We start from the raw sequence: 72,089 nt of genomic DNA on the forward strand, positions 1-72,089 counted from the left end.
TAGGTAGTTGGTCATTTTGAGTTTTGCTGCTGACAGGGAAAGTCAAACATTAGTTGTCATAAAGTTACAAAATACCCACCCACCTCCCTTTAATCAACTTCAACTACTCACTGTACATGGGAGCGGTCTCAGCAAACCAGTGGTTTTCTTCAATTTCAATCTCCCTTTCGAAATTGACCACTGGTCTAATTTCTCATTTCCCCCAAGTCATTAAATGTAATACATCTACATTTATTTCTCTCTCCACCGTCAATCTAACCCCCTTTATCGTAGCCACCTGCTATGAGATGGAGCAACGCTTCATACCCTTATAGGAACTCATCTGGTTCCGGTTGGTTGACGGAGTGTCCATGTCCATGGGGCTTGGTCCATCTATACCAAGTGTCGTCGACAGGACCTGGAGCTAAATTTCCCTTTGCTGAGTACTTGACTCCCAAGGGCCAAATTATTTATATGTTTTATTAATAAAAAATAGAAATTAAATAATCTTGTTGTCAGCAGCAAACTCATTGATATAATGTTCGGTTTACTAGATTCTCTGTTTCAATCTTAAAGGGATGTCTATGTCTGAAGGTCATGTTAAATGTCAGTTTGTCAACACTTCAGGAGTATGTTAAGAAATAAGTTACAAATACAGGGTATAAAGAACACCAGAGAACACCTAAACAAGAGAGCTACAAATACAGGGTATAAAAGAATACTAGAGGACACCTAAACAAGAGAGCTACAAATACAGGGTATAAAAGAATCACCAAGAACACCTCTTAAAAAGAGGAGTTCTTAAAAGGTCACAGTTTACTGAATCATGAGAAACACCTAAACAAGAGGCAACTAGCTAAACAAGATACATGAATCATAGCAATAAACCACAGAAATAGATTACAGACTTAACAATGAATAAGTCATCACTTGCTGCATCCGTCGTTGTTGTCAATGTCATGGTTATTTCTGTTTCAATTGGGATTTCAGTCGTTTCTGTTATATCCCTAAGTCCTTGGAGTCATAGAATAAATAGAAGCTTATATTATGTAAATATAAGCGCTGTTTATTTAATGACACATCATAGTCTGCATGGGTGTACAACAGGTGGTACTGATAATCCTCTGACTACATGATCACTCCTTATTTGGTTATGAGGCAAGGAGTGATACATTACATTCTCAAATTTCCCAAGGATGCTAGGTAGTTGGTCATTTTGAGTTTTGCTGCTGACAGGGAAAGTCAAACATTAGTTGTCATAAAGTTACAAAATACCCACCCACCTCCCTTTAATCAACTTCAACTACTCACTGTACATGGGAGCGGTCTCAGCAAACCAGTGGTTTTCTTCAATTTCAATCTCCCTTTCGAAATTGACCACTGGTCTAATTTCTCATTTCCCCCAAGTCATTAAATGTAATACATCTACATTTATTTCTCTCTCCACCGTCAATCTAACCCCCTTTATCGTAGCCACCTGCTATGAGATGGAGCAACGCTTCATACCCTTATAGGAACTCATCTGGTTCCGGTTGGTTGACGGAGTGTCCATGTCCATGGGGCTTGGTCCATCTATACCAAGTGTCGTCGACAGGGCCTGGAGCTAAATTCCCCTTTGCTGAGTACTTGACTCCCAAGGGCCAAATTATTTATATGTTTTATTAATAAAAAATAGAAATTAAATAATCTTGTTGTCAGCAGCAAACTCATTGATATAATGTTCGGTTTACTAGATTCTCTGTTTCAATCTTAAAGGGATGTCTATGTCTGAAGGTCATGTTAAATGTCAGTTTGTCAACACTTCAGGAGTATGTTAAGAAATAAGTTACAAATACAGGGTATAAAGAACACCAGAGAACACCTAAACAAGAGAGCTACAAATACAGGGTATAAAAGAATACTAGAGGACACCTAAACAAGAGAGCTACAAATACAGGGTATAAAAGAATCACCAAGAACACCTCTTAAAAAGAGGAGTTCTTAAAAGGTCACAGTTTACTGAATCATGAGAAACACCTAAACAAGAGGCAACTAGCTAAACAAGATACATGAATCATAGCAATAAACCACAGAAATAGATTACAGACTTAACAATGAATAAGTCATCACTTGCTGCATCCGTCGTTGTTGTCAATGTCATGGTTATTTCTGTTTCAATTGGGATTTCAGTCGTTTCTGTTATATCCCTAAGTCCTTGGAGTCATAGAATAAATCAATTTTTGATGAAATCAAACAAAGTTTAATTTTGGACCCCGATTTGGACCAACTTGAAAACTGGGCCAATAATCAAAAATCTAAGTACATTTTTAGATTCAACATATCAAACAACCCCAAGGATTCAATTTTTATTAAAATCAAACTAAGTTTAATTTTGGAACCTTTGGACGTTAATGTAGACCAATTTGAAAACCGGACCAAAAATTAAGAATCTACATACACAGTTAGATTCGGCATATCAAAGAACCCCAATTATTCAATTTTTGATGAAATCAAACAAAGTTTAATTTTGGACCCTTTGGGCCCCTTATTCATAAACTGTATATAGGGACCAAAACTCCCAAAATCAATCCCAACCTTCCTTTTATGGTCATTAACCTTGTGTTTAAATTTCATAGATTTCTATTTACTTATACTAAAGTTATAGTGCGAAAACCAAGAAAATGCTTATTTGGGCCCTTTTTGGCCCCTAATTCCTAAACTGTTGGGATCAAAACTTCCAAAATCAATCCCAACCTTCCTTTTATGGTCATAAACCTTGTCTTAAAATTTCATAGATTTCTATTTACTTATACTAAAGTTATAGTGCGAAAACCAAATGTCTTCGGACGACGACGACGACGACGACGCAGACGACGACACCAAAGTGATACCAATATACGACCAAAAAATTTTCAATTTTTGCGGTCGTATAAAAACTTAACTATAACCACTGAACCATGAAAATAGGGTCAAGTTCAGATGACACCTGCCAGTTGGACATGTACACCTTAAGATCCTTCCATACACCAAATATACTATTATTGCTTATGGTATCTGAGATACGGACTTGACCACCAAAACTTAACCTTGTTCACTGATCCATGAAATGAGGTCGAGGGCAAGTGAAAACTGTCTGACGGGCAAGAGGACCTTGCAAGGTACGCACATACCAAATATAGTTATTCTATTTCTTATAATAAGAGAGAATTTAACATTACAAAATATCTTCACTTTTTGTCAAGTAGTCACTGAACCATGAAAATGAGGTCAAGTATATTGGACATGGGACCGATGGAAACTTCGTAACATGATGCATCTATACATAAAGTTTAAAGCATTCAGGTCTTTCACCTTCTAAAACATAAAGCTTCCAAGAAGTTAGCTAAATCCGCCACGGGATCACTATTCCTATGTCGAGCTTTCTGAGACTGAAGTCGCAGGCTCGACAAAAACTACCATGACCAAAAACTTTAACCTGAAGCGGGACGAACGAACAAACAGACAAACGACAAACGGACCTACAAACCAGAAAACTTAATGCTCCTCTACTATTGTAGTAACAGTGGTGTTGAATCATCTTTTGGTATTTACAACAAACTTACCAAAGTCTGGAAGTGCTGTTGGAACATCCAAGTACATCAAATTGGTTGTAATTTTGTTGATTTTAGTTTAAATAAGAACAGTCCTGATTTTTTATATTGTTCATACACCTCTGTCTCATGTTAAGGTAGGGTTGAGCACATATTTTATCCAGTCACATTGCGTATGTGCTAGGTATGTTATTCAGTAGGTTTTTTGTTGTTATTGATTTACACATGGATGCCAAAATCTATGTCCTATGTCATTTGGTCTCCTTTTGATATTTTTTTCTTATTGGTAATCATACCACATTGGCATAAAATATAGAAATGCATTCCCCTATATTTGTTTCATTTACAATGTGTTTGCTTTAAGTCTGGTCCAGTGATCAAGAAACTGATAAATTTAATTTTTATTGACAAGTAGCCAAAAAACAATAAAATTAGGGTTAAAAAATGTCTGGTGGCTAGGAAAACTATAAATTTTGTTGAAATAATGATCAGATGCAGGGAAAATGATTGTTGTCATGGCACTTTCAAGCTAAAAAAAAAAGGGGGGGGGGTTTCAAATGGTATTTATATTTAATTACTTTCTTTTACTAACCAACTTAACATCATTCATGACAAATGATATTTAATTTAACCTTATAAATTTTACATAATACCTCAATATATCAAATAGCCAAATCAGGCTGCTTTTGAAATTTTATCTACTTTTAGATGCCTAAATTTTTCCATAAAGCAGGAGGTTTGACATGCCATTAAACCAGAATAACCGACTATCTGTTCTTAAAATGTCCTGTACAAAGTCAGGAATATGGCAATTGTTTCTATGCATGTTGGCATTTGTTTTTGTTGCACTCCAGTGTTCTCATTTCTTTATTTTCCTGTTATAGTTGATGTGTTTTCCTCGGTTTTGGTTTGTTACAAGGATTTGTTTTTCTCTATCGATTTATGACTTTTGAACACTGGTATACTTTTGTTGCCTTTATTTATTATAATGCTTCTTAAACACTATGTTAAATTTCAATAGGTGCTCTCCCCTAAATGTAAAGAAAAAAAATACTAGCAGTTTTATGTTTTTATTTTCCTTTTATTCATATCTCACATAAAAAGAACAATATCACACGACACACAAATAGACTACATCTAGACACATCTGTACACATTCAAGACATTGTAAGTACAAACACATTTGAACAATAATTTAGTCCTTCCATAAATGCAGTTTCAAAGAAACTATCTATCACTTTTATATAAAGTATATTATAACATATATCTCACTTTCATTACAAGGTCATAAAACAGTTTCAACACACATTATGTTACTTTCAATAAAAAAAAATCACCTATACAGAGAAACTACACATCACTTTCATTACAAATCCCCCATGTCTGCAACACTTTCATTACTATGATCACAATACAGATACCAATGTACTGTGTATGTCACTTTCTTACAAGATCACAAAAATAGACTAAAATACACCAATACGTTATAAAGGTTGTGATTTTTTAAATGCATAGTTACTATTGCACCTTCAAAATGTATTATGATTTCTCAAATTAAGGTAGATCAGGAGTCAGAATTAAAATTGATAGAATTTTTTAAATGAATTGCCAAAATGTAGAATGTATCATTTTTTCTCTTAAAAATAAAATATCAAGTAAAAAACTATGAACTTGGTTTTGCAAAATTGCGATTTTCTGTATAAAAATTGAACCTTATTCATATAAAAGTATTTCAAATGAATTAATCTTTCAAAATTTGAAATTTTTAGGAGAAAAAAAAATAATTTAAAAGATCTTGACCTATTATGTTCTGCTAGCTTACAATCCAAGATGGCTGAAGACACCTTATCTTCAAGCAGGAATTTTATTTAATGAAGGAGTCAGTGTTCTCCCTTGGGATTATAAGCATTATGATACAATGATGCTATATTGCATAAATCTGACGTATTTGAAATGATTTTCTGATTGTGTTATGGATGTGACGCTATATTTTCTAGAAAAAAAAATGTTTTTTTGCAAAATTCCTTGTTTAATAATATGTTGTATGATATGGTTGAGTGAACACTGATTAAGTCATGTATATATATAGATATATCTTCATGAAAATAAAATTACAGGGTACAAAATGAACAGCTGCCTTTCTACCTTCACATCAATAAAATGCAAATGATTGCCACCAGTCAAATGTAGAAGAAAATAATAATATTACAACAAGTTTGGTATTGAATTTCATTTCGATTACAGCTAATTTCCCAATGCATGTTGAGCAAGATTTTGGTTAGCTTGCTTGCTTAGTTTGTATATTGAACAATTATATTGGGATAGCGTACAATTAAATTTAAATATAATATATATACAGGTTTAACTATGCATATATACATGTATATTGTTTGAAGATATCAATCTTAATTACAAAGCTTGAATAAACATTTATACAAACAAAGCGAGCAAGCCAACCGAAGTTTTACTCTACAAGCATTAGGAAATTAGCTGTAATGTTGCTATAAAATAAAATCATCTGAAACCCATTAAAAACACAATACACTACAGATGGTATCACACATTCAAACACTTTTAAAATGAAATAAGGTGGGTCTTTGAACAGATAAGTAATGTGTCTGACAAGCTTTGAAAATATATTTAGTCTTCAAAACAGAAAGATGCTTCATTTCTTGAAATATTGACATAATATCTGTAAGAAGATAGTTAAATATATAAAAAAGTTAAAAACCAATTTTGATTATTCTTTCATGTTTTTGCAAATGCACAACTACTCATTTTCTCAGAAGAAATTCACAACATAGGCTGTACAAGGTAAAAATCTCTTTTTCTTATTATCACCAACATAAAAAAAAAACTAAATTAAAACAATATCATAAAATAAATAAATATATAACTAATTACATAAATAATATCTAATAAATTATCTCTTATGAACAGTCAGATATTAACAAAAAACAGTATTAATGTTGATTAAATCAAATACAGCACTTAACGGAGATATTTCAAAAGTTACTAGGGACTAGAATACAATCAAAAACACATAAATATACACAAAATAATCATCTCTATAAGTGTATACACCCCTGGTTTCGTATTAAATTTATCAAATTGTAAGACTTTATGCAAGATTCATCAATTGCAAATTCTAAATTTATATTCATAGATAAAAAATGACAAATTATTTATGATTTTAATAATTTTTTTCTCATTTTCAGACTGCATCTCAGTGCTTGCAAATAAAAACCCATATTATATAATTTCCTTTAACATAAAATCCAACAGACCCCCCTCCATATACATGTTTCTGAACACCCCTTAAAACATAATAAAATACTGTACTAAACTTTAAAAAACAAAACACAAACAAATGAAAAATATTGAGTACCATCCTGAAAGAGCACAAATTAAAAGAGCTAGATTATAAAATTGACCTGGTAACTTTTGTTGTGAAAATGAATACAATGAGATTGTTTGGCACTGCTCAACAATCTTCCAAACCTATATATCATGGCAGTGCTCCCTGGAAGGAGATTCATATACAGATACATATCAGAAGATTGTCTCTATAAGGGACAACATCAAAAGATCAATGTAAGATAAAAAACTTAATTCAAATAGTTTGGGGGTGGGGGTGGTTATCCGACATTGATTTTTACATATATCCATATGGGTCAATCAATTTTTCCCAAATTAAGTTAAGAGGGGGGTGGGGTCAGTGAAAAAACTATGTGAATTAAGTTTTTTATCCTTCATTGAACTTTTCGTCCCTAAATACTTAAAGAAAAAACAAATAAAAAAGAAATTGATTTGATGACCCCATGACCCCTCCCATTGAACACTTTTAGCGGTAAATAACTGTTGCGCTTTCTGCACATCTAATGCAGATAATGCACATCTATCTGTCTATTTGAAAATGGTTTATGTTTACTCTTCTCTTCAACCCACCTATCACTTCTGTCAGAACTGTATGGACGGCAATATCTGACATTTCAGCATTGTCGCAAGTCGAACTAGTAAACGACACTAAATGGCCCCTAGAAGTACAACTCTAGCCTATCTTCAGTCTTATATTGCTTTGCACAATATACATGAAAGTAGCATCAATTTCTTTGGTGAAATCTACTCTCTTTATCTTTCAAGTAACACCAATCCACCCGTTGTCCGTCAGGAAACTGATAATCTGTCTCCGATGTGTCTTGTCCAATCCACTTGGATAGCGGATTTTTATAGGAACTCCTTGCCTTCTCTGTAAATAATCCTGAAAAATAATTTGATTGCAATCCTGACGTTATTTGCATATCAACTTAAATGATGCTGCAGTATTTTACTGCATCAAAATAAAACAGTTTCAATCTACTAAGTACACCAATCAGAACCCTTAAAGTCTAAAACAAGAATGTGTCCCAAGTACATGGAAGCCCTACTCGCACTATCATTTTCTATGTTCAGTGGACCGTGAAATTGGGGTCAAAACTTTAATTTGGAATTAAAATTAGAAAGATCATATCATAGGGAACATATGTACTAAGTTTCAAGTTGATTAGACTTCGACTTCTTCAAAAACTACCTTGACCAAAAACCTGAAGCGAACGGATGCACAGACGGACGGACGAACGGACGCACAGACCAGAAAACATAATGCCCCTCTACTATCGAAGGCGGGGCATAAAAAAGACTAAATCAACCCTGTCCAAAGTCATGACTACGTGGGTTGCTGTCTTTTGTCATAAATTTGAGTTTTTTTTTTAAATGTTTCTTATTGTTCCAGAGTTATTAGTTAATTTTTTTGACTGCCTAGACTTTTGACAGTATATTATCCTTATTATTATCCTTGTTTTTCTTGTAAAATGGGTTGATTTATGAACTATGACAGTTGTTTTGCCTTCGTTGATGAGTTTCAGCTTTTGATTTTGTCGTTTGATAGCGATTTTCACATTTATCATTTTCATTGGTATTTTTGATATTTTATTTCCCCAGTAATTGGTATTATTCATACCAATTTTAACATTTGTATAACAATTTACCTTTATTATGCATGTCTTGATAGTTTGATAGTTGGCATATGTCATTCCAATTGAGCTGCAAAGCTATAAATGAAAAATAAACAAAATTTTTATACTATACTACATTATTGTATGTTTCATAAGAATCCATACTTTTGATTGGCTGACAACAAACATGAAGCATTCCCAATTATATTTTATTCCTCCTTAACCCTTTCGCCAATGTGTCCCGGTTTACCGGGATTCACGCTTCAGTCAGCTGACGATGAGTCCTGTTTTACCGGGATCGGAATACCTCTTTTATATTTCCTGCACAAAACGGTGCAAACATGATTTATCTTTCTTTGTTGAATACCCGGATGAAAGTGTAAACATGGTGCTTTCGGTGAAAGGGTTAAAATGCAACATTCATAAGAGCATTTTCACCCCATGATTATGTTACAACAATGCAGCTGAATAAGAAAATTTGATATAACACGTGAATTTGATGGTGGAATATGTCTCTCTCTCATGATTTTAAGACTATATGCAGACAATCTTTAAATCATTCTTTTCGAACAACCTTCAAAAAAGACGTGTTCTTGATGTGTGACGTCATCTGGCATAGTCGCCTTTTTTCATTACAACACAATAGGAATGTCAGGGGAAAGCAGAAAAATTTAATGTTGTTATCAAATGACTGAGATCAAAGGGACCACAAGTTGTTTAAAAAAAATATTAACAGTTCAGGAAAAAGATAAACTAGAGGCTCTCGAGAGCCTGTGTCGCTCACCTTGGTCTATGTGCATATTAACAATAAACACAGATAAATTCATGACAAAATTGAGTTTTGGTGATGGTGATGTGTTTGTAGATCTTTCTTTACTGAATATTCTTGTTGCTACAATTATCTCTATCTATAATGAACTTGGCCCAGTAATTACAGTGGAAAATATTTCCTAAAAATTTGCAAAAATTAACAAAAATTTATGAAAATTGTTAACAATTGACTATAAAGAATAATAACTCCTTAAGGGGTCAATTGACAATTTTGGTCTTGTTGACTTATTTGTAGATCTTATTTTGCTGAACATTATTGCTGTTTACAGTTTATCTCTATCTATAATAATATTCAAGATAATAACCAAAATCTGCAAAATTTCCTTAAAATTACTAATTCGGGGGCAGCAACCTAACAACAGGTTGTCCAATTTGTCTGAAAATTTCAGGGCAGATAGATCTTAATGTGATAATTAATTTTATCCCATGTCAGATTTGCTCTAAATGCTTTGGTTTTTGAGTTATAAGCCAAAAACTGCATTTTACCACTATGTTCTATTTTTAGCCATGGCAGCCATCTTGGTTGGTTGGCGGGGTCACGCCACACATTTTTTTAACAATATACCCCAATGATGATTGTGGCCAAGTTTGGTTCAATTTGGCCCAGTAGTTTCAGAGAAGATTTTTGTGAAAGATAACAAAAATTTACGAAAAATTGGTCAAAATTGACTATAAAGGGCAATAACTCCTTAAGGGGTCAACTGACCATTTTAGTCATATTAACTTATTTGTAGATCTTACTTTGCTGAACATTATTGCTGATTACATTTTATCTCTTTCTATAATAATATTCAAGATAATAACCAAAATCTGCAAAATTTCCTTCAAATTACTTATTTCAGGGCAGCAACCCTGAAAATTTCAGGGCAGATAGATTTTCACTTGATGAACAATTTTACTCCATGTCAGATTTGCTCTAAATGCTTTGGTTTCAGAGATATAAATCAAAATCTACATTTCACCCCATGTTCTATTTTTAGCCATGGCAGCCATCTTGGTTGGTTGGCCGGGTCACGCCACACATTTTTTAAACTAGATACCCCAAAGATGATTGTGGTCAAGTTTGGATTGATTTGGCCCAGTAGTTTCAGAGTAGAAGATTTTTGTAATAGATAACTTAGATTTACGAAAAATGGTTAAAAATTGACTATAAAGGGCAATAACTCCTAAAGGGGTCAACTGACCATTTCGGTCATGTTGACTTATTTGTAAATCTTACTTTTTTGAACATTATTGCTGTTCAAAGTTAATCTCTATCTGTAATAATATTCAAGATAATAACCAAAAACAGCAAAATTTCTTTAAAATTACCAATTCAGGGGCAGCAACCCAACAACCGGTTGTCCGATTCATCTGAAAATTTCAGGGCAGAGAGATCTTAACCTGATAATCAATTTTACCCCCGTCAGATTTGCTCTAAATGCTTTGGTTTTTGAGTTATAAGCCAAAAACTGCATTTTACCCCTATGTTCTATTTTTAGCCATGGCAGCCATCTTGGTTGGTTGGCGGGGTCAGGCCACACATTTTTTAAACTAGATACCCCAATGATGATTGTGGCCAAGTTTGGTTAAATTTGGCCCAGTAGTTTCAGAGAAGATTTTTGTAAAAGTTAACGACGACGGACGACGACGCTGGATGCCAAGTGATGGGCCAGGTGAGCTAAAAAGTAAGAATTAGAGAAATATAATAATGAGAATTGAATACTTCTCTTTTGTAATTTTATGGGAGTGTACCCATCCACTGATTTTAATGAAATAGTCAATATTACCAATGTTATTTCAACTGATCGGGCAGAGCTTACGTTTTAATTTGCATAAGGACAGTCTATTTGAAGATGTGTGTGATTAGGATGATTACCGTTATAATTATAACTGATTTCTAATCACCTATCAGTGTCTTCACAGGAATTTACAAAAGAATGACTGGACACTTCATTATATGGACTGGTTTATTATGAGCCAACCGATTAAACTCCGCCCAGTCAAGTGAAATAAATTGAATAATACCATATGTTTTGCAACAAGTCTCAATATACTAATTCCATCTCTTATGTTGCATAGATAGTCTATATGCTTACCCTTCTCTCTCGGTCTGACAACATGTCAAAACCGGGCATATTGCATGCCTCCTTAGGAATATTCTCATTATTTTCATCTTTTAATTCGTCTTCGTCTATAAGTATATCTAATTTTTCTCTGAAATGGCAAATTTTGTGTGTGATAAATTTGAATTTTGCTCAATGAAACAAAATTTATATGGAGTCCACATATGGACACAAATTGATAAAAGAACATAATAAAAACATTATCACATCTGTTATTCAAAACTATGATAAGTTTCGAATTTATATTAAAATCTTTAAATTGTAAACTAAAATTTTCTGAAACTCACAGCAACATTTTTTTAGACTTTATCTAGAACCAGTTGACAGGATTTAACTCATTGCCAGATTTTTTTTTGGTCTTTTGTCATTCTGACATCTGTAACCTTGTGAGCTTAAAAGCACAAGTCCGACTTAGCCTGTAGGTCTAGTGATAAGTAGGGTATAGTGATACCTTGTTATCAATTCTAATGTGACATGCTCCTTTCGCTTTGTAAACAATAGTGTGATAAAGTTCTCAATAAAGCTATATTTATCAAGATCCAATTTGTTGCTTTTATATTGCAGGGGGTAAAATAGAAATGCCATACACACTACAATCTTATCTTAGCTTCAGTATTTTAAATCACCTTATTTATTATCTAAATAATTCATAGAAGCCATAGATTTGTTACTAATTTTACATAAAATAAGATATCAAGTAAAACAGGAACTTACTCTGTAGCGACGGCGGCCTTTTTTGAAGCCATTGAACTTCTTTTTGATAAAGGAGTGATATTTCCCTGAAAAATAGATATAAAAGTGCTTTTCTAGATTACATGAATATGAAAATATATGCAAAATACAAATCTTAAATACACTGTACAAAAACTAACTGATATATTTGAATATATTCAATGGAAATTCAAGTATTGACAATGTGATTTTCAGCTGAAAGATCTACAAGGCTAGATCTGTATTGTACTGAAGTAGATTAAAGAAAGATATCAACACAAAACTATTCCCCTTGTCCTCTCATCTTTTCTCTCTATCAAATTATGAGTGCTAGGCATACAGTCATAAAACTTAATTCAGTATCAGATTATAAAATGTTTGCTTGAATCACTAAATCTAGATTTTAATTTGTTGAATACCTAGTTTGAGTACGATAATGATACTGATATTTTTTATGACCCCAAGTCCTATGCCAGTTGAAAATCTTTGACATTTTGTCATTGGATCATCCAACTTTTCAAAATAGTACAAAATGTGTGCTCCAAACATCAAATCAAGTATTTTAATAGGTTGATTTCTGAGTTTTGAGTAAAATAACTGTACTCCAAACGTTAATGACCCCATTGTCTGAAATGGGCAATAAATGAAATACTGTCTACAACATTTTAATGAGAAAGGATGATAAATAAATAGCATTGTGATAATCATGTTACATGTGTTGAAGTATGTGTGTGTGTGCATCTGATGAAATGGCAACAGTTTTTCTCTCTAACTTTTCAACGATGTAAATGATGAAAGAACTACTGTAAACCAACTTTTATTTGCAAGCAGTTACTTCTTTCAAGGATTTCTATTGGATAAAAAAAGATAACAACATCAAATTACTCTCTGTGAATGAAAAAATCACAAAACTGCAAAGTTCCATCAATACAATGATATGAACTTCACAGACAACGATATTCCCGAAAAAAAACAGTATTGGGTAAAAAGTTGGTTTACAATATAGAATGTCAACAATGTGTATTTAAAATGTTCAAAGGTCAAAGTGGCATGAAAGAAAAATGATGCTCACCATTTTCTTTTTATTCTCTTTCTTTTTATCTCGTTTGTACTTTTCATCTTCAAATACGTCAATATCTGAAGTAGTACAAAGAAGAAATTAAACCATGCACCTCTCCCTCACAAAGCTGTTGCCATGGTTTCAATCATCACATGCATTTTATTTTTGACAAGAAACGGTAACCTTGTTCAAATCCGGAAATTTAGTAAATAGAATATTACCAAACTTTGACCTTCGATTCCGATTCATTAAATTTGTTTAAAAGTGAATGTGCCTTAACCCAGTTTCATCATGCATTCTATTTTTGTCTTCCTCTACTGAAATGACACCCAAAACTGTTACAGTATAAAAACAAACTTGATATCTAATCTTCCTGTATTCAATAACCCATTGATTTCAAATGGGTCTAATTTGATAACGAAAAAGACCAAAGCTTGACTCATTGCTGCTTCAGTTAGAAGCATCAGTTTCAAAAACTTGGAATGTTTTGACGGGGTAAATAGATAAAGCATGAAATAATTTGAAACTCATGCAAACAAATATAACTTCAAAATCTCAAATAACCATAACAAACAATATAAAAACGAATGCCCCTTCCCCACTTGTAAATTTACAGCAAATTCAGCATTTTTTTCATTTATAAAGAGATATTACTCAACAACAGTGAAAGTGACGTCATCCAAATTCAAACTTGACCCATGTTAGAAGGAATTAGCATTGTGTAAGTTTCATTACATTTGGTTTAGGCAAAATAAAGTTGGCATGCAGAAACCGTGAATTTAGCAGCGTTTCCATTGATACAGTGCATGTGAAATAACTGAAGAAGTTAAAATAAAATCACCCAAGTTCAAACTTGATCCCTGTTAGATGGTGATAAGGAATGAAATTCTATCTAAGTCCCACAAGGGTGGAGAGGAGGTGACTGGATCATGATCCTTGGCTAGCTTATTTTCGAGAACAATAGAAGAGATGCCCCATAAATTTGAAATAAACTGTGTTTTGGGGTAAAAAGCATTGGGTATAGGTTGAACAACAGATGTTTGAGGCAAACTAATATTTCGGAAGAGGAATCAATTAATTAAGTACAGACAGACAAGGGTAATCTTAAAAAAAAAAATTAAAAACTTTCCTAGCCACCCCTTATTCTTCATAATTATGTTTGTTTTGTTTTACAGAACTTATCAAATCAAGTGAAAGTACATGTATTTTAAAAACCGTCAAAAGTTGGAGTAGTGTTAAATGAACAGTAGATTATTCATGCAAGCAAAACCAACTGCTTTATAAGAACTGTATAGAAACCAGAAATTTGAAGGATAATGTTCAAGACATATTCACTTAAAAAAAACTACATGCTCATCAGGGTTGGCAAAAACCAGGGTTTTATGAGTATTGCCCAGCCCAGTGGGAAATACTGGGAAAACCCGGGTTTTACTGGGTTTTACTGGGTAATACTGAGCAATACTGGGTAATATAAGATACTGGACTGAATTTTAAAAAGGATTCAGTAATCAAACACAAGTACAATACATTTAAGATATATATAAACCTATTTTAAATTATAAATAAGTTTACTTGTTTGAGTCTTTATTATTTTGTGTTGAAATAAGCTTAAAAATTCATATTGCCCAGTATTGCCCAGTATTACCTGTTTCTGGGAGTATTGCCCAGCCCCAGTAAAACCCGGGCAGGTAATACTTTGCCAACCCTGAATTGCTCATTAAATTAAAAGATTAAATTTTAACATGTTTAACATTGATTTCCCATTATAATTTTAACAATTATACTCATGAGACAAACTCAAAATATTACCAAAATCAATCAACCATGAAATGTAATGAACAAAGTACAATAATAACTTGTCAGAAATTGACCAAATCTATCAATTTGCATACATTCAAGCATGAAATGTATGAAAGTGAAAAGAAATGTTACTGTATACCACAAAAAAATGTATTTAAGTGTTGTGAAATATCATTTGTATACCATCTGGGTTTTTTTTTTAAGTGTACATATAAAGAAATTTTTGTTCAATATGTTTTATTTTGCTTTGCCTTAACAGTGATCCCTCCTAGGCTACACTTAAATAAAATACCATAAAATAATTCAAATATAAGGAAATAGCAAAATAAACATTTTCCTTCCTCAGTTAGATATGAAACATTCTTAATTTTAAGTGGCAACATATTTACATACCATCTAGTTTGGTAATACCATGTTTTCTGTATTTCAACAATTCTTGTATTCTTTCTTTCAGATCTTTCTCTTCTACAACAAAAATAGACCTTAACCTGAATATTTTAACAAAGTTCAATACTGAGTATCTGCTTTTGTTTAAATTTGTTTATCATGTTAAAATGTCCCTAATTCAAAATATTGCATGTTCTGGTTGTTGTTACCATAATCTCATACTCTTTTCCTGGAATGTGACATCACTGAATTAAGACTTATCACCAAATCTGTACTTCCATAAGTAACATGATGGGTGCCACATGTTGAGCAGGATCTGTTAACCCTTTAGGGGCACATGCAAACATCCATTATTTGTTGTGGTTCATGTTGTTTACTTTTTGCTCAGGCTGCTGTCCGTCTTTGTTTTTTGTTTTTTTACCATGACCTTGAAATCTTGTTTTTTTTATATAATGAGTTTGAGAATATTTTCGGTTCCTTCCATCTCTCTTTTTAAAAAAATTTGACAGAAGAAACAAGAATGTGTCCAAAGTACATGGATGCCCCACTCACACTATCCTTTATCCATGTTCCATGGACTGTAAAATTGGGTAATAATCTAATTTGGCATTAAAATTAGAAAGATTATACTATAGGGAACATATGTACTAAGTTTCAAGTTGATTGGACTTCAATTTCATCAAAAACTACATTGACCAAAACCTTTAACCTGAAACTCCCACTTTCATTTTCTATGTTTAGTGAACCGTGAAATTGGGGTCAAAAGTCTAATTTGGCTTTAAAATTAGAAAGATCATATCATAAGCAAATAGTGTACTAAGTTTCAAGTTGATTGGACTTCAGCTTCATCAAAATCTACCTTGACCAAAAACTTTAACCTGAAACTCCCACTTTCATTTTCTATGTTCAGTGTACCGTGAAATTGGGGTCAAAAGTCTAATTTGGCTTTAAAATTAGAAAGATCATATCATAAGCAACAAGTGTACTAAGTTTCAAGTTGATTGGACTTCAGCTTCATCAAAAACTACCTTGACAAAAAACTTTAACCTGAACGGACGCACAGACAAACGGACGAACAAATGCACGAACGGAGCCACAGACCAGAAAACATAATGCCCCTCTACTATCCTAGGTGATCTCGTAGGTGGGGCATAAAAAAATCATAAATTATAGACTGTTATGTACACTTGATAAGATGAATATAATTATCCTCTAGTCCCTTTAGCAAATGGGTATTTAAATCATGCTTATGGAATACCTCAGTTTCATGTTGCTTCTTGTGAGACAATATATACTCTATGGTCTTGTATAACTTTTTCTATGAAAGGTTGTTTTTCAAAAATCAACATAAACAAAACAAATGGATAAATGATAAGTTCTTATATACTTATACATGTACTGTTGATCATAAATGTTTCAAGGAAAAGATCTACATAATATTCTATAAAATGCTTAAATCTGCAACTTACAAGTTCGTTCTTTTTTTAACCCTGTGAAATCTCCAATTGAATATCAATTACTGATGTGCTCTCATTTTGGAGCAAATTTGAAAACTATTTGAGGCTGGTTAAACAAATTTTATTAACAAAAAATCCAATAGTTGCATAAATTGACATCGACCTCTATATTTTCTTTCCTATTATTTTATATGACGACAATAAATAAATCTTACTTTGTATATTTTCTAAAAAAGTCTCGTGTTCAGACAGGGTATGAAACTGTGCAAAAACCTTCATTTTATCTTGGAATTCCCTGTAAAATATTCAATATATAAATGCAGCTGTATTTTCACAAGATGAAAGGATACTCCGCTGTAAAAAAATTAGTTAACAAGACAAATAAAACACATTACATGGTAAATCATGTTCAAATGCACAAAAAGCTCCTAATTGTGGTTCCCCTGAAAAATGTGGCAAATATTGAATACATGACAATTATGTGTTAAAAATATATGTATTCCATAAATGAGGGTCTAGAAAGGGGGGGGGGGGGGAGGGGGTGGTCTGTTATTCTGTAAACATTTAATTTTCACCCCTTTTTTCTCTAATCTTCAAAAAATTAACCCCTTTTTTCTCTAATCTTCATTTTTTTTGCCCATCATTCTCTAATCTTCATTTTTTAAGGGGATTATTCTTTAATCATTTAACCCCAACCAAATCCTCATCAACAGAAAGTTGATGAGCTAAAAATTTTAAAATGGCATAGCATGTTGCAATAAAGACTGGTAAGTTGGTAATAAATTTAAGGAAGCTTTAATTTGTAGTTATTTAGAAAAATTTCATAGCAAACTTCATTAAAAATATCAAGGGATTTACGGACATACAGACAGTGAAAAAATAGTGTACCCATCACATTTGGAGTCTATAAAAAATCTTGTGCTCAAGTTGTTGCCAAATATTTTCACTGGCTGAGGCAATAAAATATGTGTGAGTTTATAATTTTCAAAGTTGGATAGCACCTGTGGAAAGTTTGCAATGGTAGATTGTAATATTTCAAATAGATTGTAAATGTGTAGATTGCATGGTTAACTCTTTTTTTTCCTACTTGAAAAAGAAAAAAAAACTTTATCAAGAAATAATCGTAACAGGATGCTGCTCCGAAGTCTCCCAAACAAAGCTCTCAAAATTAGTCATTCCTTCGGTCGCCTGACATTAAGCAAAGTCCGATACAAATTGGTCTGGTCTAGTAAAGTGATATGCACAAGTGACGTCTAGGTATTACACCTGTATGTCATTCAAATCTTCTTGAAATCATGTACAGTAATATTCATGATTTAGAGGTAGGGATCTAGACAGTTTACAAGTTCTTAAACAGACAGGAGGTAGGGGTAAGAGTGACCCTAGGGGACTAGCCTTTTATTTCATCTGATTTGTTTTATTATTCCATACAAGAATATCTGTTGTTTCAGTGTGGGGATTTCAACAGTTTTTAAGTTTTCGAAAAGAAGGGGGTGGATCTTGACTGTTTACAAGTTCTCAAAACAGGATGGGGTGATGTTACACCGAGGGACTCTCCTTTTATTTCATTTTATTCCTTTTATTGTCCAATACAAGAATATTTATGGTTAAGGGTTGGGGATCTCAAATGTTTACAAGTTCTCAAACATGAGGGGTTGGGGATGACACAGAGGGACACCCTCTATATTTCATTTGTTTTGTTTTGTTGGCCCATAAAAGAATATATTTGGTTTAGGGGTGGGGTCTCAACCGTTTACAAGTTTTCAACCAGATGCTGCGCAAAGCGCAGCTTTATACGACCGCAGAGGTTGAAACCTGAACAGTTGGGGCAAGTATGGACACAACATTCAAGCTGGATTCAGCTCTCAATTTGGATTGTGATTAAATAGTTGACACAGCATAGGTTTCTGACACAGAATGAATGTGGTCTAATGAACTTAAAATTTTTGTTTTGCCTTTGAGCAATTCACTATGCTGTTGAATATTAATCCTCTCAAAAAAATGTTTGAAAAAATTTTCTTTTTATTTATGAAATCTGAAATGCGAAAAATTGACCCCTCCCCCCCCCCCCCCAATTTTTTTTTCACATCCCCCTTTCCCTTACTCCAAAACTGATCTCAATTCAAATTTCTAATGGAGTTTGCAACAATAACTACTCATTTAAATACATCATAAAATTTTAAATGTAAAAAAAGTGCTTGTTATCACTGAATGGTAAAGATTGTTTTAATTTATCAGTCGGTAGTAAAAGTGAATATACATTGTATATTGTATAAAACAATGATTTAAGTTGATTCAACTACTATTCTGGACAAAGAAAGATAACTCCAATTGAAAATTTCTTGCTATTGCGCAATATTGTGCAATTAAATATTTCTTGCTATTGCGCAATACTGTGCAATTGAAAATACTTGCTATTGCACAATACTGTGCAATTGAAGATTTCTTGCTATTGCGCAATACTGTGCAATTGAAAATTTCTTGCTATTGCACAATACTGTGCAATTGAAGATTTCTTGCTATTGCTGAATACTGTGCAATTGAAAATTTCTTGCTATTGCACAATACTTAATATAATAATTTTGGATCCTGATTTGGATCAACTTGAAAACTCGGCCGATAATCAAAAATCTAAGTACATGTTTAGATTCTGCATATCAAAGAAGCCCAAGAATTCAATTTTTGTTAAAATCAAACTTAGTTTAATTTTGAACCCTTTGGCCTTTAATGTAGACCAATTTGAAAACGGGGCCAAAAATTTAAAATCTACATACTCAGTTAGATTTGGCATATCAAAGAACCCCATTTATTCAATTTTTGATGAAATCAAACAAAGTTTAATTTTGGACCCCGATTTGGACCAACTTGAAAACTGGGCCAATAATCAAAAATCTAAGTACATTTTTAGATTCAGCATATCAAAGAACCCCAAGGATTCAATTTTTGTAATAATTTTTTGTTAAAATTGAACTAAATTTAATTTTGGACCCTTTGGACCTTAATGAAGACCAATTTGAAACAAGAGGCTCTCAAGAGCCTGAATCGCTCACCTTCAATTTTTTTGTTTAAATCATTCATCAATGATTATTTTTGCTTTTCAGTGTGTGCTAAAATATGCCATTCAAACATTCTTTGTATCTGTCATATTTTCTTCACAGGCAAAAATAATGCATTTTACCCCTAGCAACATTGGCTATTTTTCTTGAAGTAAAAGGAAATGAAAGAACATTTAAAATTAATAATAATTAGAGTTATCTCTCTTTGCATATTTTAAGTCAGTGTGTAGAAACCAAAAAAATAACTAAATCTATATAAATTAAGTTAATTATCTCCCTTCAAATATTTCAGACCAAGAATATCTTCCTTTATGCACATTCTCTGGTCATGTACTGGATCTGTGTAAAGTTTAATTAATATTGGTACAGTCATTTAGGAGGAGTTGTGCTTATCTCCCTTGAAAAAAATCTTACCAGAAATATCTTCCTTCATGCACATCTACAGGTTGTGTACACAAGAGTGCACACTGAAATGTCTCGCCTTCTTTACTAATCATTGATATTATGTTGATACTCCTAAATATAAAGCTTTATTACGACTGTCACATAAACTTAACATGAACCATGAAAATGAGGTCAAGGTCAGTTGAACGATATGCCAGGCAGACATGTACAGCTAACAATGCTTCCATACAACAAATATAGTTGACCTATTGCTTATAGTTTAAGAAAATAGACCAAAACACAAAAACTTAACACTGAGCAATGAACCGTGAAAACCAGGTCAAGGTTAAATAAAACCTGCACGACTGACATATAGATCATAAAATATTTCCATACACCAAATATAGTTGACGTATGACATATAGTATTAGATAAAAAGACCAAAACTCAAAAACTTAACTTTGACCACTCAACCATGAAAATGAAGTCAAGGTCAGATGACATCAGCCCGCTAGACATGTTCACCTTACAATCATTCCATACAACAAATATAGTAAACTTATTGCATAAAGTATGAGAAAAACAGACCAAAACACAAAAACTTAACTATAACCACTGAACCATGAAAATGAGGTCAAGGTCAGATGACATCTGCCCGCTAGACATGTACACCTTACAATCATTCCATACAACAAATATAGTAAACCTATTGCATAAAGTATGAGAAAAACAGACCAAAACACAAAACTTAACTATAACCACTGAACCATGAAAATGAGGTCAAGGTCAGATGACACCTGCCAGTTGGACATGTACACCTTACAGTCCTTCCATACACCGAATATACTAGACCTATTGCTTATAGTATCTGAGATATGGACTTGACCACCAAAACTTAACCTTGTTCACTGATCCATGAAATGAGGTCGAGGTCAAGTGAAAACTGTCTGACGGGCATGAGGACCTTGCAAGGTACGCACATACTAAATATAGTTATCCTATTACTTACAGTAAGAGAGAATTTAACATTACAAAAAATCTGAACTTTTTTTTCAAGTGGTCACTGAACCATGAAAATGAGGTCAAGGACAATGGACAAGTGACTGACAGAAACTTCGTAACATGAGGCATCTATATACAAAATATGAAGCATCCAGGTCTTCTTCCTTCTAAAATATATAGCTTTTAAGAAGTGAGCTAACACCGCCGCCGCCGCCGGATCACTATCCCTATGTCGAGCTTTCTGCAACAAAAGTTGCAGGCTCGACAAAAAACTGTGTAAAGTTTCATCAATATTGATTAATCTGTTTAGGAGTAGTTGCGCTTACAGACTTGTTGCCATTTATAGCTATATTTAACTAAGTAAAATCAATTATCTCCCTTAAAATAATTCCGACCAGAAATATTTTCCTTCATGCACATCCTCAGGTTGTGTACACTGGCAGACCTATTTGGAAAATCACCGTGATTTTTGTAAAAAATTCGGTGTTTTTTGGCCAATCTCCGCGGAACGGATAATAAATAGAGGTTCATCGTAAATTTTCCGTTTTACAGAATATTTTGCTGTTCTCCGGAGATTTTCCGTGTCTCAGGGAATGTATCCGTTTGTCCGATAAAACGGGCGTGTATTGAGTCATTGATAGAACCAGTGATGCGTGAGCGACGGTTATTAAAAGGTCGGTTGTATAATCCGTTATGCGTGAGCGACGTTCAATCATTAATTGATCGTTGTATATCCGTTAAGTGTGAGGGACGGTTGTATTGAGGTGCAGATTGTGATATATGTAGAAGTTTACAGAACTATCATTAATCGATTGAGATATAAGGAATTTTCAAAAATTTATCACATAATGTTTCTGTAAATTTAGAGAGAAACAGATTATATATTTCTCGGGGTTAAAGGTTTACTTTTATGATGGAAAAATACATGTTTATGTCTGAGGCCGCAGATCATTTAAACTTCATTGGCAAATAGGAATTTTTAAAACGATCTTGATCACCTGCTAATCCATTAATCTTTCAGAATGAAATGCACATTTATACCTCTTGGGGTTGAAGGCATATATTAGCAAAATTAACAATATGCTACGATGAGATAATAACAAGTTGCGAATTTTAGTCCGAATGTGTATATATATGAGCATATGGACATACATTCATCTTTATAATTAATCAGTTCATCTGTCATTTGTTTTATTAAATTACTTTTCAATTGTGGTATAAATACAATTTTATCATTGTGTAAGACGATTTGAGAACAATGCTTTCATCGTAAATACTTCAGAAATTATAATTGATTCAAGAACCGTTTATTGGAACAAAAATAAAATGAATGGCCTGGAGGAAGTTCTAACCTCAGTTGATATCAGGGGTCAATTGGTATAGCAGTATGTAACGTAATACAACGATCGTCGATGCATAATATGCATATGTATGTATATAGTATGCATGCAACTGGATTTCGACAACTCGTGGGTTGTCTTTTAGACAAAGAAGTTCTATTTTAAAGATGTGAAAGTACGTCAATGCACGTCTTGTAAACTAATCTGTTACTTTTTGAAATATAAATAAGTTATATTTAAAAGATTGGATGGTTATTTCACACGTATAAAAGTTCTTCTGTCATCATTACTGTTTTTCAATTATTTTTTGAGAGTTCGATCTTAAAACTAAGTTCGTCCTGACATTTATGGAATATTTGCCACTGGAAGTTAAACAACCAACAATCAATCATCTTATTACAAAATTTAAAATATGCCTGAGCGATAATATTCTTTTAAATTTTAATGTGAAAGACAGTTTCTCCATTTATAAGAAGGCACTTCCAGGTCTAATGTTAAGTGTATCTACATTCCGGGATTGAGATCTATTTACTATACTAGCAAAAAAGAAAAGAAAAGAAAAGAAATGATGATACGTTTTTTTTAATAATTAAATAATTAACGTTAAAAATATATGTAATTAACTTGATCTAAAACTTGACCTCGCTCATAATAGAGAATGTTAAAAATCAATTGTGTCGACTGCACGGGATTTTCCAACGGCGGGAAATACCCTGTAACTATAGTATAAACACAGGTGATGTTACTGACCGATTGTGGAATGTCAATTCAGGGTTAAAGTGATGTGTAATGATTGACATTATTGTGCGCTTGAAAGTTGAGGCTCTAGTAGGTTCATTTCAATTGATAATCGAAAATCTAAAATCATTTTTTTTTCAAATCAACGATGAAGTTTTGGATATTATGGAAGGGATTTTTTTTAAGGACAACGGAGGTACCTTAAAAGTCTATAGGAAAATATACAAATAAAATAATATAAAACAATTTCGAAGGTCACAACTTGTATCTTATAAATCAATGATAAAGCAACTTCATCAGTATTAACAGTAAATAAGATTGCAATCAGATGACTTTTAATTTGGTTTGTGTTTCAGGAGTGGGAGTGTATAAGATTACCTTATATCACATTGTATTTACAAATGTTTGTTTATATTGCTTGACCCTTATGGGTGTAATTTTGCAATAAAGATTAAAAATATATACTTAGGATGTTCCATTCTCAGCATTGTTTCTGGTCTGTCTGTTCGTTTGTTCGTTCGTCCGTCTGTCCCGCTTCAGGTTGAAATTTTTGGTCGAGGTAGTGTTTGATGAAGTTGATATCCAATCAATTTTAAACTTAGTACACATATTCACAATGATATGATCTTTCTAAATTTAATGCCAAATTAGAATTACCTCATTTCCTCAGTCCACTCAGGGACTTTCTATACTAAGTAAAGAAAGTCCCTGGTCTGTTAAACATAGAAAATGATAGTGCGGATTGGGCATCCGTGTATACTAGTGACACATTCTTTTTTTTAATTTATTAAACTTGTTCTCAGTGGCAGATCCAGATTTTTTTATATATAAGGAGAGGGGAGACTAACTGATAATGTCATGAGAGGACCAGCTCCAGTCATTCTCAAGTGATTCCCTATATAATCAATATTTATTTTTCAACAAAAGGGGGCGGACACAGTGTCATTCCCCCGTTATAGCTGACTGAGAAACTCAAAGGGCTGTTTAGGCAGTCAATGTCGTCAAAAACTTCTATGTGTTGTATAGCCAGTCATTGAGTCAGTGTCGTTAAAAACTTCCATGTATATCAATCAATCAAATCAAGACTATTAAAAACTCCCATCAACGCCATTCCCCACAAAATCCGGCTCCGGTTCTATTAATTTCATTACTTCTTCAGCATACTAGTATCGGGAGCATGTGAGTATGGTAGCACTCCGTAGATAGGTCTGTAGTTTTGCATGTATGACACTAACAGTTGGCCTAACGTATTAGAAGGCCAGGGTTGGAAGGTTATTCAACATTCTGTGGCTCAATTGTAACTATATTTTCTGTGAAGTGCTACCTAAGCCGTGGCCTGGTGAACCCTACCCATTTTTTTTTTCAAAGGATTTTCCAATAGCACATCGAAACACGTCCAGCATTCTATATTTTTTTCACCAAAAAAATTGTACCTCAGCATAATACATGACATGAGGTACATTTGTTTGAGGAGGGGGTTTCAATTATTGTTCTTTAGTTTAATTTCCTGTTACTACCAATTTTCGGGATTTTTTTTTATCAGATTTGCCCTGTTGTCTTTTCTTTTAACTCCGTGTAAACCCTCACACGCGATGTTTACAGAATTATTTGTTTGAAAAATTAAATTTGTTGTATTACCTCTTTTATCAAAATAATATTTAGTTAGCTTTATTAGCGCCTTTTCAAAGTCCAAGCATTGAACATTGCAAACACATATAGATATTTTCAAATGAATTAGAAAATATCTTCCCAAATCGACAGAACGTACACAGAGATATTTGCCACTGGTCTTTACCCAGTTAACGATTCACTCTTAAATGCATTTCTAAAAAAACGATGGGAAACAGAACTAGAGGCTCTCAAGAGCCTGTGTCGCTCACCTGTTAATGTGTTTACTGATGTCGGCCATCTTCGTTGGTAGGCGGGGTCATTAGACACTTTTTTTTTTAAATAGATACCCTAGTACAATGTATTATGATTGTAGCGAAGTTTGGTTAAATTTGGACAAGTCGTTTTAGAAAAGATTTTTATACAAGTTACAAAAATGACGAAAAGTTGTTCAATATTGACTATAAAGGGCAATAACTCCTTAAGGGGTCCTCTAACAATTTTGATCATGCTGACTTATTTGTAGATCTTACTTTGCTGAACATTATTGCTGTTTACAGTTTATCTCTATCTATAATAGTATTCAAGATAATAACCAAAAACTGCAACATATCCTTAAAATCACAAATTTTAGGGCAGCAACCCAACAATCGGTTGTCCGATTCAACTCAAAATGTGTGAGGGGATATATCTTATTCTGATGGACATTTAAGTGTTGAAAGATTTGCCCTAAATGTCTTAGTTTCAAAGATATAAAGCAAAAACTGCATTTTACCACTATGTTCTAATTTTAGCCATGTCGGCCATTTTGTTTAGTAGGCTGGGTCATCGGACACATTTTTTAAACTATAAACCACAATGATAATTGTGGCCAAGTTTGGTTAAATTTGGCAAAGTAGTTTTGGAGAAGAAGATTTTTAGAAAAGTTACAAAAAATGACGAAAAGTTGTTAAAAATTTACTATAAAGGCCAATAACTCCTTAAGGGTCAACTGACAATTTTGGTCATGTTGACTTATTTGTAGGTCTTACCTTGCTGAACATTATTGCTGTTTACAGTTTATCTCTATCTATAATAATATTCAAGATAATAACCAAAAACAGCAAAATTTTCCTAAAATTACCAATTCAGGGGCAGCAACCCAACAATGGGTTGTCCAATTCATCTGAAAATTTCAGGGCAGATAGATCTTCACCTGATAAACAATTTTACCCCATGTCAGATTTGCTCTAAATGCTTTGGTTTTTGAGTTATAAGCCAAAAACTGCATTTTACCCCTATGTTCTATTTTTAGCCATGGCGGCCATCTTGGTTGGTTGGCCGGGTCACGCCACACATTTTTTAAACTAGATATCCCAATGATGATTGTGGCCAAGTTTGGTTTAGTTTGGCATGGTAGTTTCAGAGGAGAAGATTTTTGTAAAAGATTACTAAGATTTACGAAAAATGGTTAAAAATTGACTATAAAGGCCAATAACTCCTAAAGGGGTCAACTGACCATTTTAAATATGTTGACTTATTTGTAGATCTTACTTTGCTGAACATTATTGCTGTTTACAGTTTATCTCTATCTATAATAATATTCAAGATAATAACCAAAAACAGCAAAATTGCCCTAAAATTACTAATTCAGGGGCAGCAACCCAACAACCAGTTGTCAGATTCATCTGAAAATTTCAGGGCAGATAGATCTTGACCTGATAAACAATTTTACCCCTGTCAGATTTGCTCTAAATGCTTTGGTTTTTGAGTTATAAGCCAAAAACTGCATTTTACCCCTATGTTCTATTTTTAGCCATGGCGGCCATCTTGGTTGGTTTGACGGGTCACGCCACACATTTTTTAAACTAGATACCCCAAGGATGATTGTGGCCAAGTTTGGTAGAATTTGGCCCAGTAGTTTCAGAGGAGAAGATTTTTGTAAAAGTTTACGGACGACGGACGACGGACGCAGGACGACGGACGACGGACGCCAAGTGATGAGAAAAGCTCACTTGACCTTTCAGGTCAGGTGAGCTAAAAAACAGGACCAAAAATTAAGAATCTACATACACAGAACATTTGGCATATCAAAGAACCCCATTTATTCAATTTTTGATGAAATCAAACAAAGTTTAATTTTGGACCCAGATTTGGACCAACTTGAAAACTGGGCCCATAATCAAAAATCTAAGTACATTTATAGATTCAGCATATCAAAGAAGCCCAAGGATTCAATTTTTGTTAAAATTTTTTGTTAAAATTGAACTAAATTTAATTTTGGACCCTTTGAACCTTAATGTAGACCAATTTGAAAACGGGACCAAAAATTAAGAATCTACATACACAGTTAGATTCTGCATATTAAAGAACCCCAATTATTCAATTTTTGATGAAATCAAACAAAGTTTAATTTTGGACCCTTTGGGCCCCTTATTCCTAAACTGTTGGGACCTCAACTCCCAAAATCAATCCCAACCTTCCTTTTGTGGTCATAAACCTTGTGTTTAATTTCATTGATTTCTATTTACTTATACTACAGTTATTGTGCAAAAACCAAGAATAATGTTTATTTGGGCCCCTTTTTGGCCCCTTATTCCTAAACTGTTGGGACCTCAACTCCCAAAATCAATCCCAACCTTCCTTTTGTGGTCATAAACCTTGTGTTTAATTTCATTGATTTCTATTTACTTATACTACAGTTATTGTGCGAAAACCAAGAATAATGTTTATTTGGGCCCTTTTTTGGCCCCTAATTCCTAAACTGTTGGAACCAAAACTCCCAAAATCAATCCCAACCTTCCTTTAGTGGTCATAAACCTTGTGTCAAAATTTCATAGATTTCTATTTACTTAAACTAAAGCTATAGTGCGAAAACCAAGAAAATACTTATTTGGGCCCTTTTTGGCCCCCAATTCCTAAAATGTTGGGACCAAAACTCCCAAAATCAATTCCAACCTTCCTTTTGTGGTCATAAACCTTGTGTTAAAATTTCATAGATTTCCATTCACTCTTACTAAAGTTAGAGTGTGTAAACTAAAAGTATTCAGTAGGAAACCTTTGAAACCGGGATTATAGTACTCCCATTTGGAGGCACACATATATATGGATCTGACACATGTCTGAACAATACCATAAAATCATAACGTAGAAACTGCTGTCCAGTGTGTGTATTGATTTTAATTTCCGCGTAGCGCAAAACCGCGAAGCAGTGTTTGTTCATCATTTTCAAATGAAGTTGAATTATTTGATTTATCGATGAAAATTCAGTACAATTTAATTCAAGCTGTATGCTATTAAAATAAAAGAGCTCAAAATTTATAAAGCATCTTTCTATTAGTAGTTTTCAAACACCAATACTACATTATCTAGAAGTAGAACACACTTCCTAAAGTAAGATAGTCTGTCTCTTTTCCGGTTAGAGGCCGTTGCATTAAGAAAGTTTATTGCTATAGCAAACTTTCCAAAAACTTGTCACTTAAATCAGTTGTAGCAGCTACAAACTAACGTATTTGACAGAAATGATAACAAACATGTTGATTTTTTTTGGACATGATGAAAAGATCCAATCAGCATCTTTAATACAACAGGTCATAATTTTTTTTGGCATTCATCAAACAGAGACAGGTCTAATGGATGAAATTTATAAGGACAATTCTAATTTAGTTTCTAGTTTAATACCTATTTTAGTTTCAACCTTGTTCAAAGCCATACTGTGACTTTGAGATGACGAACAGCAATCAAAGCGCTGTTTCTTTGCTTTTTGTGTTTTATTTGCTGAGCATTTACTGATTTTGTGACACGGATGGGTATCCAATATCATTTGCTATTCTATTAAATGATTTGTGCAACTTCAAGACTATATTTAGTTACCAATAAATAGAGTATCAAAGTATAATGTACCTTTCTTCTTTATGAATTCTTTTCTTTGGAGTTTGAGATTTTTGTTTCCCTATAGTAGTAGCACTTTGTAAAAGATTGTATCCTCTCGCAAGTCGTTTTCTTCTTTCTCTTTCTTTTAATCTTGTTCTGTACTTTTCTACTTGTGAAAGTTTTACCGCTGAAAAATATCAACATTAAAACATTGAACATTATGATTCATAAAATGTTTCAATTCATAGAAACTGACGTAAGACATAAGAAATAAATTGAGCATCAAAAGTCTGGGTTTTTTTCAATACCTGGAGTTAGTTCAGTGTTTGTGATGTGTATTAAAATGAAAACTATTTCTATATAGTGTTAGGGACTTCTTTCTACATTGCTGTACATGTTTAAGGCCACTTTAAGCAAGTAAATGTACACATGGAGATAAATTTTCTAATATATTGTCGAAACCAAAGAATTCTATTAACCCTTTCACCGATAGCTGCCCAGACAGAAGCTACTCTGAGACGATGGCTTCCCTGGCTACTATTACTCAAGTGGGAGATCTTCATAATAAATGTCAATAAAAACTTGTCAGTAGTCATTTGTGTCTATTTTCAAATTGTTGGCATTATCTAGGTGAAATTCTCAAAATTCTGCTCTTTGACCCAAAATCGTATTTTTTTTTACCCAAAACAGCAAACTTTTGAAAAATTAAATGAGGCTGTACAAATTCCTTACACTGAACGATATCCATTCCAAGTGTTTTGTACATGAAATGACATTTAATGTCAAAAAAGTATACTAGTTTGGCTTCAATTCTTTCATATTCTTTCAAAAAAAATGTTCCCTCATTTCAAATTCTCGTAAACTCTGTAAATTTCCTCTGATTTTGACAGGGTTTTCAACAAACGGAAGCGCCATGTTAACACTTTCGTCCAGGTATTCAACAAAGAAAGATAACTCATGTTTGCACTGTTTTAAGCGGGATATATAAAAGAGGTATTTCGATCCCGGTAAAGCAGGACTCATCGTCAGCTGTCTGAAGCGTGACAAGGGTTAATGATTACATGCAATTTTGATAAAAATTCATTTGATTATTTCAACATGCTATTTTTTTTTCAACCCTGAAGAAGGAACTGGCGTAGACATATTCATTAATCATGTTAATGTGTATGTATTATCTACAAAATTATTCACATCATCCGTAATACTTACCTATATCAATGTCTTCGTCATCATAATTATTGGCTAAACTACTAATTAAAATTTCAGCATCATTATCGTGCTCCTACAAAATACACAAATAATATAACATGCTGCACCACAAAGACAGAAATGTCCTAATACATAACAACCCAAATCCTTAAAAAATTAAGAATTCCTCATGATCTTTTTTTGAAAATTGTTCAACTGTTGTTTTTGAAAGATAATCTATGAAATAGGTTTTAATTTCTATCAAAATTTACCCCAGTATAAAATATGTTCATGATTTTTATTATGAATTGTGAGGAAAGATAAGTGACTTTAAAATATCCTATACTACATCAATAATTTTAGGGATAATCATGAAAAATATCCAGAAAACGAGAATAAACTTATATACACAATTTAAGCTTTGTTGGTTACCATGGTTACTGTCTGATGAATATAACTAATCATAGGAATTATATTTCATGATAAAAAGCTACATGTATTACTTTTTTAAAGTAAACAAAAATCTAATCAACAATTTAAAAACACCTTTTACATTTTGTAATACTAAAGAAAACATATAAACAAAGGTGGGATGATTTGAAGTCACTGATGCTTTTAACCACTAAGGGTCACCATTGAATGCAACAGATTTGATATGATCTTGTCAAATGATCTTTAAGGTAGTGTGCTGTGTAAAGCAATAGTCATGCAGATAAAATGATCTCCAATATCCCAATAGGAAACAGATTAGTCAAATATTGTTGTTGTATTTGAAACAATTTCCTACCAAGCCATACTCAAGTATTCCAGTACTCTTGAAATCCCCAATTAATAACAATCTAGAAAATTTGGTAGCATATTATCTGCTGTTACTGTATGCTTGTCAATTTTATAACAGTAGACCAAACCTAAAAAGATTGCTTAACTCACTCTTTCAAAATCATCCCTAAGAGGCATATATCCAAGTTCTTGTTGTTCAGGAAGACTAAGTTCTACAGGTGATATTGGTTGTGTTATACTAGGTGACAAAGGACCTGGAAAAGAGAAGAAATTCTGATGAGTACTTTGCTTTAAAATTTGTTTAGCTTTTATTTACAAATCTTCTATTGGTCATTAATATTTGCAATCACATATTTTTTTCATTTCACTAATGTGTTTCTATCCACATATTACATTTTTTCTTCTTCAAAATTCTCATCAAATTTCAATTTGTTTCATCAATCCAAATTGTTCAACTGCTCCGAAATTATAACCAACTGTTTACAAGAAATTGCCAAAGAATAAAGCATACTTAAAATCTAAAACTGTATATTCAGAATTTTTTGCGTGCATTTATTATTGCAATTTTGTCATTTAAGACTCAAAGGCCATTTTAATTTTAGCAATATTGAGAAAAATCCTGTTCAATTCATATAGAAATTTTCAAAATGCGAGTTTAAATCCTTGAGACTATAACCCTGTTGCATTTTTTTCGCAATAATGAAAACATTGCAATAATTTATTAATTTAAAATATTAGATATTCACCTAATGTCTAATGTGAGTGTTGCAATACATATAGTTACTGTTAAGAGTTATTTTAAAGGTGAGCGGTAGTACTTTTTGAAATTTTATAAAAAAAAAATTATATTTGTAAAGCTCAGACATCAGTTTGAATAAAAGACATGTCATATACACAGTGGTGAATCCAGAGGGGGGTTTCTTGTGGTTGGAACCCTCCCTTTCTTTTGGACAGATCATTGCATTTGAATGGGGACATATGGTTGGAAACCCCCCTTTTTAAATGACTGGATCAGCCCCTGATACAGTAAATCATATGGTTAGTGGCAACATGTTGTCTATAAATAAGTTTCATGGGGGAGATAACCTAATACATATTTTCCATATTTATTTGACTCACTGTGTTACCTCCCTTTTAGAACTTAATGAAAACATATTTTATTATAAAAATATAATTCAGAGTTTTTTAGATTTAAATTCTGAGACACCTTAGAGACATGTGTTTACAAAAACAGCATCTAGAAGAGAAAATTGAAAATTTTCAATCTGATATTTTTGAAGCAAATAATTACAATTAATTTTGCAAATACTATCACAAAAATGAAAAGTCCTAAATCATCTCTATTTCCATTCCACATACCTCCGTTGGGACATGTATGATCTTTTATTGCGTCTGCAGCATCTGGTCTGATTGTGACTAAAAATAATAAAGAATACTAGTCCAAATTTCTTTTACACTTGTTGAAATAGTATATGTGTTTACATCAAAACTAGATGCATTGAGGGTTTCAATTTCTAAATCATGACTATGTATGGTATTTAGTAATTTTTTTAGGGTCATAAACCAGAACTTTCATTTTGTATCATATTTTCAGAGTATATTAACATGATTAACATGCATATACGGTGACCTATAGTTGTTAATGTCTGTGTCATTTTGGTCTTTTGTGGATAGTTGTCTCTTTGGTAATCATACCACATCTTCTTTTTTTATATGTACTTTGACCAAAAATGGTTTACGTTTTACTAGTTGTGACTTGGATGTAGAGTTGTCAATGAACAAAGTAAAGATGTTCAACGCATTCCTGATCAATTCTGTTGTGATCTTCAACGAAATAAGTTATCAAAACTACTAACATGTTAAAGATTTTTTTTAAACAGAAATCCCCATAAAAACTTTATTATCAGCACTTAAGGATGTACTTAGGTGAGGTTTTGAAATTCGTGTCAAATTTTCGGACTCCTTGGTGTTTTTCCATACAAAACTGGGTAAAATATTTTGCCCCATAACACCCATCTACTTTTTCAGATAAGACTAAATAGCTCATGAAAGTTCATTTACCCAAATTTTAGAAGATTCTTAATTTTCTTTCTTTTGTTTTGGGACACAAATAATGCCAATGCAAACATAAGGTAAAAGTCTGAGTAAGCCTTTTCCCGCCATATTTTGAATCTCAAATATATCGAAAAGGAGGTCCATGACCTATCAATATTTTTAGCCTATCTTCATCCTTAAAGAATGCTCTACCAGCTTATAGTATCAATTTTAAATTCTTGATTTATTAATTTTCAGCTAACCTCAATAAGTACATCCTTAAGACAAGACCTATAACTTTTTTTTTTGCACTACATCATTTTAACTAAGGTCTTCTACATATACAAAGTGACAAATATTATTTCTTTTTTGTTTTACAATTCTGACCACTCATCTTTGTTTAAGTTATTAAAATTTTCATATTTCTCTATCAGTTTCATTTTCAATTCTGGGCTTTTATACAGTAGAAATGTTTTTTGTCCAGATAACTTAAATAATAAATCATGTTTAATTATAAATACCTTTTCCAACACTTCCTGATACAAAAAATGTTACATAATGGTCTTCACACTCTGTAAGTAAACAAAGAAAATGGTTATGGTTTAAAATTTATGGATTACAGATCCGATATATCCACATAATAAACATGATAAGGAAATTATTATCAATCAGTTATTTTCAATCTGATTGATACAATCACTGACTAACATAAAAGGTGTTTTAGCATTGTTTCTACTGAAATTTGCATTTTTGTGTTTATTTACTCATTGATATCTTAATCATGTAAATAACAAGGCTTAAAATGATGCGACTGTCATACAAGTGAGAGGTTTAGCTAGCTTTAAAACCAGGTTCAATCCACCATTTTCTACATTAGAAAATGCCTGTACCAAGTCAGGAATATGACAGTTGTTATCCATTCGTTTGATGTGTTTGGACTTTTGATTTTGCCTTTTGATTTTTGATTTTCCTTTTTGAATTTTCCTCGGAGTTCAGTATTTTTGTGTTTTTACTTTTTTTTTTAAACCTAGTCATTTTGTCCAGCTTTAGTTTAGGCTTAGATTACCTTTGTCATATTTTGGGTCCTCAATGATTTTCAACTTTGTACTTGTTTGGCTTTATAACTATTTTGATCTGAGCATCACTGATGAGTCTTTGAGGACGAAATGCGTGTCTGGCGTATTAAATTATAATCCTGGTACCTTTGATAACTATTACATGTAGTATGTCAAACACACCAAAAAACAATTTTCAATAGGAAAAATGCTGATTTTTTTCTTCTTCAGAAGTCAACTTTTAAAAATTTGAAAATATAACAGATATTGAAAAAATACAAAATCACATGAAGTTTTGTGAGTTGTTACATGTATATTCATTATTCAACTACATGTTCTTCAGGTTAATTAATCAATGAGTGATGGATTTCTATTGAAAGAAATTTAAAAGTTCCAGTACTAGTGATTATTATATTCCAAGGGACAAAGAACTGAAGTTTAATATTGACAGGTAAACTGCAAATGATTCTGTGGAAAGGTTTAATTTCTTTTGCAGATAAAATTTCTGCTACAGCCTTCTACAGTATCTCAATAAATACCTTCAGCAGTTCTCTTTTCCACATGATTTGCCACATCCTCCCTGCAAAAGAAACAAGCATTTGTTCATATACTGTAAATGATTGCAACATTTCAGGGGTTCAAATTAACATTTGATACTGGAAGGGGCCTGACCTTTGCCCCTTCAAACTGAAAGGTCCACAACCCAAATTCCAGGTCCTACTTTTACTTAAAATATTTCAATACTCAGCTAGTCTGGCTGACTTGATATGCACATGTACTGAATGGATAGATTTTATTTTATCTGTGAGGAACCTTCATGACTTTTTTATGATAATTATTACATATTGTTATTTTCTTAAAAATTATGTTACGTATTGTTCATTACATATGCATTGATAAGAAACCAGAATTTAGCTGCGGAATAATGCATAGGCGGATCCAGGGGGGGGCCTGGGCCCCCCTTTCATGGGAAAAATTTGGTTGATTATATAGGGAATCGCTGAAGCATGACTGGAGCGGGCCTCCCTTAGGAAAAGTTCTGGATACGCCACTGTAATGTTCAACACTAGTAATAAAGCTGCTAAATAGAATTACATGTGTAACATACACATGTATATTCACCATCACAGATTCAAGGGAAAATCCATGAAAGACAATACACATGCACTTGAGGTGACAAAGTATAGAAATACTAGATATATATAAGTATAGATACTATCCAAATCATATCTAACACCTTACAACCTACAAATAGAATCTTCAATGACCATAATAGACTAAGCAGAACACATTTTTTGTTAAGTAACCTTAAATTAGCTGTTACAATTGTCTTAATAATTTCAATAGGACTCTCTGCAACCTACTTTTAAAACATGTCACCACTGAGGATACTGCAAACCAACTAATTTTCACGAGCGATTTATTTTTCAGAGAAGAAAACTATCGCAAATATGTGAAACTTTAACTTTTCTTACATAAACTACATCAAGTAAATTTAAGAATTGCGAAATTAAATTGCCGCGAAATGGGATAGAAAGGGTTAAACACGAAAATAATATGTCGGCGAAAATAAGTTGGTTTACAGTAGTGGACTGTATTGCTGGAGAATTTCATAAAGAAAAAAATTGTTCAAGTGATAACTTACCAGTTGCCAAATCCATACTGTTCCACCGCATCTAAAAGCATTGTTTCTTCTGCCAGAGTCCATGGTGTATCAAGTTCAAAAGCTCCTACTACGTAGTCACTCTAAAAAAAACAATATTCACAATACTACTGTTTTATCAAATCTTTGAGGAAAATCTTCAATAGGGGTTACATTTTTGTATATGAATAAAAGCATCTTTCTTCAAATGAAATGAGCGTTTTCAATCAAAAACTATATGGTTTTTATTTATTTCATGTGATAAATGCCATTTTGACTACCTTGAGTGTCTGATTTAGTTAATAAATAACTTGAGATTTCAAATCTTCCAACACACAACATTCCAATTTTGCATTTATAAAATTAACCCTGTTACTGCCGACTGTTTTTGAAGGTTGCATTTCATAAGCCGGAAAATACGACAGCTCAACGTCTGTGACGTAACATGCCAAACAACGACATCATTCGATTTATGACGACACAACATAATGACCGTTACATTTTGGACCCATTGGAGAGAAACAAAACACTGTTTAATCTTCGGTCTTTTAATTGAAAGAGATACAGCATTACAGCATTGATGAGAAGCTTGCATAAATTAAGCCATGGACATATGTGTCCCTCCGGCAGCAAGAGGGTTAACTGCCCAAGTTGACCTGGGTAAAATTTAGTATACATGGGAGATATCTGACGGAGATGTCACATTACTTTTAAGTCACAGCAAGATTTACTTTTTCAACTTTCTTTTTTCACATAACTGACTTCAGACTTCATGATAAACTTTTCAATCTATAGGCCAGGAGCTCAATTTTAAGAAAAAAGATATATTCTGTTGGCCATTCATACGATTTTTACAGGTCTGAAAACTATTTAACAAGTCTTGGCTGCTAGGCCTGTGGTTAAGCATGAAGACTATGACTTCAACCATGCACATAGCGACACAGTTCTGGGAAATTCCACACTTCAGCAATAGGGTCTTTCCCATAAACAGAAGAAGAACAAGCACAACAATAAAAAAAATATTTTCAATTGTCAGAAAATGTTCAATTTCATAATTATATATATTGTGGAATATAAAAACAAATACAAGTTAATTGCAAGATAATCCCTTTGTTATAAAGGACATGATTGTTTGAAGCAGGACATTAAACTTAGGATTTCAAGCATTTCTATTTATAGATGTAGGATCTCCATTGGGTATCCCCAATCACAATGTACATACCACCAACTTGTATTCATGAACTCTTTTATGACCTCCGATCTCAGCACCAAGTGAATAGCACTGAAAAATAGGAAACATAAAATACAATCTTTGATAATTTTAGGAAAAAGAAAATTATGGTCAACAAAAGAGATTATGTGCATTTGATAGGCACGCCAGTGACGTCATACTCACCTGTAAACAAAGGTCAAAGTCTGTACAATCTGTACACTGTACTCTGAACCCTGAAATTTCAATCTGACAGCAATTACAGCGCACTTTAGACATTTCTTATTGTGGATGCGCGTCCTAGAAATAAGGATGAATAAGACAGACCATACAATTTACTCTAAATAAGACGCATCTTTTCAAAATATTTTGTGGCGGCTCATCTTTTGTTCCGACTTGCTAAATCATGACGTCAGTTTTCTCCCATGCTTCCTAAGTACTTCCGGGTTATGAAAAAAAGTAATTAGCTTTCTGTATAGAGTTAACGTACTTCGTGAAAAACAAATCGCATGAAGCATCACTTTTAAAGAATGCTTTTTAATTCCTCTATAATTTATTATTAAGTTAATAAGGGACATCACAATAAAACGTACATAAAAGTCAACGGTGGGAATGAGATGGATAAAGAGAGATAACTCTATTTTTATCATTGACACTTTTATCAAGTAGTTAGAGTTGAATAAGAGTAGTCTCAGGCCTATTCGAATACCATGGAATATGCGGTATTTTTTCTTTCAACAAAATCAAATTTAAAAAAAAGCAATCAATAGGGACACAAATGTGTTGTATTTGTTTTATACAAATCCTTGGTTTTATCAATACCCTTATAAATAGGTTGGTTAATAATATAACTTTATATATCATTGAAAATTGATTATTTATATATGTAATACTCTGAAACGTGTGATAATTCATCAAATCGTGTCTATTTCGCCTAAACGTGTCCTTCCAATCATAAATCTCACATCCCCAAATGTGTCCGATAATTGTTATTCGCCAAAAGGTGTCCAGATGAAAACGTAAGAATGTTGAAAACTTTTAGCACCAATATTACTCCATAAAGTCAAAAACGTTTACAATTCAATGGCGCGGGGTATGATAAAAGACTTCGAGTACGGTTGTATTCTCAAAGAATACCCACAGAAATCCAGAGGAAATAGTGTAGTAGTCCATATAGACAAATGTCTATTGAAGACATGCTATGATTGTGCACACCAACTTATGCTTGTCAATAAACCACCAGGTTAAAAAAAAAAATCGAACAATAACACTTTATTTTTACTTGCAGCGGGTTTTTTTTATCAATATAATTATCATTGTTTTAAAGTTCACATAGAGTGTATTTCACAATTGAAAATTTGATACATTTTATCTTGTTAGTTTTCCCAGTGCTTCATATTTGTGGTTATATTACGCATAATTGCAAACTGAATTTGCAACACATACTTAACTATTGACCGCTGTTTATTGCTTGATGTCCAGTGGAAAATTTGACATGCGTATTTCGAAAAAAAACCATAAAGATTGCAATTCATTAGTTTCTTACAGTTTTCATCCTAATTTACTAAATGACTTCTATTGTGCTAATATTGTCCTATGGTGCCTAAATGAATTTATAATGTATGAGGGCAATAAATGACCTGCTTCATGCAGAATTGGTTTCTAAGCTTTTAAAAGTTAGACTTATCACAACGTTAGGGTTTCAAATGAATAACAAAATGGACACACTTGGCCGCTCATTAATAGAACACGTTTTTGGCGCTCTTTAGCAACTAGACATGTTTTGCGGTTCATATGGACACGTTTGGGGGGATGGAAACGTTTCTGAGTGTTACATATATGCCGGTATGAAAAAATCCAACTTGATTATTGTCAACATGGTCATTTGGTTGTAATATTTTGAGGACACTGGAGTTAACAAAGTACTCCGCCCTCAACTTGGTTTAAGTTTCAATGTTCGGTTTTGCACTACTATTACATTCTTCCGTCGTTTCGAGATAATCTTAAATCTTATATAAAATTTAAGAAGATATGGTATGATTGCCAATCCGACAACTCTTCACAAGAGATCAAACCTAAATATGTTTTTGTTTAATGTTTTGAATATTGTTTTTTTTTTATTCAATCCTCTAAATCTCAAATTCATAATCGTAGTATTTTTTGGAATAAATAAAACAACAAAACTGACTACATTTCCCCAAATTATGAATAACAACGCACGATCACGTCGAAGAGATATAATACCATGTGTATTTTATCTCTCTGATCACACGTAGTTACTTGCATCTAATTTATTTAGTCTGGTGTGGATATTTGTCTCATTATATGTGACATATCTTAATATTATTCTAAAGTAGCAGATACGTAAAACAAAAACGTGTTCTGTCCTTTTGATACATGTATGTACTGTGTACATTGCAAGAGTGTGTACATGAAAATTCACTTCTTAAGTAAAAACATTCAATTGAATTAGGATGTGGATCCAGATTTTCAAAAAAAAAAAAAGAGGAGCCCCACATTAGACAGCGTTAGGCCAAGTATAACATGTAAAAAGTATATGCATTCACTATATATGTAGCTCACTAACATGCATAATGGGCGTGTCCTTACCCCTTTACGTTCACCTGTTCAATTTAGACAAAGCTACATATTATACAGTGCTACGCAATACTTCTCCTTGACAATTAGAGGCCATACTTTCTTATAAAATACTTATGAATGGAAGATGTTTGGTCAAAATAAGTGTAGAATTACTAGTAGTAACTATGTTTGTGTTGCAAAATATCATGTTAACATACTACACATGTAAATGACTAGACAAAACACTTAAAAAAATAAACTTTAAAGTTGATCATGGCTGAGAATCATGATCGTGCCAATTCAGTTCGAAAATTCTGAGTATCTTTTTTTTGTATTACAGGTATTACACTTATCAAAAATTCATTTACAATGTCGTTTGTCTTGCTAATCCCTCTTTCACAACAATGTGAGCTGACCCCCACCCCCAGGTCATTTACACAGCCCTGTCTGTTTTTCCTTCCTAAAAAGAAAAGTCAGTGGCTTGTTTGTTGCCTTTGAACAGAGAATACTTAAGTATGTATTCATTTTTGGGGCCCTTTATAGCTTGACGAACACCATTACTAGCATAAGCAAAATGCTGCATACATTCTATTAAATGATCAATTGAAATAAATTTATTTAAATTCACGTGCACAGTTTTACAACTTCCTGTATGCTTATGCATCCATTTGATTTATGTGTACATTTTTACCTGGGACTATTATTCTTATAATAGTCACATGTTTTACAATTATTTGCAGCTCCTACCCAGACTTTGTAAAACGTGACCAGTGTCTGAGTAGAAAGTTGATGAACCAGGGGTAAAATTCATCGAAAGGTACCAAGACCTTGTTGATAAATATCCCGTTTCAAGTTCGTATTTGATACGTGATGGTCTTGAAGTATAGATTCTGGGTACTGACGTTTATCATCTTAAAAATGGGTTATAGTATTCTTTCATTTGTTTTTATGAATTTTACTTTTACAGTTTAGTCAGTTTTTGGTGACATTTGGCAATCTCCGTGTATTTATATACGAACTATTCACTTGTACAATTTCCAGGGGTAATGTGCCTGGAGTACAGTTAGTCTGAAAATTGTAAAACAGTGCATGCCCAGTTATTATTTTTTTTTTTTAGTAAAATGGGGCATTACATAGATATTAAAACATGCACATTTTTACAGCTGTTTGACAAACCTGGTTAAATTACTTTACGTGCATAAGAATGCAGCACAGTTATAGGCTTTTGAAGTGTTTTATGGTCTATGCTGCATTACTTACATGCATATATAAACTGCTCACTCGTACACGTTCAAGGGGAATTGTTCATGATGCACAAAGATCATATGACAATTGTAAAACAATGTATGTCCAGTTCAACAAACAATTACAAAACTGTGCATTACATCAATATAATAGACTGGTTTTACAATTGTTTGAAGAACCCAGCTGCATTACTTAACGTAAATAAGCATACAGTTTTACAAATACACATAAAGTATTGTAACGTTTATTGTTCAATACAGCGTGATGTAGTGAAACAATCGTTATTTTATTTTGGTACAAAAGTACTATTATCATCTTTAAATAGAGAATATAACATAATAATTTATCAAAGGTACCAGGATTATAATTTAGTACGCCAGACGCGCGTTTCGTCTACATAAGACTCACCAGTGACGCTCAGATCAAAATAGTTATAAAGTCAAACAAGTACAAAGTTGAAGAGCATTGAGGATCTTAAATTTAAAAAAAGTTGTGCCAAATACGGCTAATGTAATCTATGTCTGGGATAAGAAAATCCTTAGTTTTTCGAAAAAAATAAAAGTTTTGTAAACAGGAAATTTATAAAAAAAAAAAATGACCACATAATTGATATTCATGTCAACACCGACGTGCTGACTACTGGGCTGGTGATACCCTCGGGGACGAAAAGTCCATCAACAGCGGCATCGACCCAGTGGTGTAAATAGTTATCAAAGGTACCAGGATTATAATTTAGTAACACCATCTGATGGAAAACAAAGATTTTGTATGATACATTTTTGATAAAATACATAAATTAACTAATATGATAGCAACCTGCTGCAACAAAAAAACATGAATTTATCAAGAAATACACAGATTAAATTGATGCATGAAAGCATTCTCAGTTAGGGGCATTGTATAAACAAGTTGTTTTTAGTTTTCTATAAAATAACTTTTATTCATGAGAAAATATAAAATGTACTTACAGTAGTTAATTTAACTGGCAACGGAAGTCTAGACTTTAATTCTTTGGTTGTAATGGTATCTATTGTACAGTTTGATTTTTGTTCCTTCATGTCAACCAATATGGGCGCTCTGTCTTATAATAAAACTAAATTGTCTCATATCTCGAAACCATAATAGATAGAGAATACGTCTCAGGAAATCAAAGATCTACCTATTTCTTCTTTCAAATAATAGGAAGTGATGCTAATGCATGGGGATTTTTGGCAATTTTCTGGTTTTTGGTTTTTATTCTAAAAGATATAATTGAAAAGTAAACTTTAAATAGCCTATCATTGTTAAAAAGTCATTAATATATATATAAATACTGTGTACATCATATAATATTTTATTCTGTATAAAAATGTTATAATCATAAAAAGTAAAATCACAAAAATACTGACTCCGAGGAAAATTCAAAACGGACAGTCCCTTATCCAATAGCAAAATCAAATGATAAAACACATCAAACGCCCTCAACTTGGTTTAAGTTTAAATTTTGGGTTTGCACTACTTTTACATTCTTCCGTCGTTTCGAGATAATCTTAAATCTTATATAAAATCTAAGAAGATATGGTATGATTGCCAATCCGACAACTCTTCACAAGAGATCAAACCTAAATATGTTTTTGTTTAATGTTTTAAATATTTTTTTTTATTCAATCATCTAAATCTCAAATTCATAATCGTAGTATTTTTGGAATAAATAAAACAACAAAACTGACTACATTTCCCAAAAATTGTGAATAACAACGCACGATCACGTCGAAGAGATATAATACCATGTGTTTTTTATGTCTCTGATAACACGTAGTTGCTTGCATCTAATTTATTTAGTCTGGTGTGGATATTTGTTTCATTATATGTGACATATCCTTAATATAATTCTAAAGTAGCAGATACGTAAAACAAAAATGTGTTTCTGTCCTTTTGATACATGTATGTACTGTGTACATTGCAACAGTGTGTACATGAAAATTCACTCCTAAAGTTAAAACATTCAATTGAATTAGGATGTGGACCCATATTTTCAAAAAAAAGAGGAGCCCCACATTAGACAGCGCTAGGCCGAGTATAACATGTAAAAAGTATATATGCATGCACTATATATGTAGCTCCATAACATGCATAATGGGCGTGTCCTTACCCCTTTACGTTCACCTGTTCAATTTAGACAAAGCTACATATTATACAGTGCTACGCAATACTTCTCCTTGACAATTAGAGGCCATACTTACTTATAAAATACTTATGAATGGAAGATGTTTGGTCAAAATAAGTGTAGAATTACGAGTAGTAACTATATGTTTGTGATGCAAAATATCATGTACAAACATACTACACATGTAAATGACTAGACAAAACACTTAAAGAAATCATTTTTAAAGTTGATCATGGCTGAGAATCATGATCGTGCCTATTCGGTTCGAAATTTCTGAGTATCTTTTATTTGTATTACAGGTATTACACATCACTTATCAAAAGTTCATTTACAATGTCGGTTGTCTTGCTAATCCCTCTTTCACCCCCCCCCCCCCCGCACGCCTCTCCCCCAAAACAATAATATTAAAAGAACTTGCTTTTATCAACATAATGATTACAGGTCATTTACACAGCCCTGTCTGTTTTTCCTTCCTAAAAAAGAAAAGTCAGTGGCTTGTTTGTTGCCTTCGAACAGAGAATACTTAAGTATGTATTCATTTTTGGGGCCCTTCATAGCTTGACGAACACCATTACTAGCATTAGCAAAATGCTGTATACATTCTATTAAATGATCAATTGAAATAAATTTATTTAAATTCACGTGCACAGTTTTACAACTTCTTGCATGCTTATGCATCGATTTGATCTATGTGTACATTTTTACCTAGGACTATTATTCTTATAATAGTCACATGTTTTACAACTGTTTGCAGCTCCTACCCAGACTTTGTAAAACGTGACCAGTGTCTGAGTAGAAAGTTGATGAACCAGGGGTAAAGTTCATCGGAAGGTACCAAGACCTTGTTGATTAATATCCCGTATCAACTTCTTATTTGATACATGATGGTCTTGAAGTATAGATTCTAAGTACTGACGTTTATCATCTTAAAAATCGGTTATAGTATTCTTTCATTTGTTTTTATGATTTACTTTTACTGTTTAGTCAGTTTTTGGTGACATTTGGCAATCTCCGTGTATTTATATACGAACTACTCACATGTACAATTTTGAAGTTATCGAAGGTACCAGGAGTATAATTTAGTACGCCAGACGCGCGTTTCGTCTACATAAGACTCATCAGTGACGCTCAGATAAAAATAGTTATAAAGTCAAACAAGTAAAAAGTTGAAGAGTATTGAGGATCTAAAATTTCAAAAAGTTGTGCCAAATACGGCTAAGGTAATCTATGTCTGGGATAAGAAAATCCTTAGCTTTTCGAAAAAAAAAAGTTTTGTAAACAGGAAATTTATAAAATGACCACATAATTGGTATTCATGTCAACACCGACGTGCTGACTACTGGGCTGGTGATACCCTCGGGGACGAAAAGTCCATCAACAGCGGCATCGACCCAGTGGTGTAAATAGTTATCAAAGGTACCAGGATTATAATTTAGTAACACCATCTGATGGAAAACAAAGATTTTGTATGATACATTTTTGATTAAATCAATAAATTAACTAATATGATAGCAACCTGCTGCAACAAAAAAACATGAATTTATCAAGAAATACATAGATTAAATTGATGCATGAAAGCATTCTCAGTTAGGGGCATTGTATAAACAAGTTGTTTTTAGTTTTCTATAAAATTACTTTTATGAGAAAATATAAAATGTACTTACAGTAGTTAATTTAACTGGCAACGGAAGTCTAGACTTTAATTCTTTGGTTGTAATGGTATCTATTCTGCAGTTTGATTTTTGTTCCTTCATGTCAACCAATATGGGCGCCCTGTCTTATAATAAAACTTAATTGTCTCATATCTCGAAACCATAATAGATAGAGAATACGTCTCAGGAAATCAAAGATCTACTTATTTCTTCTTTCAAATAATAGGAAGTGATGCTAATGCATGGGGATTTTTGGCAATTTTCTGGTTTTTGGTTTTTATTCTAAAAGCTATAATTGAAAAGTAAACTTTAACCTATCATTGTTTAAAAGTCATTAATATATATATATATAAATACTGTGTACATCACATTCACTATATATGTAGCTCCATAACATGCATAATGGGCGTGTCCTTACCCCTTTACGTTCACCTGTTCAATTTAGACAAAGCTACATATTATACAGTGCTACGCAATACTTCTCCTTGACAATTAGAGGCCATACTTACTTATCAAATATTTATGAATGGAAGATGTATGATCAAAATAAGTGTAGAATTACTAGTAGTAACTATGTTTGTGTTGCAAAATGTCATGTACAAACATACTACACATGTAAATGACTAGACAAAACACTTAAAAAAATAAACTTTAAAGTTGATCATGGCTGAGAATCATGATCGTCCCAATTCGGCTCGAAAATTCTGAGTATCTTTTATTTGTATTACAGGTATTACACATCACTTATCAAAAGTTCATTTACAATGTCGGTTGTCTTGCTAATCCCTCTTTCACCCCCCCCCCCCGCACGCCTCTCCCCCAAAACAATAATATTAAAAGAACTTGCTTTTATCAACATAATGATTACAGGTCATTTACACAGCCCTGTCTGTTTTTCCTTCCTAAAAAAGAAAAGTCAGTGGCTTGTTTGTTGCCTTCGAACAGAGAATACTTAAGTATGTATTCATTTTTGGGGCCCTTCATAGCTTGACGAACACCATTACTAGCATTAGCAAAATGCTGTATACATTCTATTAAATGATCAATTGAAATAAATTTATTTAAATTCACGTGCACAGTTTTACAACTTCTTGCATGCTTATGCATCGATTTGATCTATGTGTACATTTTTACCTAGGACTATTATTCTTATAATAGTCACATGTTTTACAACTGTTTGCAGCTCCTACCCAGACTTTGTAAAACGTGACCAGTGTCTGAGTAGAAAGTTGATGAACCAGGGGTAAAGTTCATCGGAAGGTACCAAGACCTTGTTGATTAATATCCCGTATCAACTTCTTATTTGATACATGATGGTCTTGAAGTATAGATTCTAAGTACTGACGTTTATCATCTTAAAAATCGGTTATAGTATTCTTTCATTTGTTTTTATGATTTACTTTTACTGTTTAGTCAGTTTTTGGTGACATTTGGCAATCTCCGTGTATTTATATACGAACTACTCACATGTACAATTTTGAAGTTATCGAAGGTACCAGGAGTATAATTTAGTACGCCAGACGCGCGTTTCGTCTACATAAGACTCATCAGTGACGCTCAGATCAAAATAGTTATAAAGTCAAACAAGTAAAAAGTTGAAGAGTATTGAGGATCTAAAATTTCAAAAAGTTGTGCCAAATACGGCTAAGGTAATCTATGTCTGGGATAAGAAAATCCTTAGCTTTTCGAAAAAAAAAAAGTTTTGTAAACAGGAAATTTATAAAATGACCACATAATTGGTATTCATGTCAACACCGACGTGCTGACTACTGGGCTGGTGATACCCTCGGGGACGAAAAGTCCATCAACAGCGGCATCGACCCAGTGGTGTAAATAGTTATCAAAGGTACCAGGATTATAATTTAGTAACACCATCTGATGGAAAACAAAGATTTTGTATGATACATTTTTGATTAAATCAATAAATTAACTAATATGATAGCAACCTGCTGCAACAAAAAAACATGAATTTATCAAGAAATACATAGATTAAATTGATGCATGAAAGCATTCTCAGTTAGGGGCATTGTATAAACAAGTTGTTTTTAGTTTTCTATAAAATTACTTTTATGAGAAAATATAAAATGTACTTACAGTAGTTAATTTAACTGGCAACGGAAGTCTAGACTTTAATTCTTTGGTTGTAATGGTATCTATTCTGCAGTTTGATTTTTGTTCCTTCATGTCAACCAATATGGGCGCCCTGTCTTATAATAAAACTTAATTGTCTCATATCTCGAAACCATAATAGATAGAGAATACGTCTCAGGAAATCAAAGATCTACTTATTTCTTCTTTCAAATAATAGGAAGTGATGCTAATGCATGGGGATTTTTGGCAATTTTCTGGTTTTTGGTTTTTATTCTAAAAGCTATAATTGAAAAGTAAACTTTAACCTATCATTGTTTAAAAGTCATTAATATATATATATAAATACTGTGTACATCACATTCACTATATATGTAGCTCCATAACATGCATAATGGGCGTGTCCTTACCCCTTTACGTTCACCTGTTCAATTTAGACAAAGCTACATATTATACAGTGCTACGCAATACTTCTCCTTGACAATTAGAGGCCATACTTACTTATCAAATATTTATGAATGGAAGATGTATGATCAAAATAAGTGTAGAATTACTAGTAGTAACTATGTTTGTGTTGCAAAATGTCATGTACAAACATACTACACATGTAAATGACTAGACAAAACACTTAAAAAAATAAACTTTAAAGTTGATCATGGCTGAGAATCATGATCGTGCCAATTCGGCTCGAAAATTCTGAGTATCTTTTATTTGTATTACAGGTATTACACATCACTTATCAAAAGTTCATTTACAATGTCGGTTGTCTTGCTAATCCCTCTTTCACAACAAAGTGAGCTAACAGCCCCCCAACCCCCCGCCCCCTTCCCCAAAAAATGATATTAAAAGAACCTGCTTTTATCAACATAATGATTACAGGTCATTTACACAGCCCTGTCTGTTTTTCCTTCCTAAAAAGACAAGTCAGTGGCTTGTTTGTTGCCTTCGAACAGAGAATACTTAAGTATGTATTCATTTTGGGGCCCTTCATAGCTTGACGAACACCATTACTAGCATTAGCAAAATGCTGCATACATTCTATTAAATGATCAATTGAAATAAATTTATTTAAATTCACGTGCACAGTTTTACAACGTCTTGCATGTTTATGCATCGATTTGATCTATGTGTACATTTTTACCTAGGACTATTATTTTCACATGTTTTACAACTGTTTGCAGCTCCTACCCAGACTTTGTAAAACGTGACCAGTGTCTGAGTAGAAAGTTGATGAACCAGGGGTAAAGTTCATCGGAAGGTACCAAGACCTTGTTGATAAATATCCCGTATCAACTTCGTATTTGATACATGATGGTCTTGAAGTATAGATTCTGGGTACTGACGTTTATCATCTTAAAAATGGGTTATAGTATTTTTTCATTTGTTTTTATGAATTTTACTTTTACTGTTTAGTCAGTTTTTGGTGACATTTGGCAATCTCCGTGTATTTATATACGAACTACTAACTTGTACAATTTCCAGGGGTAATGTGCCTGGAGTACAGTTAGTCTGAAAATTGTAAAACAGTGCATGCCCAGTTAATTTGTTTTTAATAAAATGGGGCATTACATAGATATTAAAACATGCACATTTTTACAGCTGTATGACAAACCTGGTTTAATTACTTTCGGTGCATAAGAATGCAGCACAGTTATAGGCTTTTGAAGTGTTTGATGGTCTATGCTGCATTACTTACATGCATATATAAACTTCTCACTCGTACACGTTCAAGGGGGATTGTTCATGATGCACACAGATCATATGACAATTGTAAAACAATGTATGTCCAGTTCAACAAACAATTACAAAACTGTGCATTACATCAATATAATAGACTGGTTTTACAATTGTTTGAAGAGCCCAACTGCATTCCTTACTCTCGGGGACGAAAAGTCCATCAGCAGCGACATCGACCCAGGAGTGTAAACAGTTATCAAAGGTACCAGGATTATAATTTAGTTTATACTGCACTCGTTCTATTTGAGCAGTCAAAATGTGTTGACTGTATATTTCTATGTCATATACAGTCACTGACCCGATATCACTTTTCCTCATGAATATTTAAATAGAAGTTGCCGAAATAACTTAATTATTCATACGACCTCTTCAACCTGTTCTTGTTTCCAATGCATACAACGATGCATGGAACGACTCAACCTTGTTTCTTTTGCAATTATTGGAAAAACATATTTCATTTGTTAATATTTTTTGTTTGCAACCTATAAATCATTATGTTTTATGCTTATGGTTGATATTTTAGTCCATACTCAAACGATTTCGTTCACCATCGAGTGTGGGTTTCAACAGGTAAATGTACATTTCATTGTGTTGTATATTTCTCCGCGAGCATGATATGAGGCCTTTCTACAGGGGATTTTTCCCAATATTTAAATCAAATAAATAACCTTAACACATTAAACAACAATTGAAAATGTTTTTTCTAGATTGCAGTATAAAGACAATAATAGTGCATTGACTTGAAATATCAACGATATAAGGATTCGGCCCGAAACAGGGAAATAGCTCGACACAGCCTCGCATTTCCCCGTTTCTAAGCCTCATCCTTATATCGTTTATATGTCAAGTCAATGCCCTATTATTGTCTTTAACACCATCTGATGGAAAACAAAGATTTTGTATGATACATTTTTGATTAAATCAATAAATTAACTAATTAATAGCAACCTGCTGCAACAAACAACATGAATTTATCAAGAAATACATAGATTAAATTGATGCATGAACACATTCTCAGTTAGGGGTATTGTATAAACAAGTTGTTTTTAGTTTTCTATAAAATAACTTTTATGAGAAAATATAAAATGTACTTACAGTAGTTAATTTAACTAGCAACGGAAGTCTAGACTTTAATTCTTTGGTTGTAATGGTATCTATTCTGCAGTTTGATTTTTGTTCCTTCATGTCAACCAATATGGGCGCCCTGTCTTATAATAAAACTTAATTGTCTCATATCTCGAAACCATAATAGATAGAGAATATGTCTCAGGAAATCAAAGATCTACCTATTTCTTCTTTCAAATAATAGGAAGTGATGCTAATGCATGGGGATTTTTGGCAATTTTCTGGTTTTTGGTTTTTATTCTCAAAGCTATAATTGAAAAGTAAACTTTAAATAGCCTAACATTGTTAAAAAGTCATTAATATATATATATAAATACTGTGTACATCATATAACATTTTATTCTGTATAAATATGTTATTATCATAAAAAAAGTAAAATCACAAAAATACTGACCCAGAGGAAAATTCAAAACGGACAGTCCTTTATCCAATGGCAAAATCAAATGATAAAACACATCAAACGAATGGACAACAACTGTCATATTCCTGACTAGGTACAGGCATTTTCAAATGTAGAAAATGGTGGATTGAGTCTGATTTTATAGCGCTATACCTCACTTGTACGACAGTCGCATTGCTTTACATGTGGCACCCGTCGTATTGCTCATGTTATTACAAAGCCGGTAAATAGTCTAATTCGGTATGTCACATTCGTGAAAAGGGAACGGGATTGTAGTTAAGACATAAGGAAAGTATCCAATATCATCTGTATAACGGATATTCCGTAAGTGTCAACCAACTCGTGATGGCGTGCTTAAAATTTACGAAGTGATGATTTCAACTTGGTTTAAAAATGAAAAGGTCCCAATTGGGAAGCTGACATAATCTTTTTGTCGTAAAATTTTGTTTTCAATCGACACTCCTAGTCAATTTCTAGATATATGTCCTAATCAAATTGCAAAAAAATAAAAAAATCAAAGAAAATGGTGGATTGTACCTGGTTTTATAGCGCTAAACCTCTCACTTGTATAACAGTCGCATCAAATTCCATTATATTTATAACGATGCGTGAACCAGACTTGGGGTCAATTACATTGGAATGTAATTAATTAAATTACACATTACATTGCAAAAATAATCAATTACATCAATTACACATTACACTGTTTTTGAAATGTAATTAATTAAATTACAATTACTTTACTAAAGTAATTAATTAAATTAAACATTACATTTCATCATAATATTTTTTAACAATATTATATATACATGTATATATAACGCATGTGTAAAATATTCATGTAAGCATAGTAAGGGTTGCATTTGATGATCAATTGTAAAGTCAATGTTTTTTTCATTTAGTCTACAACCCCCTGGTCTGAACACTTTGACAGCAATTCTAAATAGTCTTTTGACAGGAGCTAATGTGGCAGATATTGCTTTATTAGAACATGGAAGTAAGTAATATACTTCCATGGTAAAAAAAAATAGGATAGGAGATGGAATTTGATCCTATTAACTTGCTAATACATTAAGGGGTATTTTGACATCTCAGAAATGAAGTAATTTAAATTAAACATAATATATATTAAGAAATTATAAAATAAATCAAATTTTTCATTTTTTCTACTATGAAAATATTTTTAGTAGAAACAATGTAAATAATGTTTAAGTATTAGCAATATTTTGCTAATTAGATAAACTACATGTAATAGTGGCATTGTCCCTGAGCATTTTAATCTGATAAATTGCTGTTTGTTTTTACAGCGTTTTATTTTTATTTTCACACATTTTGTTTTGTTTTTGTTTATATTAACAAGGTGTTTAGTAACGTATCAATCTATTTAGTTAAAGATCTTTCTTAAAAACTGAACAACACTATTGTAAGATTCTCACATTTTTTTTAATAATAAGGCTATATATTCAGAAAAAAAAATCTGTAGGTTAAATAAAAACTTCAGAATTAATTACAGACTTCATATATTAAAAAAGTATGTGATATCAAGATTTGAAAAATAAATATAATTATACAATTTATATTATTGAAAATAAATCTGTATCATTAACACCATAAAAGTACATGTAATTGATATGTAATTCAAAAGTAATTGAGCATTACATGCTTTTTTCATTGTAATTAATTAAATTACCATTACATGTAATTGAAAAAAAATGCTCAATTACACATTACATTCAATTACATGGAAAATTGTAATGCATTTTCACTTAATAACCATTACATTTTCAATTACCCCATCCCTGGCGTGAACAAAACAAACATAAAATGGAAAGTTGTCAAAATAGGGATACAGCAACCATTACCGTATCACAATCTCAATCAGGACAAAAACAAACAAATATTTAACAAAGAAGCAGAGAAAGAGATATATAAAATTAAACAACCACATGCATTGCTTACTGCTCATAGGCCTATCATTGAACCAATATTGTAATTAGATCTCTGAATATAGTTTACATTGGCACTAATATCGACTTTGTCATTAGCAAATTAAAACATAACTAAATTGTATCTTCTTTTGAGGCGGGATATATAGAGACGCAGACACGTTAATTTTTATCTATATAGAAGTCGCTCCTCACTATCCTACTACCTGTCGATACATTTATTTTTGGCATTGCACAAGTCATGTCTTCTCTGACTGTTCATGACGTTAAAATACTAAATCCCAGGGATGTGTTTTAGTTGATTTTAGTCTCTGATGCATGATTTTTTTTATTATTAATTGTTTTTGGCTTTTAACTAGCTGTCAGTAACTGCGAGTACTCTCAAATCGTATTTTCTTGTTAATTCGACCTGTTGATACTGTTTATCATGCTTTTTTGTTATTTTATATTTATATGGATCTTGTCTATATACCAGCTTTGATTATTTGGAATATCTTCTTACTACATTTGTATAAACTTCAAGATTTACCTGTATTTTTTTAAAACCGTTTTTTTTTTCTAAAGTGAATATTTTCGAAGGGTTAAATATTTCGCAGTGGTGTCTTGTCATGGCTTTGTTTGGACTTATTTGTTTGCTTTTTGGCTTTGAATGTTTGTCCCTAATATTTTATTAACTGTGCATTTGCATTCAGATATCGCAGATCAAATTTATTCGTTCATATTGTATTAATGTACGTTTTTTAATTGAGTTAAGCCTGCCAATTGATATTTTATCGTGTGTTTTTCTATGTTGTGATGTTATGCTATTGTTTCAGAAAAAGGGAGACGGTTTGAATCCATTAAAACGTTTAATCCCGCTGCAAATGTTTGCATCTGTCCTAAGTCAGGAATCTGATGTACAGTAGTTGTCGTTTGTTTAGGTAGCAATAAACAGTTAGGAAAAAATATCAAAATTAGCCCTCATAAATTTTACCATCCCCTTTTCATTGCTTTCTTGCAATATTAAGCTTATTGTTTGTGCCAAATATGTGCATATGTATGGAATCAGAATCTTCCATAGATTTTATATCCAGTATATAAAATGGTAAAATATAGTTTCTTTTGGGTGTATCCATGGCAACAAACTGCATTCATTTGCTATAAAATATTGTAAAAAGCGGGGAAAAGATGTCACATATTTCCCCAAAATTTGGCTAAAAGTAGAATTTCAATCGCCTGAAGTTATACCTTTTCTGAAGCTGTTTACATATATCTTTCAGTTAATCCAATGAAAATCATTTTTTTGTAAAATTGCGTCAAAAACTTCGTGTAGAAAAAACGTGTTTGTAAACATTACATTAATTTCTGGACCGATGACCGGTCTAGCTATGAAAATACGGAAAGTCAAACAGAAAATAGCCCATAAAACAGGTTAAAAATAATCTTGAGGTTCTTATAAACCATCTTTGAAGACTAAATTAGTAGTCAGCTGTCTAAAAATGAATTTTATTACACAATAACTTTCATATTTAAAAAATCCACAGGGGCCAAAATGCGAAACTAAACTCCTAACTGTGTATTGCTACCTTATGTAATTTATACGTATTTCTCGTTTCTCATTTTTTTTTATTTTATATAGATAAGACCGTTTGTTTTCCCGTTTGAATGGTTTTACACTAGTAATTTTGGGCCCCTTTATAGCTTGTTGTTCGGTGTGAGCCAAGGCTCCGTGTTGAAGGCCGTTCATTGACCTATAATGGTTTACTTTTTTTAAATTGTTATTTGGATGGAGAGTTGTCTCATTGGCACTCACTAAACATCTTCCTATATCTACTATATGTATTTAAAATCAACCCAAATATGTGAAGTACTGTGACTGCAAGGTTCACATCAATAAAATTGAGAATGGAAATGAGGAATGTGTCTAAGCGACAACAACCCGACTCTAGTTGAGAGTCGCATGTTTGACGTTAGAATGTAACGTCACACAGGAAGAGATATAAAATAATTTTGTCGTTCAAAGTATTTTCAATATTATGATAGAGCAATAACATAATGTCATTATAATAGAACAATAACATAAGGGCGGGATGTTAAGTACAAAGCCACGTCATATGTACCAAAGAAACATAAAAGGTTACGACATATGTACAAAACACACCAGCGAAACTGAAAGATATTACAAATCATATTACATTAACATGTTCTCGTTGTAATGGATATTGAAAATATTGTAAAATTTGAAATGTAAACAAATAATTGGTCTTCGATATTGCGGTGACTACATGGTATGACGAGGGCCATTTGAATGAAATATATGATATACCCCTCCCCGATACAACTTGTATGTTTTGAGATGCAAATATTATGTTCGAAAAAGCAATCAGATGTTTCTTTAAAAAATTGATGCAAAAATGGTGAAAAGTAATATTCAATTACCGGATTTATTTTTACAGATTCTGGGCATATGATTTTGCACTCGCTCATGATACCATTACAACAAAAGACAATTCATCATTGGCATTGACATTTCCGAAACCAAGCTTTGATATAGTTTGCCAGGTGTGAGTTGTGTCTACAATAGACAAATCAGTGGCGTTCAAAATCAAGTAAATATAACAAGTTTGATGCTCATTAAATGCGAAAAATGCACTAAATTATAAAGAAGAATCAAAACACATCAGCTTCAATACATGAAAATCGTAACAATGAACAAAAATGGCAAATATTAAAGATGAATCAAGAAAGATACTAAACTGCCAGGCAAATTCAAAAAGGCTGAAGTCTATAAAACTTGACAAATCCAAACGCTCCACAATACCAACCAAAGGGAATCTACAACATCTGTCACAAATGACGCATTACACTGTGATAGTAGTGAAGCTGAACAACAAAAAATCATTTGATATTTTTTTATGATGTATTAAATAATAACAGAAAGTTTATTTCGTGTGTTAATATTTGTCAACATTTGATTGGATACACCTGATATTTTCATATTTCTACAACTGTATTATGAACTATATAAAGTTAAATTTTAGAGCCTGTAACAGACTTAACTTTGCAGATATCAACGTTCAAAGATATTAAAGCAAATTGGAGTCAAATGAAGATTCAAGTTGTAGCCGCGTTGCTTTGCTTAATAGTTTTTCTACATTCTGAAGGTAAGTGTTTCATTTAAAGGAAGAAAATCATGAGTTGTAAAGATGATATTTTTGATGAAAATATTACTTTTAAGATTAAAGATAAATATGACCGATATAGTTTCTATTCAGTCAACTTGACATATTGTTAAAGCATCAGTCTATTGAAAATAAAATTTAGAAAGGAAACTAAAAAGACACTTTGATAAGGATCAGACAATTCATGACGGAATATGGATCGGACAATTTATGAAATATCCGAGATCAATTGAATCATGATAAGACAGATATCAGATTTAACTTAATTATCTAATCATTTTTGTAAATTTTCTTAATTTGTATGAGACAAGAAATCAAAAATGTGGACACGTTTATTGAATTTTGAGGAATTTATTAAAATAAAACACACTTGTGTTTTATTTCAAATTCAATATATTTGTTTTCCTTTTGATAATATAATATTTTTCCCTGGTCTAGGTTTTTTTTATATTTTATTCTTCACAACATTGAAAGTTGAAGTAAAATAACTGACGACAATACCAGTAATAAAAACTTAAGAAATAACATGACATCATTTACATTTGGCAAATTTGATTAGAATAGATTTTTAAATTATTCTTTTAAAGCATAAGCTACGGTATTACGTTTTTTGTTTGTTTCTAATATTTATATTAGCGGAATAACATTTTTAAGTCAATAATTTTGCGACATACTCAGGATTTTCTACCCTAAAAATTAGATTACCGAAGTTGTTTTTGGAAAAATGCTTTCGGTGTTTGTGTTCGCAATGCTCTTCAGTTTCGTGCCTTATTTGACCTTTTTATTATTTTTTTTTTTGCTTGTTTCAAGCGACAATGGTGAGTCTTTTGAAAATGAAAAGAACGTCTGGTGTACAAATTTTAAAAGCCTGAAATCTATGATAAGTTTATTTACCTGTCGAAAGTAAAGAGTTGTCTTACTTGTATAGAATAATGACATCACTTTCAGTATCTTCTTATTTTTGCTTATATGTTTATTTTGAGCATACAATTTTGTATAGGTAAACCCCAATGCAAGGGCAGATACAAAAGCAAGGCAAAGTACAACTACAAATTAGGCGGTGAGAGATATGGGTACTATGACCAGGAAAATACGTGCAAAAAGTGTAAAGGTAAAGTTGTTACAGTTCTTAATTAATTTGATTTGTTCTGTTATGTAGTTGAAAATGAAAATTTAGTTACTGATGACAATTCTGTTATTTTCAACACTTTGAGCCTTACTGTTAAGAGTTATTGCACCGATATTTATAGAAGATTATACTGTTATTGATGTAATGTGTTACTTTTTCTCTTATATTGTGATATTATTCCTGAAGAATTGATAATTCTACTGTTATGACTTTATGCAATAAAACATGGCATTTATTAACCTCCGTCATTCCTTACATCCAGTGGTCGAACAGACATTTTCGTCACATTTCTTTCCCAATACTATGGATTAAATTATTTCATCAACAATCCGCAGCTAAGCAGTGGTTAGTTATATCGTGCGAGGTACTTTTAAGGATACACCTTCTATCTTTTGTCATGCTTTTGTTTTCTTCAATATAATGTTGAATTAACTGAAAAAAATCGTCGAAATATTCTCGAGTTATTTGAAACAGAAGTCTAAAGTTTGATCAACATTTTGGTACTGAGTTGTAAAGAGGGAGCTTTTGAGACCTGTCAAACATTTACTTCCTGTTTAAAGATACTTTGAATTACGATTAGGGTATGATAAGCGCACAACACATGCATTCTTAATGTGACAAGTAGATTAGTTCTCTATTGACTTGAATTAATTATACATGGTCTAATTGTCTAAACATGGACGTTGTTGGAATTTGATTTTGGATGGACGATTTTTTTTTCAATATTAGGTTTCTATACATTTTAAGTTACATTATCATGCTAAAGGTTTTGGTTTAATATTTATTCTTGTGTTTCTTGTTCGTTTTTAGTACTTAAATTCATTATGTTAAACAACAAGGGTGCAATTTCTAAATAAAGTATGAAAATCAACATTGAATGATCGCTGCATTAAAGACCCATTGGTGGCCTTCGGCTGTTGTCTACTTTTTGGTCGGGTTGTTGTCTCTTTGACACATTCCCCATTTCCATTTTCAATTTTATTGGATGATCTTGAATGTTTGTAGTAAGTACGAGACGAGTATCGTATAATAGGACGTGTATTTTGAATCGTTAGTACAAAATTTAACTTGCTTTATTTTGTTTATAAGCTTGAATACGTTATGTGATTAGCTAAATGAACTTTGTACTCGATCTTACCTTACTAAAAAACAATTTCATAAATTTCGCGAGTCAAAGATTTTCGATTTTTGATTTTATCTGTGCACTTATATAGTTTCTGTTATCGATTTTAGGCAAACGTATATAGATTTAAAGGTAACAATAAACATGCAAAAATCAACAGGAAATAGTATCAATTTCGTAATTATTCTTTATTTATAGCTCCTTGCAAAACTCTTCCAACCACATGTCCAGAGGGATATACCAAACTGACTAATCAAAGTATTAGTCCAAATTGTTACCTTTTTGGAGGCAACAATACAGAAAATAGAACAGATTGGCCTGTAGCAAATGTGAGTTCGTCATACAATATATTAGTATTTTTAAGTCAAGAACTTTTTAGTTAAAATATACTTTAACAAATGAACTATTATAACAAATCACCAGCAGGTAAAAACTGCAGAATTGTAATGTATAACATATAACAGTTCTTTTAGAAAATTGTTGTTTTGTTTTGTGTCTCGACGATAAGACGTTCCGGTTTACAGAATCATTTTTATAATCGACCCGTGGAACATAATCGTCAGATCAAAAATTGTTTCGACACTGGCTATTTTTTTTATATAAGAGAAATGCTGCAGCTGTGGATATAAGTAAATTTTATTACATTGAAATCGTATTTTTTTTTAAATACAAAAACTAAAAATGTATACCATACTTTTTTTCAGTCTAGGCAAATGAATACCATACTTTTGTTTTTTTTCTGTCTAGGCGATATGCACCAGTACTCCTGGTGCTTACTTGTGGATTCCAGATTCAAGAGAAGAGGCTGTAGCAGTTTTAGTCAAAGATTTATGAGTTTTGAACAGCGGTATACTACTGTTGCCTTTATTGATACATTTGGTAAGCAGTTGACACATTTTCTATCTTCAAGTAAATTTTGTAGCAATTGCATTAGTCTATTAGATAGGTTTGCATATTTATTTTCGTTATTGTGTTGGAGGCGGAGATATGCGTAATAGTCAGTGCAGCTCTTGTCATATCTAAACTACGAAATATCGAGGATATAATATAGGTTTTTACCGGCCATCAGTCGTTTTTGGTTCCGGTTGTAAGATCAAATACTTGATATCAGGTTGCAACATTACTCAGATATAAAGTTACACATAATTGTAGGAAGATCCCTATTGATCTGTTGTTTTCCCTTATGGATGTTATCTACACTGTTTCAAAATAACCAGCTTTTTAAAAGAGATCTATAAATTAAAAGTACGTATATAAAGGAACTAAAAAAGCAGAAAAAATAAAGTGTTTGTATGCTCGTTTCCAAGATAAAAACCATCGAAATATTTTGCGGGAAATAATTCTATCTTGATTTTTCATACATTTCCCATTGGCACCTTTTTCTAAAACATTTAAACATAACAAGAACTTGATAAGACTTTCAAATACGGCCCTTTGAAATATATGTAATGAAATTATGAATTAAGAAAAGTAGGGGTAAGTGAGTACAAATTTGAATGGCACTACATTGATAAAACCAGAGGATTCCGAATATCTGACAAGAATTAGAAAATAAGGAAGCACACCACAAAATCATGTCCCTATTGCTTTTATTTTGTTCTGGAGTTTAGTGTGATGTCCATTTTCATTGATCTAGTACACAAATTTTTTTATGGTCAAGCCGAGGACCACCTCCGGGTGTGGTATTTTCTCGCTGCGTTGAAGACCCATTGGTGGCCTTTGACTGTTGTCTGCTCTTTGTCTGGGTTGTTCGCTTTGCCATATTTCCCATTTTTATTCTCAGTTTTATACAGTAGTACTAGCATTTCGGTTATAAAATTTGACATGATAGTAAATGCAGTTCAATTTGTATATTCTACTACATGTACTAGATTAGAAATACCCATGAAAGACTTTTGATTAATGTTCAAAGTAAAGCAACTAATAAAATGTTAATGAACTTTGGAGGTATACTATACAAAATGGATAATTTATATATCTAATTAATTAAAACATCCGTTACAAATCTGATACAATGATGCAATAAAAGATCCCTTTTTACGATAAATTCTTATCGTTTGTATTCCAAATAAATATAAAATAAGTAATGCTGTCAATTAATTTTGTATCTTTTGCAGGAAAGTTAGATCGGTTTGACGTGTTCACTGGAGCAAATAATTTAGCTGACAGAAACAGTTATGTTTATGCAGGAACAAATGACATATTTGACCCTACCAATCTACCATATGGTATACGTATGTATATTGACCATTTTACAGTTTTAACATTTTTCATTAACACAATTATATGTTTCTAGTGCTATCTTGGAAATTCATGAAATGTTAAATAAATTTATACAGCGAAACCTGACTTAACCGAATGCTGTATAACCGAAAATCTGTATAAATCAAACATGTTCTTAAGCATAGTCATATCAAATAATGTGCGTTGTGAACCTGATAAAACCAAACATAGGTCAAACCGAACAAAATTTTAAGTCCCGAAGAGGTTCGGTTTTAACAAGTTTCACTGTACATGCACTAACATTAACATATTTTTATTCGATATCCAATATTATTTTATGTACCGCTAACCATAAAAGAGGATATTTATTTTGATCGATCTTATCGTTCGTCTGTAAGTCCATATGTTTCAATCCGGTTTAAGTTTTGTTGTAAGGTTTTTGGTTGAAGGTAGTGTATGCTCACATCAACATCAACATGTAACTATATAGTACACATCATCATGAAATGCATAATCGACTTACTGGTCCTTGCTGAAATGTATTTCTTACTGTTGTACAGCATATCAACACAATTTCTTCCTGGCAAGTTTTCAGCATATTCCATATCATTCTATACTCATTTGTAATTTTTTTTCTAGAATACTTTAAAGTTTTATTTATACCGATTTTTATGAAATTTCGAACCTCCGAAATATTTGATGTTTTCTGGTTCTTCCCGAAAAAGAGAAACAAGATCATATATGTATGTGTATATGCATAATTATCTTAATATTGTGACATGAAAATTAAAAAAATTGGAATCTTAAAAATACAAAAATCATTTGAAAGTAGTCATATGAAACTGCACATATTTATGAGGTGATATGAAGAAATTTCATGAAAATTGGAGGAGTGAACTGAAAATATCGTTGGGAACATTTATTGTTTGATATATATATAACTCGTCTAAACATCAACCCAACAATGTTAGATCTGTAAATTTGCTTTCGCAAATTTTTGGTTCTTCCCTCGCTGGGATTCGAACCCATGCTACTGTGATATCGTGACACCAAATCGCCTGAACTGCAGCCGTCCCGCTAGACCACACGACCACCTGGGCTCTCTTAAAAAGAGCTTTCGCTGGCCGTGTGTTACCTTTCCACGTCAGTTTTAATCTAGCGGCGTACTGCAGTACATGATATATAAAGCATGAAGATGTTATATATATATATATATATGAAAGGGAAAAAAACAAAATAAAGAATTAATTGTGTAAACCTACTGTACAGATGTCTAAGGGTGTATTCATAGCGTTATGCGTCGATATACATTAACAATTACCCGAAGTAGTACGCAGGAATATATCGCCTGGTTAATAAATTGACAAGAAAACTCATTCACACATAAGCTGGGTCGGATAGAAATCGACCGTATGCCAATGAATATCAATACATCTGTTAACCAATTCAGGTTGACTAAATATCTATGGAATGTTTCAAACTGTTTGGAAATAGGATGTTATAGGTAAATCTAAAACAGACCTAAATTCATCTATTATTTTGTATTTGAAAGTTCCATAATCTATCTAAGTTCTCATCTATTTCTCACATGTTAATCATGTCATTTTATATTCAAATAGTTTTCAACAAAGCAAACCTTCCTAACTGTTTTTTCTCTTAATCTGATCATTTGACATTTTCTTAATTTAGATGTCTTCGTATTATGAACAGATATACATACTTCGAATGTAATTTATAGTCATTCATTATTTAAATAAATCATATATAGAAGTATTTTTGTTTTCTATCAAAATTATAAAAATTTTGCACTTGACCTTTAATGCAATTAATATCTTTTTTAGAAATTGGTGATGACCCTCTTTTAAACATTGAAAGTTGTTTTGAACTCGAGTGGGATTTGGATAGACTTGATTTTGAATGGGATTCAGATTCTTGTTCTGGAGAAATCGAGGCATATGTTTGCGAGTTTCCAATTGTAAGTTTTAGCATACACATAAAAACATGTGTTTATACACTTTTTTATAACGGTATGCATGAGATCATTATCTTATTTCTTGAAACGCGCGTCTGGCGTACTAAACAATAATCCTGGTACCTTTGATAACTGTTTACAATACACAGATTATTTCTATCAAACCAAATCTAGAGAGTTTTAGGTTTTTCTTATTTTTACAAACTTGTCGACCATGTCCACTCTGTGTTTTTGTAAAATGTATTTCTATTTGTATCAATTTGATGAGCTAATCCTTTTACAACTTCGTTCTTATGTTGTACTGTTACACCACTGTCCCAAGTTAGGAGGAGGGCTTGTATGTTTATCCCCGCAAAATTCTGTATGTCCATGCCGGTCCCAAGTCAGGAGTCTATAATTCAGTGGTTGCCGTTTGTTCATGTGTTACATATTTGTTTTTCGTTCATTATACCCCCGCTTTGAAAAAAGGGGGGTATACTGTTTTACCTCTGTCTGTCCTTCCGTCAGTCCGTCAGTCCGTCAGTCTGTCAGTCAGTCCGTCCGTCCCGTGAATATTTTTCGTCACATTTTTCTCAGGAACTACACTAACAGAATTTCTGAAATTTGTTTCAGGCTTGATATAAGTCAGCTATACCGTGTGATGCGTTTTCAGATTCATCACTCAACAACTTCCTGTTTACCGAACACTTGTTTGATTTTACACATGATAGCCAAGTTGAAAATTTTTCGTCACATTTTTCTCAGGAACTACAATACAAGGATTTCTGAAATTTGGTTTAAGGGTTAATATAAGTCAGCTATTTGATGCGTTTTCAGATTCATCACGCGACAACTTCCTGTTTACCGAACACTTGCATATTTTTACACAATTAATATTATCCACTTGCGGCGGGGGTATCATCAGTGAGCAGTAGCTCGCAGTTTCACTTGTTTTTTCTACATTAATAAGCTGTTAGTTTTCTCGTTTCAATTGTTTTACATTTATCATTTAGTGCCTGTTATAGATGACTATGCGGTATGGGCTTTACTTATTGTTAAAGGCTGTAAAGTGACCTATAGTTGTTAATTTCTATGTCATTTGGCCTTTTGTGGAGAATTGTTTCATTGGCAATCGTACCATATCTTCTTTTTATATCATATTGTACGTGCATGTTTTTTTAATCAAGACTGTGATTGTCATATCATCTAGAAGCTAAATAAGTCGTAAGATTATCGTTTTAAACTATGTTCTCCTCCGGAACAACTTCATGCCTTTGTTTTATAGATTTTTCAGACTTCTTTTGTTTTCTGCCGTCATCAGTTTTTTTGTGGCGCCGTCATTTTCTATCATATTCTGTTTGAAATTTGTATGAATGTTTACACTCATCGATGAGTCTGATTATTACCAACAAAAAGTCAGAACTAATACACTTTTTGTTTAAGAAAGAAGCCGAGCGAGAAAATCTCACATTAATATTTGATATGTGTCCTGTTCCCGACTGTTATATGTTGATATAATATAAAAAATGGATCTTCAAAATTAACTAGAAAAACATAAAGGGTTTGGGTGCTTGTTTTCAGGGGTTAGCGGGATACACTTGAGTGAAAATCATTAATAGAATTCTAAGAATTAAAGATCGTATGTTTTTCCTGCTTTATGAACAAGGATTTTTTTCTGTTGTCAAGTATCCCATGGAAATTATCTATTATATAAATTAATAGTATGCATAGGTTTTCAAAAATATATATAGTTAATTTATGATTAATTACAAAAAAGTTAATATGCACACATTTCATATACTAGTGTGTACTAACAGTTCTAGCTCAACACATATTAAAACCATACATGCAAGTCCTACAACCTGGAAAATTTAAGCAAAATTTAATTCTGATGATTCTATTCACACTTTGTGTGTAGGTTATTAAAACATACATTCTATAAAATACCAGTTACGAGTTAAACGTTCAAGTGGTATTCAACAGCAATGTTTATTAAGTCGAATGTTTGCAGCAATATATCGTAGATATAACGGTAATAACGGGGATATCATAATTGTCCTGTTAACTAAATTATCAAAATATCAATTTTATATGAAAACGTTTATATGTATGATAAAAAGTATTTTTTCTCTTTTTCAGGCCGAAGCATGTAACTAGTCATGCAAGTTCATCAAAGAATTTCAAGTTGGACATCTATTAAATAAAATCATACGAAATACTATCTTTTCCAATTTCATAATTCGTGCTTTTTAATTCAAATTGGAAGCCCTATAAGTTAAACAGGTTCATTATTACAGAAGTGTTTGTAAATGATACCGCTTCAGGATAAGCGTATTCTTCTGTACATATATTACCTACCATGCTTATCCAAATGTCACAATCTGGAATATGTATGGTCATTGTTATAGTATAGTTCGTTTCTGTGTGTGTTACATTCTAACGTTGTGTTTCTTTTGTCTCGTTTGTTTCCTCTTATATTTGAGTGTGCATTCACATTATTATTAGACGTGTCACAGTACTTTTCTATCCCAAATTCATGTATTTAGTTTTGATGTTATATTTATTATTCTCATCGGATTTTGTCTAATGCTTAGTTCGTTTCTGTGTGTGTTACATTTTAATGTTGTGTCGTTGTTCTCTTATATTTAATGCGTTTCCCTCAGTTTTAGTTTGAAACTCGGATTTATCGATTTATGAGTTTTGAACAGCGGAATACTACTGTTGCCTTTATATGTACGATTGGTAAGCTTACAGATTAGTCAGCAATCCTGTTTATTATATAAAAAAAAACCATACCCGTGAAAACAGGACTACTGATTTCAGCAACAAACACGTTGTAAAGTTCAACATATTTGCAGAAATGACCGTGAAACTTATTACGTGTCGATTTTTACTTCTTTCTAATAACTAAGGTTTTTATCAGGTGTACAGTCTCTTTTTTCCTCGGAGCTCAGTATTTTTATGATTTTACTTTTTTCTATATGTGAGGTTAGAATAGTATAAATATGCACAATATTATAGAATCAATGTATACATTCGAATATCATACTGAGGGAAAGTAACGGAAAAAAACAGAAAACTGAAGTCATCTTTTACTACATTTCAGTTTAAGATCGAACAAATGGGTTAATATCCATAATGCGCCTCAAAATGAGGAACTTAAAAGGTAAATAAAAATATCTCTGTATTGCTATTACACATGTTTCAATTTTTAACAAGTGACTGAGCTTAATCATTTGGAAAGTAGAGGCATATAGAATAAATGTGTGAAAAATATGGAGCTATTGAATGTGTTCAAAGTATCAAATTTTCAAAAAACTCATTGTGTTAAAAAACGGATTTTTTTACCACGAGGAGCCGCATCACGAAAGGATTTTTGAGATATTCTAATTTACTTCGTACCCCTATCACATTAATATTTGATATGTGTCCTGTTCCCGACTGTTATATGTTGATATAATATAAAAAATGGATCTTCAAAATTAACTAGAAAAACATAAAGGGTTTGGGTGCTTGTTTTCAGGGGTTAGCGGGATACACTTGAGTGAAAATCATTAATAGAATTCTAAGAATTAAAGATCGTATGTTTTTCCTGCTTTATGAACAAGGATTTTTTTCTGTTGTCAAGTATCCCATGGAAATTATCTATTATATAAATTAATAGTATGCATAGGTTTTCAAAAATATATATAGTTAATTTATGATTAATTACAAAAAAGTTAATATGCACACATTTCACTTAAAAGGTAAATAAAAATATCTCTGTATTGCTATTACACATGTTTCAATTTTTAACAAGTGACTGAGCTTAATCATTTGGAAAGTAGAGGCATATAGAATAAATGTGTGAAAAATATGGAGCTATTGAATGTGTTCAAAGTATCAAATTTTCAAAAAACTCATTGTGTTAAAAAACGGATTTTTTTACCACGAGGAGCCGCATCACGAAAGGATTTTTGAGATATTCTAATTTACTTCGTACCCAGAAAATAACCACACGAGCGATCATACATATTTAAGTCTACGGTATGGACTGAGCTACAAGAAAAAACCTTAACATTACCGTCTATGGGAAATCAATTAAGGACATTGCCCTTGCAAATTAGTGCACATATGCATTATTTAGTGACCTGTCAAATTTATGTGACCATGAAAATACTAATACGAGCAAAGTTTTCGAAATTTTCCTCGTTTAAATTTGAACTATATACGGAAAAACACTGTGTACATAAATAAAAAGTCCTATTCCCCATTTGACACCTTATGTTCGTCTTATTATTCTTAATTTATATAAAGACGCTGAAACATAGTTTAAATTCTTCAGGGTTTGTCTACCTTTATCAATATTCATATATCGATAGCGTTCTTCGCTTCATTATATTTAAGACGTAAACTGTAAGTTGAAACGCATGTATTGTGATTCAATACCTAAATAAATAAATTCAAAAAGATGTATCAGAATTAATTTTTCTATACTAATTTTGAAAAACTTAAAATGTGACTTCTGAGATTCAATGTATTTGATCATTTAACTATAATTCAACAACATTACCTTTGGATAACAGCAACCCCGCAAATTTAATACAGAAACACAATAGGTGCGTTTCTGCATGATGGGATTTTGATATGCAAAATGGATTCTGAGAACCTGTTTATATACAAATATAAATGGGATATGATTGCCATGAGACAACTCCCCACAAGAGTCCAACTGACACAAACATTAACATCTATAGGTCACCGGACGTCCTTCCACAATGATCAAAACTAATACTTCATAGTCAGCTATAAAAGGCCCGAAATAACAAATGTAAAACTTGCATGTTTTCATCATATGAATCTATTTATGTCCGTTGTTATCTCTTTACTGGAAATGTAAACTAGTTAAAAATTCATTATTGTGATTGTGTTTTTTGAATTTGTTATAAAAGAGGGACGAAAGATACCAGAGGGACAGTCAAATTCATAAATTGAAAACAAACTGACAACGCCATGGCTAAAAATGAAGAAGACAAACAGAAAAACAATTGAATGTGTTATAAGATGTGTAATAGTTTTAAGTAATGATAGCACCGGGCATACATGTAGGCTAGATAAGCTAGAAATACATTTATGTTGTATCATACATGTATTTACTTATGTGAAGATCGCTTCTTTTTAGATTCCTCAAAGGGATGGTTAAAGTTATATAGAAGAACATATATTTCCTGTATGAAAACATTTTAATGACATGGTAAATCTAATTCCTTTGTTTATTTTTCTTAATTTTGAAAAATTATTGATAACAAATTGTGTAGACTTAAACGAATATGAACTATAATTCTGAGTATTTAAAATGAAAAAGGTTTTGCAGAATTAATTATGTTTCAAGGATTTTGTAATGTGGATAAAGATATTAAGAAACCCACTAGGATGCAGTTTTATTGAGGTATAAAAATGAACATGTCTGTAAAATAGTTATCAAAAGTACCAGGATTATAATTTGATACGCCAGACGCGCGTTTCGTCTACATGGTAGAGAATTCTCGATATCTGACTTTACAAATTCATACATAAAGTATACTTAAGAAATCACAATTAAGACTATATTTGAGATTGAATTGTCTCCCTTTTAAAAAAAAAACCCAAACCATATCAAAATGCATTCAGCTATAATTTCGCCATTATCTTCATATTTTTCTTAATCTAATTAAGATATTTGAATCAAGACAACATTGTTGTACATAGGGAAAACGTTTATTTTCAGTTAGGGAATCATGAATACATTGGACTGTTACCACAATTAAAACAATCTTAATTGATACTGTACGTGAAAGTCTTTTTGTTTATAAGAAACAAACCGATCAAAAACCAGATACAGCCCAATGCCATTAATGGATAGTTTTATGCTTTATGGTCTGGTGCGGTCTTCTTGGAATGTTTTCGTCTTTCATTTTTTTCACACTTCTTCATCCCGGGCTTTAATATCTCAGATCGTTAATCTATGTCCTAGCTTAGACTATTTCTTACGAGTTATTTAGTGTGAATTGTTGCAACTGTCTTTTTATATTGATTTTTACCGACTGCTGTTGCATCACTTTCTAAACTTAGGAGAGCATTTTGAGTCGGTAAACATGTTTTTCCACCGCCATAATTTATGCTCGGTCATATGCTACTCAGTGCTTGACTTTGTTGCTGTTTATAATATTTGTGTTTGGTTCGCACATGTTTGCTTTCTCGTTTTAATTCCCTTGCCTTTCTCTTTCCAAAATAGAGATTTTGTCAGTGCATAATTAATCGACCTTTAAGCGTGCATGCACGTCTTCAACTTGAAAAAAGCAGTTTCGATATTTTAGTATTTATAGTGATTCTGGTAACTTAAAATTATTGACCATTAAACCGTAAGAAAAATAATCGTTATTAATTGAAGCAAAGGAAGGTATAAAGAGCTGATATCCAGTTTAGGATTCAATAACTGGAGACACTGCTATACATCTGTTGTACTTTGTTTAAAATGCCAAGAATTAATTATTAAGTCAAAGCACATTATCATTAAACTATTATAATTGAAATAAAAAATCTCAAAATACAAATATCATCTCACTTTGTTGACCGTCAATCCACGATTTTCAAACCAAAATAGGTTGTATCTCTAATTTAAAGTTGTGTTTAACGTACAGTTATCATAACTAGTATTTTGAAGGGGTTTTTTTTCCGAAAAAAAACCTTCAGATATACTTTATAGTCAAGTCAGAATCAACATATGTGTGAAATTATAAAAAATCAAAAGATATTAAATGTTTATGGTTGATACAAAACTTTACGCCAACATATAAATGTGTCGTATATCTTGTATCAAGGTAGTTCTTGTTTGTTTATTGTCGTCAGTACATAATTAAGGCAATCTGAAATTGAGCCCTGGGTCTGGACTAAAGCTAAAAAACGAAGGCCATACGGTAACCAATAGTTTCTTAAAATCAACATTATTTCCCCTGATAGTTAGCTATCTGATTGTTAATACTGTTAGATATCAAAGGATTTTTTTAAAAGTTTATTTTTGTTGGCTTCATATATATACTTCATCAAATTGTCTGTACGAAATAAAATGCCACTCCGCACCAAATATATAAACACATAAAAAGATGGTTCGTTCCTTCTATGATGTTAACATTAGAAAGAAAAATAACGGAACATCTGAGTTGCTATCTCCTTGCCATATTCTACCAAACATCTCTTTAAACGAGTATCCACAGTAAGGTTGAACATATAAATAACGAAGGTATTTTTTGGGAAGAATTTCTTGCAAATACGTTTATGAAATATCGAATGAAACAAGTGTGGACACAGACTAGCGTGGACAGTATCCAGCATATAAGAGAATTACTCGGTCAAACCAGACATAAGACCCAAACAAATTCGAACTTGATCTGGATTTTATCATGGACATTTGCCAGCCAGACGATACCACCAGATAGACCACCAGAAAGACAGATAAACAAACAGATCAGACCACCAGAAAGACAGATATACAGACAAAACGGACCACCACACCGACAAGACCATCAGACAGACAGGCTGACAGGCAAGATCCCCAAACAGACACACAAAAAAGACCACCAGACAGACACACAAACAAGACTACCAAACAGGCACAGACAGACAAGACAATCAGACAGACAGCAAGCCAGACAAGACAAGACAACCAGACAGGCAGACAGCCAGACCAGACCACCAGATAGACAGAAAAGACCACCATACAGACAGACAGACAGACAGACAAGACCACCAGACAGACAGACATACCAGATAAACAGACAGACAGACAAGAACACCAGATAAACAGACAGACAGACAAGAACACCAGACAGACAGACATACAAGACAACTAGACTACCAAACAGACAGACAGACAAGACCACCACACAGATATACAGAGAAGACCACCAGACAGACAAGACAAACAAGACCATCAGACAGACAGACAAAAAAGACTACAAGACAGACAAACAAATATAATAAAGTCTCCTACAGTACAGCTCCACTTCACAGGTCAGGGACTTATATATCTAGATAACACTAGATGATTAACGATCTATATCAATCAACAAAATGTTTTATAGCTAATTAGGCACAAGTCCCACACAAATCAATTTAGTTTAATTACCAATTAAACTTAACCAAACTTAAACTAAATCAGCATTTCTTTGCGTCTTGGCTTTAAAAGCCATATATGAATATGTAACATAACGTTGCTATGAAATAAAGAGAAGAGCAAATATGTTTGCGGGTTTCTACAATGTACATGAAATACTGTTGAGACCGAATATCTACAGATAAGCCTTTTTCAAATGATTTTTACAGTTCGTTCTTATGTTGTACCATAAAACCACTGTTCCAGGTTAGGGGAGGGTTGGGATTCCGCCACATTACGTACATATGTGCCTGCCCCAAGTCTATAGCCTGTAATTCAGTGGTTGTCGTTTGGTGCCGTGTTACATATTTGTTTCTCGTTCATTTTTTTTTGTACATTAATTAGGACGTTACTTTTTCGTTTGAATTGTAAAACGTTTTACATTTGTCATTTCGGGGCCTTCTATAGCTGACTATACGGTATGGGCTTTGCTCATTGATGAAGGCTCTACTGTGACCATTTTTATCAATTTCTGTGTCATTTGGTCTCCTGTGAAGAGTTGTCTCATTGGCAATCACACCTCATCTTTTTTTTTTTAATTATTTTAAACGAGAAAAATTTATCAAACATACCAACAAACGACAAGCACTGTTCCTGACTTAAATTCCTGACTTAGGACAGGTGCATATAATATATGCTGCGGATTTGGACGTTATAACATTACAATTGAAAAGACGCACTATAAAATATTAATTGAAAATGGCTTTACTCTTAGACTATAAAAAAATGAATGAAATATGAAATCGTGTACCAGTGTTTGACTGAAATTTCTGCAAATTTACTTTTCATATAGTTGTAATGGCTCTTGCTCTTCCTGCATGAAAGAGAATAAACTTTCAGAAAGCAAAAAAAAAACTAATAATTTTGAAACCATCAGCTACATTTTCTTTTATTTATTTTGACTCCTTATAACTATAAAATCTTGATTTATTTCCTTGCAAAAACTTCTAAGCTTGTTCGATTTCATGTAGTATGTGCTGCAACGCATTTAAAAAGATTGGAATTGATGACAGGGGACTCTACAAAGATCCTTTAGTAATCTAAATAAATGTTCATCGGTTGACAAATGACATTGCACATTAACGGAACAACTGTAAAAATACAAATTTCGTCTTCACCGAAAACTTAAATAATCAATTTGGAAAAAAATGTATAACAAAAGATACTGATAAATTACTGTCAAAAAAATATATATATCTGTAAAAACAATCACCGACTTAACATCTTACGTATGCAGTCAGTGATTAAGTTCGTAATACATAAGTTTTCACCTTTTTAACGGTCTAAAAATGATTTTGGGAAAAGAAAGACAATCCAAATTTATAATTTTCACTTTCATACGTACAATGTATGTTACAATGACGCTTGAAAGGTATAAATAACATGAAGTTGACGCTTCATACGTACAAATACCATTGTTAAGTTACATTTAATGTATAAAGTAGATACTTATGTCGCTTGTGTTGTTTTCTCTAGTAAGACTCATCAGTGACGCTCAGATCAAAATTGTTATAAAGCCAAACAAGTATAAAGTTGAAGAGCATTGAGGACCCGAAATTCCAAAAAGTTGTGCCAAATACAGCTAATATATTCCTTGGATAAGAAATTCCTTAGAAACAATGACAGACCCCTCATTTACGAAAGGTCGTAGTGAGAAATGTTTGTCATGCAAAATTATAAGCATAAATGCTTATAAAGAATAAGTATGATATAAATGTTCGCAATAAACATGGTCTTTACTTATACTGGTTCCGGTTCTAATTATTCAAACAGTAATCAATTGTTTAACGAACTTGTCTACTTCAGGTCATTGTAAACGCTGACAGACAGACAGGATATTTAACTGCTCCACTGAGATCCAATTTCACTAACGGCTATAAATATTTGCAAACATACATCTTCTTACCTAATCTTTGTAAATTCCTTAACTATCCAATATGAATGATAAAATGTCCAGTTGAGAGAGGATGACCCAATTTTCATATTACAAAATAAACAGAGAACTCAATAAAATTAGACGGAGCTGAATTTCCAGATTATATAAATAAAGTGGTCCAGAATTTTTTCTCACACAAAGCAAAAGTGTAAAATTACGAATTCTGAAACAAAAACAATTGCGCAAAAGGCTAATTTACAATTTTTGTAAACATATGATTATGTGTTTTGTGTCAACCCCTAAATGACCTATTAATAGTGTCTCGTTTTAACCTTTACATGACCTATACCATGTGCTATGAGTCAACCCAGTGTGCTAACTCCTATATGTCCTATACCATGTTTTTTTATTTGTTAACCTCTGTATGCCCCATACCTTTTTTGTTTGTTTGTATTAACCCACACATCATATATAACATGTGTTGTGTGTTTACCCCTACATGACCTATACGAAAAAAAGTTTTTAGATATAACATTCTTTTTTTTTTCTCAGCAATTCCACCCATGATGCATTACCCTGTAATGACTATGATGTATTACTTTATGAAAACAATCACGAATCAGGAGGTACATTGTGAGTGTTTAAATTTGTCAACATTTGAATTGGACACACATTATACCTGGGTTTTTTTTTGCCACAGCATGTATCTATAAACGGTATCAACTGAAATTTACACGCTTGAAACAAACTAAAGT

General features: G+C 32.3%; 1 protein-coding gene across 1 annotated transcript; it reads right to left on the minus strand.

Annotated features, from left to right (window-relative positions):
• Window positions 1-4,602: 4,602 nt before the first annotated feature.
• Window positions 4,603-37,220, minus strand: LOC143069082 (transcriptional adapter 2-beta-like). The gene is made up of 16 exons (XM_076243532.1): window positions 36,969-37,220; window positions 36,795-36,854; window positions 35,576-35,676; window positions 34,470-34,510; window positions 33,397-33,447; window positions 32,201-32,257; window positions 30,992-31,095; window positions 30,083-30,155; window positions 28,904-29,060; window positions 17,109-17,188; window positions 15,443-15,514; window positions 13,262-13,326; window positions 12,193-12,257; window positions 11,452-11,569; window positions 8,576-8,638; window positions 4,603-7,809 (listed from the first exon to the last, which is right to left on the minus strand). The coding sequence occupies exons 1-16, from the start codon at window positions 37,059-37,061 to the stop codon at window positions 7,687-7,689; spliced, it is 1,323 nt and encodes a 440-aa protein (XP_076099647.1). The 5' UTR covers window positions 37,062-37,220; the 3' UTR covers window positions 4,603-7,686.
• Between the last annotated feature and the right edge of the window lie 34,869 nt (window positions 37,221-72,089).

The sequence above is a fragment of the Mytilus galloprovincialis genome, chromosome 3, assembly GCF_965363235.1.
Source record: "Mytilus galloprovincialis chromosome 3, xbMytGall1.hap1.1, whole genome shotgun sequence".
Taxonomy (NCBI): Eukaryota; Metazoa; Mollusca; class Bivalvia; order Mytilida; family Mytilidae; genus Mytilus; species Mytilus galloprovincialis.

Excerpts from the sequence above, each read along its gene's own strand:
- LOC143069082 (XM_076243532.1), bottom strand. The coding sequence starts at position 37,061 with ATGTCTAAAGTGCGCTGTAATTGCTGTCAGATTGAAATTTCAGGGTTC. Across the intron at positions 33,448-34,469 it reads GGAAAAGAGAACTGCTGAAG|AGTGTGAAGACCATTATGTA; the intron begins GTATTTATTGAG and ends GTTTACTTACAG. Across the intron at positions 13,327-15,442 it reads TGGTATTACCAAACTAGATG|ATATTGACGTATTTGAAGAT; the intron begins GTATGTAAATAT and ends GTACTACTTCAG.